At 43.9% G+C, this 72,089-nt stretch overlaps 1 protein-coding gene and 1 pseudogene across 1 annotated transcript; one reads left to right on the forward strand and one right to left on the reverse strand.

The window, feature by feature from the left end:
• The first annotated feature begins 15,776 nt into the window (after window positions 1-15,776).
• On the forward strand, window positions 15,777-16,727 carry LOC137544587 (olfactory receptor 52A1-like). The gene has a single exon (XM_068265684.1). It carries the CDS (start codon window positions 15,777-15,779, stop codon window positions 16,725-16,727), a length of 951 nt encoding a protein of 316 aa, XP_068121785.1.
• Window positions 16,728-29,362: 12,635 nt separating this feature from the next.
• On the reverse strand, window positions 29,363-30,303 carry LOC137544588 (olfactory receptor 52R1-like; annotated as a pseudogene).
• Between the last annotated feature and the right edge of the window lie 41,786 nt (window positions 30,304-72,089).

Raw genomic sequence — 72,089 nt, forward strand, 5'->3', positions numbered from 1 at the left:
CCAGATGTCGGGTAGAAACCCATACCATGTCTCCGGGTACAAAGTCCCACTCTACAGATCGCTTTCTATCAGCCTGCTTCTTCTGGGTCTGGAAGGCCTTTTCCAGGCTCCTTTTGACCATGGTCCAAATCTCCTTAAAAGATCCCTGGCAATGGAGAGAATTTGGGAGATCTCCCCGTCACCACCTGAAAGGGAGAAAAGCCTGAAGAGGAACTTTTTAGGTTGATATGCGCAAATTCTGCGAATGGCAAGAAGTTTGCCCATTCTAACTGCGCATCAACCACATAGCATCTAAGGAACTGCTCCAAAGACTGATTAACCCTCCCCGTTTGCCCATTGGTCTGTGGGTGGTAGCCGGAGGAAAATGACAGGTTCATTCCAAGATGATGACAAAAGGCTCTCCAGAATTTGGACACAAACTGGACTCCCCTATCTGACACCACATTTTCTGGTATGCCATGTAGGCGGAAAATGTGTTGAATGAAGAGATCCGCCAGTTCCTGGGCAGAGGGGAGTCCGTCCAGTGGAATAAAGTGAGCCATTTTGCTGAACCTGTCGACTACCACCCATATGACTGTTTTCCCCTCGGACCTGGGGAGTTCGCCCACAAAGTCCATGGACAAATGGGTCCATGGTTCCTCAGGTACTGGCAAAGGCTGAAGGGTGCCCACAGGAGCCTGTCTGGATGGCTTATTCCTGGCACAAACTGTACAGTTTCTGACAAACTCCCTACAATCTAGGACCAGTTATGGCCACCACACACACCTAGACAGTAAATCCTGCGTTCTGGCCACCCCAGGGTGCCCTGCATTTTTATGTGCATGAAACAATTGTAAAATTTGCAGCCGCAAATGAAGTGGCACAAATAGAACTCCGTCAGGTTTCCCCTCAGGAACATCCTTTTGATAGGGTCCCAAAGAAAGCGACCAATCTTCCCAGGTCTCGGTGACTGCCACGACAACTTTTTCGGGCAGTATGTTCTCGGGAGTTGGTGGCTGTACTGTCTTGGGCTCAAAACATCTAGACAGGGCATCTGCCTTGACATTTTTACTCCCTGGCTTATACGTAATAATAAATCTGAATCTCGAAAAGAATAATGACCAGCGGGCCTGTCGAGGACTAAGCCTCTTGGACCCTTCAATATATTCCAAGTTTTTGTGGTCAGTATAGACTGTAATCATATGTTCTGCCCCCTCAAGCCAATGACGCCATTTCTCAAACGCGAGTTTAATGGCTAACAGCTCTCGGTTACCGATATCGTAATTTCTCTCCGCGGGAGAGAATTTACGTGAGAAGGAAGCACTTGGATGCAATCTGCCCTGGAAACCCGAGTGTTCAGACAGTACAGCCCCGACCCCAATCTCTGATGCGTCCACCTCAACTATAAAGGGACAAGTGACATCGACATGTCGCAAAATAGGGGCGGAGCAAAACAAGTTCTTTAGAGATGAAAAAGCAGAATGTGCTTTGGGTAGTGCTGCTGATCGCTTGTTTACATGCCATGGAATTTTATTAAGATTTGAATAAAAGAGCTTTTAATGAAGACGGTGCTGACTCATTGGAATGCTACTGGAGGAGACACCTGAGATGCACAGGTGACTGGAGTCTATAGCACGACTTGACTATTCCCTGGTCCACCATTGGTGCTTGCCATACACTACTTCACTTTGGGTAGTGCTGGGCGTAATGGAAAAAAACTACGCTTACGGATCATTACGCGTAATTTTACGCTATTACGCATTACGGAATTACGGTTACGGCATAGACATTTATCTACGTTTCATGTCTGTAATTACGCATGGTCCTTACGCAATTACGCGTAAGAATACCGTAATGCAGGTTGTTACGGTATGGTCTTACGCGTAATTTCCTACTAGCAATTAATGCGTAAGGCCATGCTCCCAAGCGGAAAAGTTGACGCATGGATCAATGTTAGGTAGCCACTGACTTTAAGGGTTAATAGCAAAGCCCCCTTAATTGCTAAGAGCCTCAAATTTGGAGAATATATTAAGGAGATCAGAAGGAATAAGAGGAAAAAAAAATTTTTTTCAAAAAGACCTTATAGTTTTTCAGAAAATCGATTTTAAAGTTTCAAAGGAAAAATTTACACATTTAAAAACCCGCCGACTTTAACGGTTAATAGCAAAGCCTGCTTAAAATTTAGGAACACCAAATTCCCAGGGTATATTAAGGGGATCAGTGGGAATAAGAGGAAAAAAATGTTTTTCAAAAAGACCTTATAGTTTTTGAGAAAATCGATTTTTAAGTTTCAAGGGGAAAAATGTCTTTTAAATGCGGAAAATGTCATGTTTTTTTGCACAGGTAACAATAGTGTATTATTTTCATAGATTCCCCCAAGTGGGAAGAGTTTTACTTACTTCGTTCTGAGTGTGGGAAATATAAAAAAAAACGACGTAGGGTCCCCCCTCCCAGACCTCTTTAACCCCTTGTCCCCCATGCAGGCTGGTATAGCCAGAATGCGGAGCAGACAGATCAGAAGGAACCCCATTGATCTGCTAAGGACCAATGGGGCTCCTTGGAGCCCAAATTCAAAGATGCTTAGAGAGCTCTGAGCTATATAGCTCAGAGCTCTGTCGGGTCCGTGCAGGACGCTAAGTCCCACCGGCTCCCGCTGCCCTCCCCGCCTCTCCCACATGTCACCCACATGTCACCCACATGTGGGTGACATGTGGGTGACAGATGTGGGCGGGGTGGACAGCGGGAGCCGGCGGGGACTTAGCGTCCTGCAAGGACGCGTAAGTGTATGCGGTGGCTGAGCGGCGAGTGACGTCGGGTGCGGCGTAGTTACAATGTAACAAAGTTGTTACATTGTAATAGCTTTGTTACATTGTAACTGATAGAACATTTCTGAGGCTATTGCGAGGGATCATTTATTTAAAGGGACAGGTAAGTATTAATGGTTAATTAAGAATATTAAAAGACTTTTTTCGTGGTTATGTTTTTTGTTCAATTAAAATACTTTTTCTAAGTGTTTGTGTGTTTATTTACTTTTAACTCTTAAAGGAAATGGGTAAGGGGTACAAGTACCCCTATACTCATTTCTCCTGGGAGGGGGGGTGGGCATCTGGGGGACCCCTTTTTAAAGGGGACTCCCAGATGCCACCATGACCCCCCCCCCCCCAGGAATTCGCGGCCTCCACCTCCACCGCCCATCGGAGGTGGAGAAGAGCCCCTTGTCCTTGGATTGGACAAGGGCTCGGAGGGGGAGGGGAAAGCTTGGCTGCCCCTCCCCTTCCGAGACCCCCCAATCCATGGACCATGCGGGCTGGTATAGTCAGGGTGCGGAGCCCCACGCGGCCGGTGCTCCGCATTCTGGCTATACCAGCCTGCATGGGGGACAAGGGGTTAAAGAAGTCTGGGAGGGGGGACCCCACGTCGTTTTTTTTTTATATTTCCCACACTCAGAATGAAGTAAGTAAAACTCTTCCCACTTGGGGGAATCTATGAAAATAATACACTATTGTTACCTGTGCAAAAAAACCTGACATTTTCCGCATTTAAAAGACATTTTTCCCCTTGAAACTTAAAAATCGATTTTTTCAAAAACTATAAGGTCTTTTTGAAAAAAAAAATTTTCCTCTTATTCCCACTGATCCCCTTAATATACCCTGGGAATTTGGTGTTCCTCAATTTTAAGCAGGCTTTGCTATTAACCGTTAAAGTCGGCGGGTTTTTAAATGTATACATTTTTCCTTTGAAACTTTAAAATCGATTTTCTGAAAAACTATAAGGTCTTTTTGAAAAAAAAAATTTCCTCTTATTCCTTCTGATCTCCTTAATATATTTTTCAAATTTGAGGCTCTTAGCAATTAAGGGGGCTTTGCTATTAACCCTTAAAGTCGGCGGCTTTTTTATATTATACGGGAGCGTAATATTACGCGATTACGGCAGACTGTGTAATTTCAATAGGAGTTTACGGTCTTACGCGTAATTTGTGACGCGTAATAACGTAACTTACGGTCTACGCGTAATTAATTACGTGTAATACCGTAACCTTACACGTAACACTTACGGTGCATTTGTAGTGAATTACGATGCGTAATTACGCTAATGCGTAATTTCGGCCCAGCACTGGCTTTGGGTGACCAATTATAAGTGTCAGCCCCTTTTTTTGGTGAGGTTAGTGAGAGGTGACTCTACAGAAGAAAATCCCTTGATAAATTTTCTGTAATAATTGGCAAAGCCAAAAAATCTTTGGAGTGCCTTCAGCCCCATGGGCTGTGGCCACTCCAAAATGGCAGCTACTTTTTTGGGGTCCATGGAGAGTCCTGAGGTTGAAATGATATACCCCAAGAAAGGAACTTCCGACACCTCAAAAAGACATTTCTCAATTTTTGCATATAAAGAATTCTGTCTCAGTTTTTTCTGGACAAACTTCACATGCTCCCTGTGTTTAGCTAGACTGGGTGAGAAAATCAGTATGTCGTCCAGATATACCAAGACGAATCGCCCCAGGACCTCTCAGAAAATCTCATTGACCAACTCCTGGAAGACAGCAGGAGCGTTACACAACCCGAAGGGCATAACAAGATACTCGTAGTGCCCGTCAGGTGTGTTAAATACTGTCTTCCATTCGTCACCCTCCCTTATGCGTACCAGGTTGTATGCCCCTCTTAGATCGAGTTTAGAAAAGACACATGCATCAGTAACCTGGGAGAACAAGTCGTCAATTAACGGGAGTGGGTAACGATTCTTTATGGTAATTTTATTTAGTTCTCGATAATCTATGCAGGGGCGAAGCCCACCATCCTTTTTTTGAACAAAAAAGAACCCTGCTCCGGCTGGAGACTTAGAAGGACGGATAAAACCTTTTGCAAGGTTTTCTTTAATGTAGTCCTGCATAGCGAGTTTTTCCGGAGCGGACAGGTTATACAAATGACCTCTAGGGGGCATACAACCAGGCCTTAACTCAATGGGGCAGTCAAAACTTCTGTGTGGAGGAAGTTTGACCGCCGACTTAGGACAAAAAATATCAGCAAATTCAGCATATTGTGCAGGTAACCCTTCTATCTGAATCCTCGTGGTGCAAACAGCAACTTTCTCCATACAATGATGATGGCAAAAGGAGGACCAGCTAAGCAACTGGCCGGAGCTCCAATCTATCTGAGGAGAATGCTTTTGCAGCCACGGCATCCCAAGGATTACAGTAGAAGTGGCCATTTTAAGCACAAAAAATTGTATTTGTTCTCTATGCAATACCCTCACATGACATAACAAACTCTGAGTCTGAGACAGGGGATGGTTCCCTTGAAGTGGAGAGTCATCCACTGCAGTGAGGACAATCTGTCTGTCTAAGGGGAGCAGGGGAATCCCCAATTTCTTAACAAAATCATAATCTATAAAATTGGCGGCTGAACCTGAGTCTATAAATGCCTGGGTAGACCGGACTTGATCTTCCCAGGAAATAGAACAAGGGGGTAGTAACAGATTATCAGGTAGAGGTAACACTGGCTCGCCTAGGGTACTACCTCTAGCTACTCCTAGGCGGCAGAGTTTTCCGCCTTTTTAGGACAGTTCTGTACTATATGGCCTTTTTCTGCGCAATATAGACAGAGCCCCTCCGACCGTCTCCGATTTTTCTCGACTTCTGACAATTTAGAATGTCCGATCTCCATCGGTTCATCCTGAGGAAGAGAAGGGGTAGGAGAGGTGACGGGAAAAGACCTCACAGGGTGTCTACCACGAGCTTGCCTTTGATAACGAATACGGCAATCTATTCTTACTGCAAGAGAGATCGCATCATCAACAGTCTTGGGTTCAGGATGACTTAGCATTACATCCACAACGGGATCAGATAACCCAGATAAAAAACAGTCTGATAAGGCAAACTGTCCCCACCTAGCCGATACTGCCCACCGTCTAAACTCTGCAGCATAGGTCTCTGCGGTGTTATGTCCCTGCCTGAGACTTTTAAGTTTCCTCTCAGCAGTGACTGCAATATCTGGATCATCGTATATGATAGCATTGATTTGAAAAAATTCTGAACTGAAGTTAATGCCTCATGGCCACTAGGAAGACTGTAGGCCCATGTCTGTGAATCCCCTGATAAAAGTGTTTTAATGAAGGTTACCCTCTGACTCTCAGTCCCTGATGAAACAGGTCTCATCTCAAAGTAAGAAAGGCAGCGGTTTCTGAAATTCTGAAAATCAGATGTGTGCCCTGAAAATTTTCCCGGCATAGGCATTCTAGGCTCAATAACTAGAGGGGACTGCACTGGTCCAATTGCAGTCTGGAGGGTGCGGACCACCCCAGACAGCTGGGTGATCTGAGTCTGTTGGGTATTGACCAATACAGTTAAATTATCCACCGCTGTGGTCAAGGCCTCAACCTGGTTACACAGTGCGTCCATAGACATTTTGGTCTGCTGTTCTGTAACGATTTGTGTCAGCAAAGAACAGAATTCTGATTATTAGGTGATCTGCAGTATCACCTATAATGCAGATATATACCTGATTATATGGTGATCTGCAGAATTACCTATAATACTGGTATATCAGAAGCTGATGTGATTACAAATAGCAATGTGTGATTGGTGCAACAGTAGTACTGATAGGTTTGGCAATACCTCACCAGAGGAGCTGGTGGGTACTAACAGTACAGTGCCCCTCACCAGAGTCAAGGGCCCTCTGGTGAGAGTAGAGTGGTCAGACAGATCGGGTTCAGCAACAGACAGACAGATGCAGTACAAAATCGGAAGGCAGAGACAGGAAGGTATAAGCAGGCAGAGTCGGCAGCAAGATCAGATGGGCAGAGGTACAGAATCACTGAGCAGAAGAGTAGTCAGAACGAGCCAGAGTCATGCACAGATAATAACACAGTAATGTATAATCTTTAAGGCTTTCAAACAATTCCTATCCTGTGTGAAATCCCCGGTTTCCTCCCGGATCAAAGCACACCGGAACTATCTAAGGGTCTGAGCGCTAACACCAAGTATTCGCAACAGCAGACAAGTTGGGAGTGATTAAGCTAGGCTTATGAAGCAGAGGAGACCCCTCTGGCACGCCCCCTCTTATCAGCCAATGAGGAGCGGCGAGCGTCTCCTCTGACGTCAGCCGACCGGCCGGTCAGCTGACGCGCCTCCTCCCCGCATAAAGGTCCTGTCTGTGCGCACGCGACAATGCGACCTTATGTGCGGCTGACAGACCCGTCCTCGGTGTGCTAGACGCCTGAGGCACGGATACATTGCTAAACAGGGAGCTGGAGGCAGCTGCGGTGGTAGCGCTGTTCACCGCGGCTTCCTCTCCAACGTTTGTTACAACTCCAACATGGTATTTTGAAGTTTCAGACATTCTACCAAATTTTTCACCTTTTTCTTAATTCTCTCCAACTAATCTGTTCAGCTGCCAGTTTATTTGCCAGCTTCAACTAATATTTTTTTTCATCATTCCAGTTTTGCCCTTGTTACCTGATTACTCTGACCTATGCTAGAACTCTCTGTCCTCAAGAAGAGACACACTACCATATTATTATTATTATTATTATTATTATTATTATTATTATTATCATATGTATTATTATTTACTTATTTTTAAGTAAATTGGTGATTTGGGTAGTTAGGATGCAGTTAACAATTTCTAACTTTCAGGAATAGTCTGAGGTCTCTCCACCTCATCAATCTGGAGAATGGTGGCAGCAAAAAACAATTCCCATCACAAAATTGATAATTTTTACTGATTGTACATACAATCAAGATTGTATCATGTACGGGCACACCAACCCATCTTAAATGTTTACTGTGGTTAAAGTGGATTCACCTCCAAAAACATCTAGCGCAGGGGTCTCAAACTCGCGGCCCGCGGGCCATTTGCGGCCCTCGGTACAATATTTTGTGGCCCGCACCGGCAAAAGCAAAAGAGACACGGAAGCGAACTATTTTACCTTACAGTTCGCTTCAGTGCTCCCAAGTAATCCGCCGCATCCCCGCCGCTAAACGAGGGCTGCAGAGCCCCCAAATCCCCGGGCAAACATCCACGACTGCGCTGAGGGGCAGAGCTTCCAGCTGTAGCTCTGCCCCTCCTGACATCAATCACCGCATGGATCGCCGCCTCTCCCCGCCCCTCTCTGTGAAGGAAGAGTGAGAGGGGCGGGCAGAGGCGGCGATCCGCCGCGATTGACGTCAGGCGGGGCAGAGCTGAAGCTGAAAGCTCTGCCCCTTCCAGGAAATGCCGGCGGATTGCCCCCCCCCCTCCCCCGGGCGATTTGGGGGCTCTGCAGCCCTCGTTTTGCGGCGGGGACACGGCGGATTACTTGTAATGGGAGCACTGAAGTGAACTATAAGGTAGGACACTCCATGTTCAGAAGAAATAATTAAAACTGTTAATGACATTTGAGGACTTTTTTTGTGAAATCCCTTATGCGGCCCAGCTTCATCCTGACTTTGCCTCCTGCGGCCCCCAGGTAAATTGAGTTTGAGACCCCTGATCTAGTGGATGAGACCTGTATGGCAACTGTGGCATGGTAAGACGGGACTGGCAGGTGTTTGTCACACTCTCAAAATAAAATTGCAAAGAATTGGGTATCTGTTCAACTACAGTATAATATCATCAAAAGATTGAGGTAATCTGGATACATTTCTGTATGCAAATTGCAAGGCTGAAAGCCAATATTGAATAGTCATAAGCTTCAGAACCCCAGGTATGTCTATGTTGAAAACAGACTCAATTTTGTAGTAGAAATAACTCATCAGAAACACTTACAAAACTAATTTGCTGTAGCATAATTCATCACAGCATCCAGAAATTTACATTCAAACTTTGTCATAAGAAGTACAGACTAAACAGCAAGCTCATGGTGAACCAGAACTCATTGGAGTGTGTGAGGGGCTACAATGGTCCTAAAAGCCCCCTTACTAAGTTGCTATGGAAAACAAAAGTTTGCTTTCTTAAAACAGAAAGAATTTGCAATAATTCAGGTTGGAGTGAGCTTGAGATGTCTCCCAGTGCATCACTGCTGAATATATGCAAATTAACCATTGTACCCTTAGAAGCTAAACACACCTCCAGAACTGCTGGAATGCAATGATGTGTCAGCTTGTTAATTTGTACAGAGCCATAATAATCCAACATGCATACAGACTGTTTCGGATTGTTTGATCCTCATCAGTGCATATATTCAGCAGTGATGCACTGGGAGACATCTCAAGCTCACTCCAACCTGAATTATCGCAAATTCTTTCTGTTTTAAGAAAGCAAACTTTAGTTTTTCTTAACATCTTAGTAAGGGGGCTTTTAGGACCATTGTAGTCCCTTACACACTCCAATGAGTTCTGGGTCACCATGAGCTCGCTGGTTAGTCTGTACCTCTCGGTGTTACAAGCCCTACTGCACAGAGCCAAATTAATCCATGCCATGCACTGATGAGGATCAAACAATCCAAAACAGTCTGTATGCATGTTGGATTATTATGGCTCTGTACAAATTATCAAGCTGACACATCATTGCATTCCAGTGGTTCTGGAGGTGTGTTTAGCTTCTAAGGGTAATAATGGTTAATTTGCATATATTCAGCAGTGATGCACTGGGAGACATCTCAAACTCACTCCAACCTGAATTATCGCAAATTCTTTCTCTTTTAAGAAAGCAAACTTTTGTTTTTCATAAGAAGTAGAAATTTTATAGAAACATGATCCATAAATACTGCCGCTTTCTCTAGGCCCACATTCATTTATGATGGACTGAGAGTTTAAAGGAATATCTGCTGCTTCAAACACCTCTTTTGCAAGAAAGGGGCTTAGTTATTTCTGCAAGACAATCCCAAACCGTTACTGCATGTATTACAACAGCACGGGTCTATGCTAAACGAGTTGGGGCCACATGCAATTAACTTTTTCTCCTAGGTGATATTTTTAAACTTATCAATAAAATGCCTTTTAAGACTTGAGTAAGCAATAAAATACTAAAAATCATTTTGATAGTATTTTTTAATTTACTTTTTGGTACTATTTTTTTTTGAAAGGTGCTGGTAAATTATTTTAAATAGAAGATTAAAAATTATCTCTCAGGAGAAAACTCAGGTGAAAAGGTGAATTGCATATGAGCCTTAAAGCGGAATATAACCCAGCCTTTCAACTTTGCTCTAAAACATTATTTACAGCATATTATATGCAACCAGCATTTTTTTTTTACTAGACCAGCAGTGGAAGGGTTACACACAGAGCTTTAAAGTTCCATGGAGAGAAATGCTGCCGCATCCGAAGTTTAGATAGATACATTTAAGTAAACACAATGTAACAAGTGTGGAATGTGACTCACTCTCTCTCTTTGTGTCCAGGAGCTCCTGCACAGTCAGAGTGTGTGTCACATTCCTCACTTGTTACATTGTGTTTACTTAAATGTATCTATCTAAACTTCGGATGCATCTGCATTTCTCTCCACGGAACTCTAACCCTTCCACTGCTGGTCTACTAAAAAAAAATGCTGGTTGCATATAATATGCTGTAAATAATGTTTTAGAGCAAAGTTTAAATGCAGGGTTATATTCCGCTTTAAGGGTACTAAACCTGCCTGTCTTCTGGTCTGGTCACCCAATGAAAACTTTTAGCACATTATGAAACGGAAAAGACAGGAAAGGAGGCCCCAAACTGTTGATCAGTTGCAATCTATCAGACAACAACAGGACCAATTTTTCTTTTTCAAAACTATGACAATGAATCTTCTTAGTTTCTAAACAATTACAGGATGTTGTTAACAGAAGAGGTGATGCAACAAAGTGGTAAACATGTTCCTGTGACAGCAGCTTGCTGCTATCAAATTCAAACTAAGCATATATTTTTCAAAAATGCAATATTTGTCTGTTTCAACATTTGTTAGGCTGTTTTTGTATTATTTCTATTTGAATGAACGGTTTACGGATTTGAAATCATCTCGTTCTTTATTTACATTTCAGGCTTATTTGGATTTTTTTGGGATGTTGAGTTAGGTTTGTAACTTTGAAAAGTCTAGGTTTTTTGTTAAAGAGACACTGAAGCAAAAAACAAATTATGAAATAATGAATTGGTTGTGTAGTACGGATAATTACTAGAACATTAGTAGCAAAGGAAATAGTCTCGTATTTTTATTTTCAGGTATATAGTGTTTTTTTTTATAACATTGCATCATTCTCTAATATTTGCAGTTTGCACACTACTCAGCATTCTAAAGGGTTTTACAGAGCAGGCTTCTGAACTTTTGAACTGTCCTCTGCATAGAAAAAGAAAATACAGCGACAGACACTTGAGATAACAAGCTTCAGACGACTGGGCTCTCTGCGACTTTGAAAGTGGTGGAGCTCATTGGCTCTTTTGCATAGATAACAACTGGAGTTTCTTAACTCTTCCTGTACTGGAAACAATATTAGACTTATGTCTCTGCTCTTAATGTTTTATTCCTAAGCTGTACTACACATACAAATCATTATATCATAATTTATTTTTTTTTCACTTCAGTGTCTCTTTAAGTTAAAAATAGCCACATTTCTCCTGCATTTTCAAAATCCTCTTTATGGCACCATCTACTGGAATTTCTTCGGAACTTGGGCTTTTGGTGCCCTGATAAATTTTACTGTGTTTTGTTTACAGATCAGGCGCCAACCTTCAACGATGTGCTGGTAGCCGAGCAGTTTAATGTTAGTTCTTTCAGCTCTTACCTTTCCCGCTGTTCATAACATTTTTTTACTTAATTTTTACAGGACTAGTCCCATGAGCTCTATTGAGTCCCCCCCCCCCTCTATTTTTGGATAATGAATGTGTGAGGGCTCCCCAACTTGTGATATCATCCTCCAGCATCTACACCAAAGTCAGCTTTACAGAACTGCACTGGTGCAAATCATCAGAACGAGCTCCAGGAAAATGTCTGTTTTTATATATACTAGCTGATGACCCGGCGTTGCCCGGGTATGTATTTGGCTGCTATTGGCCCTGCCAACTTTTTCTAACCCTAACACACAAACACTCAATGACCAAGTTTGTGAGCTTTGGGCATCAGTAATTTTATTTTCCAATTGAAATGAAACAATTCTTATTGGCTGTTTGTGGCTCCACCCCCTCTTCTGAAATTGAACCCCATTCGCCCAATTACCAACTGTACCAGGTTTGAGTCTTGTGTCATTAACAGTGCAAGAATGGCAGCAATTTAAATATTTCCTTTAAAAATCAATAGGTGATTGATTTTAATAGGCTCCACCCACTTTCCTGAATATTAATCTCAGTCCCCAAGTGGCCAACTGTGTCAAGTCTGAGAATCCTGGCATTAACAGTGTAAGAATGGCTGCAATTTATATGTTCCCAGTGAAATTTGTATTTGTCTCCGCCCACTTTTTGTGACCTTGACACGCAGTCACTCAATGAAGTTTGTAAGCTTTCAGGTTCCTGGCATCAAAATGGTGTGAATGGAAGCAGTTTATCCAGCAAAGGGATGTGATTGGCCCTTTGTGGCTCTGCCCCCTTTATTGAATTTGAATCCCAGTCACTTAATGACCATTTGTAGAAGGTTTGAGGCCTCTGCCATTAACAGTGTAAGAATGGCAGCAATTTAAATATTCCCATTGAAAATCAATAGGTGAGTTTTGATTTGCTGCTGTAGGCTCTACACAGATTTCTGAATATTAATCCCAGTCACCCAGTGGCCAACTATTTCAAGTTTAAGAACCCTGACATTAACAGTGTAAGAATGGCTGCAGTTTATATTTTCCCATGTAAAAAGTTGGCTGTTTTTGGCTCTGCCCGCTGTCTCTAACATTGACATACAGTCACTCAATGACCAAGTTTATGAGCTTTGGGGTCCTTGTCATCAATAATTTGCATTTTCCCATAGAAATTAAACAAATCTGGCTGTTTGTGGCCCTGCCCCCTATTCAGAATTTGAACCATAGTCACCCTATAACCAATTGTACCAGATTTGAGAACTCTACAATTAACAGTGTAAGAATGGAAGCCATTTAAATATTCCCATTGAAAATCAATAGGTGAATTTTGATTGGCTGTTGTAAGCTCCACCCACTTTCCTGAATTCTAATTCTAGTCTTCCAGTGACCAACTGTGTCAAGTTTGAGAACCCTACCACTTACAGAATGGCTGCAGTATATATTTTCCCATGTAAAAAATTAACTCCGCCCACTTTTTTAAACCTTGACACACACACACAGTTATTGTATACCCAAGTTTGTGAGCTTTGTGGTCCTTAGCATCAACAATTTAAATTTTCCCACTGAAATTAAACAAATCTGATTGGCTGTTTGTGGCTCCACCCTCTTTTCAGAATGTGAACCCCAGTCACCAAATGACCGACTGTGCCAGGTTTGAAGCCTCTACCATGAAGAATGTAAGAATGGCAGCAATGTAAACATTCCCCTTGAAAATCAACAGGTGAAATTGGATTAGCTGTTGTAGGCTCCACCCACATTTCTGAATATTAATCCCAGTCACCCAGTGACCAACTGTGTCACGTTTGAGAACCCTGTCATTAACAGTGTAAGAATGGCTGCAGTTTATATTTATCCCACTCAATGACCAATTTTATGAGCTTTGGGATCCTTGGCATCAATAATTTATATTTTACCATTGAATTTAAACAAATCTGACTGTTTGTGGCCCTGCCCCCTTTTCAGAATTTGAACCTCAGTCACCCAATGACTGACTGTACCAGATTTGAGGCCTCTGCAATTAACAGTGTAAGAATGGCAAATATTCCCCTTGAAAATCAATAGGTGTATTTTGATTGATTGATTTGATTGTTAGCTCCACCCGCTTTCCTGAATATTAATCCTACTCTCTCAGCGACAAACTGTATGAAGTTTGAGAAGCCTGCCATTAACAGTGTAAGAATGGCTGCAGTTTATATTTTCCGATGTAAAAAAAATTAGTTATTGGCTCCACCCACTTTTCTGACCTTGACATACAGTCACTCAATGACCAAGTTTATGAGCTTTGGGGTCCTTGGTATCAATCATTTGTATATTCACATAGACATAAAACAAATCTGATTGGCTGTTTCCAGAATTTGAACCCAGTCCCCCAATGACCAACTGTACCATGTTTGAGGCTTCTGCCCTTAACAGTGTAAGAATTGCAGCAATGTAAATTTTCCCCTTAAAAATCAATAGGTGAATTTTGATTGGCTGTTGTAGGCTCCACCCACTGTCTTGAATATTAATCCCAGTCACCCAGTGACCAACTGTGCAAAGTTTGAGAACCCTGCCATTAACAGCATAAGAATGGCTGCAGTTTATATTTTACCAGTGAAATTAGGTTTTGGCTCCGCCCACTTTTTGTAACCTTGACACACAGTCATTTAATGACCAAGTTTGTGAGCCTTCGGGTTCCTGGCATCAAAAATGTGTGAATGGAAGCAGATTATCCAGCAAAGAAATCTGATTGGCTGTTTGTGTCTCCGCCCCTTTAGTGAATTTGAGCTCCAGTTACCCAATGACCGACTGCAGCAAGTTTGAAGCCTCTGCCATTAACAGTGTAAGAATAGCAGCAGTTTAAATATTCCCCTTAAAAAATCAACAGGTGAATTTTGATTGGCTGTTGTAGGCTCCACCTACCTTCCTGAATATTAATCCCAGTCACCCAGTAACCAACTGTGCAAAGTTTGAGAACTCTGCCATTAATAGTCTAAGAATGGCTGCAGTTTACATTTTCCCATCGAAAATGAATGGCTGAAATTTGATTGGCCGTTTTATGCTCCACCCACTTTTCCTGAATTTATAACCTTGGTCACCAAGTGACCAACTGTGCCAAGTGTGGGGACTCAGGCTTGATTACTGTGAGAACGGCAGCCTTTTACATTTTTTTCTATTGACTTTAATGGGTGAAATCTGATTTGCTGTTTGTAGCTCCGCCCAGGTGTGCAGGGGGGACACAAGACCCCCGGAACATATCATCCCAGGTAGTAAGGGATGTGTATACCAAGTTTCGTTCAAATCGGTCAAGCCGTTTTCGAGTGATCGTGGCACATACATACACACATATATATACACAAACGCATACATCCGATTTTATATATATAGATTGTAAACTAAAAGAGAGTGAGATTTACTAAACCTGGATTTAAAGAGAACCCGAGGTGGGTTTGAAGAATGTTATCTGCATACAGAGGCTGGATCTGCCTATACAGCCCAGTCTCTGTTGCTATCCCAAACCCCCCTAAGGTCCCCCTGCACTCTGCAATCCCTCATAAATCACAGCCACGCTGCTGACAAACAGCTTGTCAGAGCTGGCTGTGTTTATCTCTATAGTGTCAGTCTGCTGCTCTCCCCGCCTCCTGCAGAACTCCGGTCCCCGCCTGCATCCCTTCCCTCCCTGCTGATTGGAGGTAAGGGACAGGGGCAGGGACCGGAGCTATGCAGGAGGCGGGGGAGCAGCTGAGACTGACACTACAGATGTAAACACAGCCTCACAGCACGGCTGTGATTTATGGGGGATTGCAGAGTGCAGGGGGACCTTAGGGGGGTTTGGGCTAGTAACAGAGGCTGGGCTGTATAGGCAGATCCAGCCTCTGTATGCAGATAACATTCTTTAAACACACCTCGGGTTCTCTTTAAGCTTGAACCTGTTTTCCCTTGAGACCTCTAAATATATACAAAGTCGTTCCTAATTCATAACGCTCTTCTTCTACTTGTTGTGTTGAATGTTGGGAATGCAAGTAGCACAGATCTACTATTCCTATTTATGATCAACCCATAGGTGTGTTTGTAGCTCAAAAGATGACATTGTGTGTTCACGTGTTTGTTCATAGATAGGTTCTCTTCACAGAATGCTTTAGATGCTCTCTGAAGAGATGACCAGAAAAGCAGAAGACACGTCCAACACCACATTCTATCCCAGCTTCTTCATTCTGATTGGGATACCTGGAATAGAGAAGAACTATAAGTTGATCTCTGTTGCTTTTTGCTCAAGTTATATACTGTCGTTGCTGGGAAATGTGTTCCTTCTGGCCATCATCTCAGCATCTTCTGCCCTCCACAAGCCCATGTTTATTTTCCTTTCACTACTGGCACCCAATGACGCACTACTCAGCACAAGTATTACCCCAAAACTGTTGTCAATCTTATGGTTCAATGATAACCAAATCGGCTTTGATTCCTGCCTCCTCCAAATGTTCTTCATCCACTCCTTCACAAGCATCGAGTCGGGGCTATTGCTTGGTATGGCATTTGACCGCTATATCGCCATCTGTCAGCCACTAAGATATGATTCCATCATGACTAATAGTATCATCATCAAACTGGCTGTTGTCTTGATGATTAGAGCCATGGTTTTGGTTGGCCCCTGCATCATTTTGATCAGTACATTTCCAGCATTTAAGACCAATGTTGTTGCTCATTCTTACTGTGAACACATAGCAATTGCAAAACTAGCTGCAGCTGATATCAGGGTTAACAGCGCTTTAGGGCTAGCAGTGGCCTTCACCATACTAGGTGTAGACCTGTTGTTTATCTTGGTGTCGTACCTCGCCATCTTTCATGCCGTCTTCAGTCTTCCATCCAAAGATGCTCGGCTTAAAACATTCAACACCTGTATCCCTCATATGTGTGTCTTCCTGAGTTTTCATGGTCTGGCCCTCTTCACCTTCCTCTCCCACCGTTATGGTAAAGGAATTCCACCATATATTCACATAATTCTAGCTGATATGTATCTTCTGTTGCCTCCCATGTTGAACCCTTTCATGTATGGAGTGAAGACAAGGCTGATCCGCGAGCAAGTTAGGAAGGTCTTCTGTAAGGCATAGCTTTACTGTTTTGCTTAGACTTAAAGTGAAATACATCTCAAATACCAGATGTTATAACGTCTGATGAACATTTAACGGCAAACAACAAAATGAGGGAGGCATTTTTTTGCTTGGTTATATTTCATGTTGTAGCAAGAAGTGCCTCCCTTGTCTTCTTTGGTTGGAGTTCAGTAATTGTGGCATGGAGGACCACAGAGTGGTGTGCCTCCTGGAGTTGGGTGTCCCGTAACTGAAACATAAGCTGCTTGCTTATTTTGATGAAATGAGAAACTGAAATGTTTACAAAGGTATATCCCAAAACCTTGGGTACCACAGCAATTACCAGTGACTAGGGATGAGTAGGAAACACCAGGAACCACCCAGGAGTATAAACATAGCTTCCTGTGAGTGCCAGGCAGAGACCTTGGGTACCACAGCATAGCTTCCTGTGAGTGCCAGGCAGAGACAAGTGTAGCTGTGTTGTAAATCGCTCATCGTCATTAATGATGTGTGCCACCTATGAAGCTTATTCTACTCTGTATGCAAATACAGCATGATACATCATACACTGAGCAGCACTGCTGTTTGTCCATATAATATAACTCTAACTACTTTTACCTGTTCACAATCATCATCATCAATGCACTTTGGAGTTTTTACCATTATTATTTCAATTACAGGCATTGGCCATGATTGCTGCTTGTTTGTATATCATACCCCTAAGCCTCCTGTACAGAAGCAGCAGCATTACACATAGCTGTGGTTCATTTTGCATTACTAATATAGTCTATCACTAGCATATATTAAAACAAGAAAGAAAGCGCACAACTTTGTTAAAAAAGGGGTCTGTCATTTGTTTAAAGAGAACCTGTTACAAAAAAAAGTCCCGCTGTGGGGTACTCACCTCGGGAGGGGTAAGCCGCAGGGTCCCAATGAGGCTCCCCCTCCCCTGTAGCTGCAGGCAGACCAGCGCTGGCTCCCCCGAAGTGTCCCGGAATCCTCCCCGACAAGCCTGACAAGCGCTGATATATTTACCTTCCCTGGCTCCAGCAGGGGCGCTGTTGTGGCTCTCTGCACGGAGATAGACTAAAATAGCCCGACAACGATCGGCTATTTCCGCCTATCTCCGAGCGGAGAGCCGATACTGCGCCTGCGCTGGAGACGGGAAGGTAAATATTTACATCCCCGCTGTTCGGAGAGCTTTATCGCCACTGTCGTGGGACACAGGAGGACGGGGGAAGCCTCAATAGGATCCGGAGGCTTCCCCCACCCAAGGTGATTACCCCCCAGGAGAGTTTTTTTTTTTCGTTACAGGTTTTAAGGTTTCGGTTCCAATGTAGTGTTACTGATGTAAAATTAAAAAAAAAAAATGTAAATACTTTACTTTTTTGTTCTTATATTTGTCATTACATAATTCATTCAGTTATACAGGGGGTCTGTCATTTCTTTTGTTTTATGCCAGGGTTATTATTGACTTTGTTAGATTTATCTTTGACACACGCTCAACAAAAGTCTTTTACTATAAACAACTTTACAAACAACTACAATGAAAAAAGTTGGAAAGATACGTCTTGGCTTGCAAACAACTATTATACACACAGAACGACTTGACGGACAACTTGACGAACAACTACAAATTTACATATTGTTACTCAACTGGTGAACGACTAATATGTTTTAGTTAGTAATGGAAGTCATTGAAAAGTCATAACAGATTTCTATACACATTTCCATGTTGGACTCAACTTCTCTCAGTTATTCGTCATGTCATTCCAACAGTTGGATTGACTTGAGCTGCGTCTTATCAGTCGTAGGTCGTTTCTTATCAGTGATAACGCCTTGACAAAAGTTGTTCAACTTGTTCAAGATGTTTGATAATTGTGCATTTAAAAGACTTTTGTTGAGCTGTGTATGTGCCTGTACTGTTGTAAAAATATTAATAATAATAATAATAATAATAATGACTATTTCCATATTTGTTACTACTACTGTGTCCAGTGGCGTAGCTAAGAAGCTATGGGCCCCGGTGCAAGTTTTACAACGCCCCCCCCCCCCCCCCCCAAGCACTCGATACATACCAAATGATATGGCGCACCAAAACCTGCCAAGAAAAACCACAGTGTCAGAGGTGCAAGAAGGGGATGGGGAACAGTTTGTTAATGATTACAACTATTTAAAGCATCTATAGAAGTGATTATTACCAGCACAGGACCAATAGAGAGCTAATACTGTAGTTGAGGAAGGGCCCCGATACTGTCGCAACCTCTGCAACCTCTATTGCTACGCCACTGACTGTGTCTATTATCTATAAAGCTGGCCATACTCTAGTTGATTTTTTGTCAATATCCTACTGATTCGATCATTTGCTCTATTCAGTTGATTGCACCAGATGGTTGTTGCTCTGATTGAGTGGCCGGTCATCAGCGCACCACTAGCAGGGTTTTATTTCGGGCCACCCAACACAGCAGAGGAGCTGACCCTCATCTGTCCACTGATCGCTTTCTCCCATTGTTGTTTCTCCACCACGAGAGCTTCTCTCTATCTTCACTCTCAGAGAGTTTTGTGTTACATGACAAACACTAGAGGCAAAATACTAAAGGCCTCTAGCAGTCACGTAAGGTAAAACCCACAGCGCCCCTAGTGTTCTCCCTCCAGTGTTGTAGTATCCATGTTGAAGGGCACTCCTCTGATACATTTTCAATCCATCCAACGGTCCAGTTTTTCGGACAATGACGGACTTCAAATCTTCAAGATACAAATATTAAGTGTCCAGCACCAGAAAACTTCTCAAGCAGGGCTTTATTCACATCAATCAGTTAACAAAGTTGTAGCAAAAACCCGTTAGCATTTAGATGTAATAAATAGCTCTTGTATTACAGCTCGGTGTGACCATCCTTTGTCAAGTGGTAATGCATTACCACACCATACGAAACGGTCTAACCTGACCACAATGCGACGCCACCCTTATCCATTGAGTGTACAATCTGTTGCACAGCAGCAAGAACAATATTACAAGAGCTATTTATTGCACTTGGTCGTCGTGCACTTTTCCAACACAACAATGATCCAAAACACACATCTAAAGCTACTGTTGCATTTCTGAAGAAGAACAGGGTGAAGGTGACTGAATGGCCAAGTATGTCTCCTGATCTGAACCCAATGGAACACCTGTGGGGAATTCTGAAGCCACAAGTTGAGCATCACTCCCCATCCAGCATCCAGGCTCTAAAAGAGGTTATTCTTGAAGAATGGAGAAAAGATAGATGTTGCAATATGTCGCCAACTTGTTCATTCCATGCCTAGAAGATTTGGTGCTGTCCTTAAAAACCACGGTGGTCATACAAAATACTAGATGTAGTCGTTTTTGTTGTGGTGTGTATTCATTTTTGCTTCAACAAATTTGAGTAAAACTGAAGATTTTGTGATCTAAGTTATATTATTGACCTTAATTTAATGTTATGGAGTTAAGCAAGTGTTCAATAAAAAAGTGTTCTTTTGTTTATTGAGCTACTGATTAAATTTGTACTTTTTAGAGGGGGTGTACTCATTTATGCTAAGCACAGCATATATTTATATAGCACCAATGTCTTCTGTAGAACTGTATACAGTACAGCTCACATATTGTGGAGCAAAGATCCATGAGACGTTCAACGCTCTGTAAAATCAGGACATCCAGCAATACAAATACAGACATCACCAATACTGGTGCATGTTCATATGATAAATTAAAGCAGAACTAGGAGGAGGTCCCTGCCCTTGCGAGCTTAAAATCTAGAGGGTAGTGGGGTGGAGACATTAGGGGAAGAAGCCTGGTCTTGTGAGCTTACAATCTAGATAGTGGGTTGGAGACATTGGGCCCGATTCACAAAAAGCTTTGGGCGTGCTAAGTAGACAAAGACAAGACAAGACAAATAACATTTATATTGCGCTTTTCTCCTTGCGGACTCAAAGCGCCAGAGCAGAGCAGCAGCCACTAGGGCGCGCTCTATTGGCAGTAGCAGTGTAAGGGAGACTTGCCAAAGGTCTCCTACTGAATTAGTGCTGGCTTACTGAACAGGCAGAGCCGAGATTCGAACCCTGGTCTCCTGTGTCAGAGGCAGAGCCCTTAACCATTACACCATCAGCCAACTGACACCCAAGTAGGGTGCTAAGCAGTTAGCACGCCCAAAGCTTTTATGGATCGCGCACAAAGTTTAGTGCTGCGCTGTGCGCGTGAAATGTAGCACCGGGTGCAACCAAACCATTGCACCGGGTATGCCATTTTAGGCACACCCGGTGCGACAATTTGCGTGCACCGCGCAGCGCTGAAACTTTGCGCATCCTAAAGGGCTTTAGGCGTGCTAAGGGGCTTTTAGGCATCCTAACTAAGTTAGCACCCTTTTGTGAATCAAGCCCATTAGGAGGAGGAGTCTGGCCTTGCAAGCTTACAATCTAGAGGGTAGTGGGGTGGAGACATTAGGGGGAGGAACCTGGCCTTGCGAGCTTACAATCTAGATCATGGTTTGGAGACATTAGGGGAGGAGAAACAGATGGAGCAGTGAACTTCCAATGCTGCCTATAGTAAATTATAGGCTTGTCTGAACAGGTGTGTTTTCAGAGTACGTTTGAAGGTTTCCCGGTTCGGAGTATGATGATTAGGGATGGTCAGAAATAATAATAAAAAAATAAATAAAAAAATTCCACAAAGCTGGCACCACCGAATGTAGTAAAAAAGCTCTTTATTCAAACGTCATTAAAATGACATTCAGTCAGTAATCAAAAAATGTAGCAATGGCGACAGCCCGCTGTTTTGAACTTGACGTCCTTTGTCAAGCCATACTGCTATCACTAATCATAAAACACACCTCCTTTAAATAGTGGTCAGTTACACAATCAACCAATGAGTTTGAAATTTTAACAACCAATGGAAATGCCTGACAGGGGGTGAGGACCTGATGGGGAACTGCTCTAAATCATGTGATGCATGGTAGACCAATAAGAACGCAGGTCGCGTGAACAGAATACGCATGTGGACAAAAATACGCATAAAAATATGCATAAAAACTTCCGGTATGTAAAAATGACGTCAACGCGTGCCGTACGCGTAAAAGCATCAGGAAAAAATAACAACCCCTGACGGCATCGCCAACAGTTTACAAAGACAGAAACATAGGCCAACAGGATCAAGGCCAACACTACTGAAGCATCAAAAGCTAGTACAAAATTAAATACAAAAACTCAAATCATAATCAAATCAATTCAAAACCCCTCGACCCATAACCCCCAGGCGTTTAATCCACCAAGCTTCTCTACGTGCTAATTCTTGTTTGCGGTTCAATTTTCCTCGCCAATCGAGGGGAACACTATCAATCACTTGGACTCTCATTTGTGAAATGTTATGCCGTGCTTCTGTAAAATGACTGGATACTGTCTGGGTAGAATCCTTGTTACGGATGGCAGTCTTGTGACCCGACATCCTAACTTCAAGAGGTTTAGTCGTCATCCCAACATACCCAAGACCACATGGGCATACAATTAAGTAAACTACATAACTCGAGTCACAAGAGTACCGTCCCCTAACAACAAATCTTGTACCTTTAGAAGGGTGAGTAAAAGTACCGCCCTTAGTAATATGACTGCATAGATGACAATTAAGGGAGGGATAGGTACCTTTCCTAGCATTATCAGGAGGCCTGTCCCTTGATACCCGGTGGTGAAAAACCTTATCCCTAACAGTAGGGGTAGGGTAGCGGAACTCAGGAATACGCGGAAAAGCCCCTTGTAAAAGGTGCCAATGTTTACGAATGGCCTTGCCTATAGCTTCACTACAAGTATTAAAGGTAGACACAAATGGCATACAATGTTGTTTTGGTTGTCTCTTACCCCGTCTACGTTTGTTGGATAGGATGTCAGAAGGATATCCTCTTGCTCTGAATTTAGATTTAAGGGCCTCTTGTTGTTCCTCTCGTTTGATAGGATCGGAGACAATTCTCGAAACACGGGTCATCTGGCCAGAGGGAATAGCATTCTTAATACCAATCGGATGAAAACTATTAAAATGTAAAAGTGAATTTCTATCAGTGGGTTTCACATATAGTGTTGACTCTACCTTACCCAATGAACAGGTTATCCGGGTATCAAGGAACACAGCCTCCTCCTTACTGCTATGCTCAGTAAATCTGATAGCTGGACATTTGGAATGAAGAGAACCAATAAACTCCATTAGGGTCGAATGTGGCCCCTCCCACAAACAAAAAATATTGTCTATATAACGCCACCAGCACTTGGCATGCTGGCGGAAAAGTGGGTGAGTATAAACAAAACTTTCTTCATATAAACCCATAAATAAACCAGCATAGGAAGGGGCCAAATTCGACCCCATGGCAGTCCCCCGTTGTTGTATATAGAAAGAACCCTGAAAGGAAAAATAGTTAAATCTCAAAATAACATTCAATAATTCAATAATGAAATGGCGTTGTGCACTGGGTAAATCTGACTGTTGCATCAGGTACCACTCTACCGCCTCTACACTTCCATCATGTGGGATGGAGGTGTAGAGGCTCTCTACATCAAGGGTAACAAGCAATGCTCCCCCACCAAGCTCACCAATGGAGTGAAGCCTGTCGAGGAACATGCTGGTGTCCCTGATATATGAATCCACAGAAACCACAATAGGTTGCAGGATGCGATCGACATATTGTGCTAACGGCACAAACACAGAACCCACGCCGGCCACAATGGGTCGCCCCGGTGGCCGGTGTGGATTCTTATGTATCTTAGGAAGAGTATAAAATGAGGGAGTCTTTGGCCTGTCCTGTTGGAGAAAAGCATATAAAGCATCATCAATAAGACCATTAGTTTTAGCTTTTTCTAATATACATTTAATACAAGACTGTATCTGACACAATGGATCCTCATCAACTCGCATATAAATATCCTGCTGGGATAACTGTGAAAGTATCTCGTAATACTCAGTGTCCAATACAACGACTGCCCCGCCTTTATCAGCGAGGCGGATAGTTATTTCAGTGCGCTGATCCAATTGAAGCAACGCCTGATGCTCAACTTTAGTTAGATTGAAATTAACCGTTCTAGAGTCATACTGTGATTTAATGAGATTAACTTCTTCCTTAACCCTGTCAATAAAGGTGTCAATGACAGGATGACTCGGGGGTAAGAAACTACTCTTATTTCGTAAGCCAGTCCCTGAAAGAGAAAGTGTGTTAAAGGGGAACTGAAGAGAGAGGTATATGGAGGCTGTCATGTTTATTTCCTTTTAAGTAATACCAGTTGCCTGGCAGCCCTGCTGATCCTCTGCCTCTAATACTATTAGCCATAGCCCCTGAACAAGCATTCAGCAGATCAGGTGTTTCAGTGGCTCAGACTTTAAAGTCAGATCTGACAAGACTAGCTGCATGCTTGTTTCTGGTTTTATTCAAATACTACTGCAGAGAAATAGACCAGCAGGGCTGCCAGGCAACTGGTATTGCTTAAAAGGAAATAAACACGACAGCCTCCATATACCTCTCTCTTCAGTTCCCCTTTAATATCTTCAGTAGTCCCTGAGTTTGCACCTACAAAGGGATTAGAATTGAAAAAATGTTTAAGCTTGATGTTCATAAAAAAACGAAACAGTTCCTGATCGATCAGAAAAAAATCAGGTGAATTGGTTGGGCTGAAGGATAGTCCATAGTTAAGGACCCGTTCTTCCACAGCCGTCAAATGATGACTTGAGATGTTAACGACTAACGTCGGACTTTCAGGTCTCTCCTCTGCCGTAAAGTCATTTGCCCTCTTTCTCCTTTCCTACGTTGGTACCTTCTACCGCCCCTGCGTCTCCGCCCTCCCGGGCCATCGGGGACGCATCCCGGGATGACAGTAAAAAATCACTGGAGGAGGAATTGACCTCAGAGATGACTGGACGAGAACCCTTGGGTCTGGGTTTTAAAGGTTTACCAGGTCGTCTGTTCCTGACTGGAACCACCGGTCTCTGCCAGGCATAAACATATCCTGTGGCATAATCAGCCAGATCTCTGTGATATTTGGATCTCTTAAGATCTTCACCGGTCTTCCTGTAGGTCTCCATCCTCTTATTCAGGTCACCAACGTAAGCCTGAAATTCATCAGGGGGTAGGATATTTTTCAATTGCTCACCAATGATATTAATCTTGTCGTCAATAGAGGGTAATTCTTTCTGTATCCGAGCTACTGTACACGTCATGGCATCAAATGATGCTTTATTCCATATGCGCTCCCACGTGGAACAAAAGTCCGCATCATTAGGAAACAACATTGGGTAGATCGTAGAGCGTACAGCTCGAGGAATCTTCTTATTGCGACAATACTCAACCAGAGTTTTGGCATGTAGATCCAGGTCCACTCGCCGTTTGCGTAAAGCTTCCAATTCACGATTAACTGACTTTATATCAGGTTCTTGTAAGAAAGTTGCTCCACCATCAGAGTTGGCAAAGATACTGCTGGCTTGTTCAACAGTATAAGAGAAAGTCGCAGAGACAGTCTCATTAAAAGTATTCCATGGTGCAATCACTTCCACGGTACTTTTAGATGCAAAATTCACAAAAATGCAGAAGCACCCATGCAAGACTGCCCCGCCTTTATCAGCGGGGCGGATAGTTATTTCAGTGCGTTGCCCCAATTGAATCGAGATTATGATTTGAGTTTTTGTATTTAATTTTGTACTAGCTTTTGATGCTTCTGTAGTGTTGGCCTTGATCCTGTTGGCCTAGACAGAAGTCTTTGTAAACTGTTGGCGATGCTGTCAGGGGTTGTTATTTTTTCCTGATGTTTTTATTTTTATTTTTGTTTTTGATGATCCATGGTGAGGCCGTCTTCCCCCCCCCCTTTCCCTTTCCCCCTCCCCTTCCCCCCCTCCCCCTTTCTGGTTTTGGGGCTCTCCACAGTGTGTGCCGGCTGTTTCCTTTTTGACGTGGCCTTCTCATGTCTTTTCATTTATGATCAGACTTATGCTTTTTTGAGAGGCTTAAGTAAAAAATTTTTAGCCGGCCACACTGAGGAGAGACCTATGGTATGGTATTGTTAAATTTACGCATCCGGTGACGCATGCATAAATTTTTACGCGTACGGCACGCGTTGACGTCATTTTTGCGTACCGGAAGTTTTTATGCGTATTTTTATGCGTATTTTTGTCCGCATGCGTATTCCGTTCACGCGATCTGCGTTCCTATTGGTCTACCATGGATCACATGATTTAGAGCAGTTCCCCATCAGGTCCTCACCCCCTGTCAGGCATTTCCATTGGTTGTTAAGATTTCAAACTCATTGGTTGATTGTGTAACTGACCACTATTTAAAGGAGGTGTGTTTTATGATTAGTGATAGCAGTATGGCTTGACAAAGGACGTCAAGTTCGAAACAGCGGGCTGTCACCATTGCTACATTTTTTGATTACTGACTGAATGTCATTTTAATGACGTTTGAATAAAGAGCTTTTTTACTACATTCGGTGGTGCCAGCTTTGTGGAATTTTTGTTACTGGGTCACCAGGTACTGTGACCATGAGCTAAGGCACACAGAGGTCTTCTTGCATGGGTGCTTCTGCATTTTTGTGAATTGCAAAAAAATAAATAAAATAAATAGTTTTTGGGTGGAATCTGCTGTTATGTGCAGATGTGCGCTATTATGTGCAATACGCATCTCCGATTGGCAGCTGCGGTATACTTCCTCATTTTCTGATTGGCCTAATACTTCAGAGTATTGTGATTGGCCTGAAGATTCTGTGGAATTCTGATTTATTTGGTCCAATACTGATTCTCTGATTGGCTCAATACTTCCGAGTCTGGTGATTTCTGGGTTTTGGTAATGCACCATTCCACAGAATTCCGATTTCTTTCCACAGAAAGCTGATTACTGATTGGAAATCAGGATTCTGCAGAATTTGGAAGCTCATCCCTGATGTATAGGCTGTGGGACAGTATTTTCCTGTGAACACCTGGCTGATCCTACCCACCTCCACTAGAGGGAGGTAAAAGAGGGAGGTGGTGGGTGGGGTCAAGTGATGTGCAGAGGGATAGCATGGGTGTGGTAAGGTGATGACTGTGCAGAGGGATAGAGTGGGTGTGGTCAGGTGATGACTCTGTGCAGAGGGATGGAGTGGGTGTGGTCAGGTGATGACTCTGTGCAGAGGGATGGAGTGGGTGTGGTCAGGTGATGACTCTGTGCAGAGGGATAGAGTGGGTGTGGTCAGGTGATGACTCTGTGCAGAAGGAAGGAGTAGGTGGGGTCAGGTGAGGACTCTGTGCAGAGGAATAGAGTGGGTGTGGTCAGGTGATGACTCTGTGCAGAGGGATAGAGTGGGTGTGGTAAGGTGATGACTGTGCCGAGGGATAGAGTGGGTGTGGTCAGGTGACGACTCTGTGCAGAGGGATGGAGTGGGTGTGGTCAGGTGATGACTGTGCAGAGGGATGGAGTGGGTGTGGTCAGGTGATGACTCTGTGCAGAGGGATGGAGTAGGTGTGGTCAGGTGATGACTGTGCAGAGGGATACAGTGGGTGTGGTCAGGTGACGACTCTTTGCAGAGGGATAGAGTGGGTGTGGTCAGGTGATGACTCTGTGCAGAGGGATAAAGTGGGTGTGGTCAGGTGATTACTCTGTGCAGAAGGAAGGAGTGGGTGGGGTCAGATGATGACTCTGTGCACTAGAGGGAGGTAAAAGAGGGAGGTGGTGGGAAGGGTCAAGTGATGTGCAGAGGGATAGCATGGGTGTGGTAAGGTGATGACTGTGCAGAGGGATAGAGTGGGTGTGGTCAGGTGACGACTCTATGCAGAGGGATGGAGTGGGTGTGGTCAGGTGATGACTGTGCAGAGGGATAGAGTGGGTGTGGTCAGGTGACGACTCTGTGCAGAGGGATGTAGTGGGTGTTGTCAGGTGATGACTCTGTGCAGAGGGATGGAGTGGGTGTGGTCAGGTGATGACTCTGTGCAGAAGGAAGGAGTAGGTGGGGTCAGGTGATGACTCTGTGCAGAAAGAAGGAGTAGGTGTAGTCAGGTGATGACTCTGTGCAGAGGGATAGAGTGGGTGTGGTCAGGTGATGACTCTGTGCAGAAGGAAGGAGTAGGTGGGGTCAGGTGATGTCTCTGTGCAGAGGAATAGAGTGGGTGTGGTCAGGTGATGACTCTGTGCAGAGGGATAGAGTGGGTGTGGTAAGGTGATGACTGTGCAGAGGGATAGAGTGGGTGTGGTCAGGTGATGACTCTGTGCAGAGGGATAGAGTGGGTGTGGTCAGGTGATGACTCTGTGCAGAAGGAAGGAGTGGGTGGGGTCAGATAATGACTCTGTACAGAGGGATACAGTGGGTGTGGTCAGGTGATGACTCTGTGCAGAAGGAAGGAGTGGGTGGGGTCAGATAATGACTCTGTGCAGAGGGATAGAGTGGGTGTGGTCAGGTGATGACTCTGTGCAGAAGGAAGGAGTAGATGGGGTCAGGTGAAGACTCTGTATAGAGGGATAGAGTGGGTGTGGTCAGGTGATGACTCTGTGCAGAGGGATAGAGTGGGTGTGGTCAGGTGATGACTCTGTGCAGAAGGAAGGAGTAGGTGGGGTAAGGTGATGACTGTGCAGAGGGATAGAGTGGGTGTGGTCAGGTGATGACTCTGTGCAGAAGGAAGGTGTGGGTGTGGTCAGGTGATGACTCTGTACAGAGGGATACAGTGGGTGTGGTCAGGTGATGATTCCATATGGCTGGATAATGTACTGGTTAAAGACACCCCCTTTGGCAGCAGCTGTTCAGTAAAGAGTCCCTAGGAAAGACTCCACGGTGGCATACTGAGTACCCCCTTTTGGCTGCAGTTCTTAAGACCTTTGTGTTCAACAGGAGAAATGTTCTATACAAACATTAGCATTATTTTATTACTGACAGCTCTCTGCTTTGTGCACTGATCTTTTAGTTTTGTAACTGACTTCTCCAAAGGGGTTTTCTCTGGAGCAGCCGCCTCAGATATAAAAATTGCACAAGAAATAACATCCCTCCCTCCAGGGTTTCTGGGAGCGGAGTCCACGCCGTCCTCCGGTGGAAGTAGCTGCGCGCTCTATGAAAAGCACTTACACCACCACAAGTTAATTGTAGCCTCAGTAGGAGGTGGAGCCTCAGCACTGGCGCCAAGGCCAGGGTATTTGAAAACTCACCAATTAGCGCTCAGTGTGGTCTTGTCTTCGCAGCTGTGGCGTGTAGCCATGCTGTTTATCTAGTGTCAGTCAGCCCTGTTTATCAGTCTGCAATATATATTTTCTGTCTGACTTATCTACTGATAGGGGTGCCCTCACCAATCACCGGTGCTGGGATCAAAAGGACCTTCACAACAAGGAGGAAAAAGCTATGAGCTAGTTTGGAACTAGCAGGGCTGGATTTACCATAAGGTACTGTAGGCACATGCCTACGGGCGCCTGGTGAGGAGGCTCACTCCCCTCCCCAAGTTCTTCCCTTCCTCCTTCCCTATGCAGAGCCCTGATGAGAGGTAACTCACGCAGCTCTCGGCATTCCACTGACCAGATCTCCCTTCAGCTGGGGGGCATCAATAGCTACTTAACTCTGAGGTTCTTGTAGCTACCTAACACTACTTTTCATGTTTTTTATGTTGTTGTTGTTTGTTTGTTTTTTTGGTGCCAACATGTCATTTGAGTTATTTTATTGTTAAGTATAAGTCATTTATTCCTTTGCAGTAATTTCCAGATTCTGTCTCGGATCTGGCCAGTCCTCACCCCATAAACCACTGGATTCATTATCGGTGGTAACTGGAGATAGAGAAGTGAAAAAATAGCATGAACAGAACGTGGTATATATTTGCCAAACCTGTAGGCCAGGAGGGAGAAGACACAAGGAATATAGAAGAGAGAGATGACACACACATGAGAAGAACATGTGCTGAAGGTCTTAGATCGGGCCTCCGTGGACGGCAGTTTGAGCACAGCACGGATGATGAATGAATAAGACAGAGCTATAGAAGATATATCAAACAGAGCTGCCAGGGTCACCTGGATCGTGCCATAGATGCTGTTCACAGTAGTGTCCCCACAGGAGACCTTTGCTATAGACATGTGGTCACAATATGAGTTAGCAATCACTTCATGCCCACAAAAAGGTAATCGGACTACTAAGTAAAAACAAGGACTGACTAAGATGACTCCTCGCAAAACCAGTGCTAATCCAATGTGGGTGATCACTGGTCTGGTAAGAATGGTGGAGTATCTTAGTGGTTGGCATATAGCTATATAGCGATCAAATGCCATTGCTAACAAAATTCCAGACTCCATGTAACTCAGGAAATGGACAAAGAACATCTGAATGAGACATTGACCAAAAGACACCCTACGGAAGCCGAACCAGAAGTTGGCCAGCATCTGTGGAACTATAGTGAGTGAAAACATGAAGTCAGTGATGGCCAATATAGACAAAAATATGTACATTGGAGCATGAAGTCGGCTATCAGACACCATAATAAAAAGAATAAGTGGGTTTCCAATCACAGAACCACAAAACATAATAAAAAAGGTGCTGAGATGATGGAGTGGAACCTCTGGAGGCCCGGGATTCCGAGGAGGGTAAATTTCACCAATCTCAAGTCTGTGACATTTGCAGATACCATGGTTTTTTGTTTTTTTTCTTTTTAATAATATGCATCAATTTCCTGACTTTAGGGATCTGTTCAAGTAGATCTTTTTTTAACAATTAGTGTTAGCGCCTTTCCTATTCCTAATTGTGGAAGGAGAGTTGGAAGTTGTAGAATCTTCTTGATGCAATCAGTGGTGACATCTTCATCACCTACAAGAAAACAAACAAGCATAAGCATCACTTCTTTTCACCCAGTGTAGAGTATATTGGTGTGTCTATGCAGAAGCGTACATCATACATGGTGTGTAGATTTACTAGTGCGTCTTTTTATGGAAACTGTGATGGATGTGAAGAGAGAATGTTCACAGGAGACCACCTGCTCTACATACTGCACATATATTACTGCGAGACCACCAGTGTGGGATACAGTCAGCTGGTATACATGTTCTAGTGAACCGGTATTTCACAGTCTCTTCTTTAAAGGTGAAATTCTAGGTGTAGACTACAGTGTAACCCTCACTTATAAGAAATTCCAACTACACAACACTTTCCTAGCAGAAAATGGCTTCTGAGAACAGGAAAGAGATAAAAAGGGTAAACAGTTCATAGATTTTAGCTGTGGCATACTTCAACGAATTTGTCATTGAGCAAAAACAATAAAACAGTTAAAACGTAACCACTTAAGGACCAGGCCTTTCTGCAGTGATCGGTGCTGCGTGGGCTCTCCAGCCCGCAGCACCGATCAGGATTCAGCCTTGGCGATCAGACTTCCCCCCTTTTTTCCCCACTAGGGGGATGTCCTGCTGGGGGGGTCTGATCACCGCCGGCTGTTTTTGATCTGCGGGGGGGGCTCTTCAAAGCCCCCCTCCGCAGCGTTTTTGGCACTCCCTCCTTCCCCTTACCTCCCTCTCCCTCCAGCAGCTGCGCAGGACGGATTTCCGTCCTGCGCATTGAAGGATAGGCTTCAGCCTATCATATGCCGGCGATCCCCGGCCAATCAGAGGCCGGGGATCACCGATCTACGTCACGGCGCTGCTGTGCAGCAGCGCCGTGTGATGTAAACAGCGGGGATTTCTTCCCCGCCTGTTTACAGTTCACTGGCGAGCCGCGATCGGCGGCTCTCCGGATGTTCACGGAGACAGCCTCCGTGAACTGGCATGGAAAGGCCGCTCGATCGAGCGGCCGTTTCCATGCTATACCACTAACGACCCGCCGACGCCTATGGGCGTTAGGCGGTCGTTAGATTTAAAGGACTTCTGTTGCGAAAATCTTAAAATTTATAATATATCTAAACATATACAATTAAGAAGTACGTTTCTTCAAGAGTAAAATGAGCCATAAATTACTTTTCTCCTATGTTGCTGTCACTTACAGTAGGTAGTAGAAATCTGACAGAACTGACAGGTTTTGGACTCCTCATGGGGGGTTCACAGGGATTTCTTTATTTTCAAAATGCACTTAGTGAATGGCAGTTGCTCCGTCCAACTGCCAAAAAAGTGTGCAGTGATCAGAGAGGCTGGCCAGCATCTTTGTATAAATCTTTTTCAGGGAATGTCTTTCTAAAGAATAAAGGCCATGCTGAGAATTCCCCATGGAGAGATGGACTAGCCCAAAACGTGTCGGTAATGTCAGATTTCTACTACCTACTGTAAGTGACAGCAACATAGGAGAAAAGTCATTTATGGCTCATTTTACTCTGGAAGAAACATGCTCCTTACTTGTAAGTTTTTTTTAAATTTAAGATTTTAGTGACAGTTCCTATTTAAATATAAAATAAAACAGTGGAATATCTTAAAAAGTCATTTTTAGGAGAAGGAAGAGAAATACAATTGTTTATTTAATTAGTTTATTTTCAACTCGGGTGTCCTTTACGTACAGTCCATAAAAAATGGTCCCTTTTCACCCTGTTATTGGAGGGGGGAAAAAACAGCGGCCCTCTTCTGTTGCTGACACTGTGTTTCAAAATCATCTTCCTAACAGACAAAGAGGTAATAAAATAGGATGAGAGCAGATATGGGAGATATTGTATTGCCAAAATGTTTCTTTCAAAGGCATTCTGCATGTCACAATGTGTTATTCTGCATGTCACTTGGAAATCTCCAAGGCTTGGTAGAATAATCCAAACAAATAACTCCAAACAAACCAAAAATTCAAACAAATCTAAAAGTTATTACAAAATGATTCTCAATGGCATTTTTGCTCGAAAGGTAAATTGAACATTATTTTCGCAAAAATGAATGTGAAAAGAATATCTGCATTTTTACTCATCACTAATCAATAATTCTATCTCACTCTAATCCCTCTTCCGAAAGTGGCCGGACACTGTTCTTACCTATTGTTCCCTGAAAACTGATAATATTCTCCACCATGGTCTATCAAGCATTTCATTGAATTGTCTACGAAGTTGCTGAAGAGTTGTCAGTTTAAAGAAAAGTTTCATTCAAACTTTCTGCACAGTCTCTTAATTCCATAATCTACGACTGGGACCAGACTTGTGTCCACAGACAATGACAGACTTGTTGCCCATAGACAACAAATCCTGAAAATACTGCATTCTGTATTTTAGACTTTTGTGTGCAAATCTATATATATAAAATCGGATGTGTGTGTGTGTGTGTGTGTGTATGTGCCGCGATCACTCGAAGCCTTGACCGATTTGAACGACACTTAGTACACAGATCCCTTACTACCTGGGATGATATGTTCTGGGGGTCTCGCGGCCCCCCTGCACACCTGGGAGGAGCTACAAACAGCCAATCAAATTCACCCATTCATGTCAATGGGAAAAATGTAAAAGGCTGCCATTCTCACAGTAATCAAGAGTTTCCACACTTGGCACAGTTGGTCACTTGGTGACCGAGGTTACGAACCCAGGAAAAGTGGGCGGAGCATAAAACAGCCAATCAAATTTCAGCTATTAATTTTCAATGGGAAAATGTAAACTGCAGCCATTCTAAAGGGGCCCATACACTCAGCCGATTTTCTGGCCGACCGATCGATTGCAAATCGGTTGGCCAATCGACCGATCGATGGCCGATTTCGATCGATTTCGATGGATTTCCTTTGAACTGGCAGGGTGGAAAATTTAGGTCGATCTGATGAGATTGCTTATCAGTTTGCATTGGCCTTAATGGAAATCTGATGGCAAAAAAATTCCATCAGATCGAATTTCAATAGATTTCAAACTGAAATCTATTGGAATTCTATCCTGGTAAAAATGTTCTAAAAACATATCAGATAGATCATCAGATGCATTTCTTATCTATCTGCTGCCAATCTGACGAGTGTTTTTAAACTTGGCACACTAGGTCACTGGGTGAATGAATTTAAGATTCAGAAAGTGGGTGGAGGCTACAACAGCCAATCAAAATTCACCTATTGATTTTCAAGGGGAATATTTAAACTGCTGCCATTCTTACACTGTTAATGACAGAGGCTTCAAACTTGCTACAGTCGGTCATTGGGTAACTGAGGTCCAAATTCACTAAAGGGTGGGGCCACATACAGCCAATCAGATTTCCTTGGTGAATAAACTGCTTCCATCCATGCATTTTTTTTAAGCCAGGAACCTGAAAGCTCACAAACTTGGCCATTGAGTGACTGTGTGTCCAGGTTACATAAAGTGGGTGGAGCCAAAAACAAATTTCACTGGGAAAATATAAACTGCAGCCCTTCTTACACTGTTATTGGCAGGGTTCTCAAACGTTGCACAATTGGTCACTGGGTGACTGGAATTAATATTCAGGAAAATGGGTGGAGCCTACAACAGCCAATCAAGGGGAATATTTAAATTGCTGCCATTCGTACACTGTTAATAGCAGATGCCTCAAACCTGGTACAGTTGGTCACTGGGTGACTGGGGTTCAAATTTAGAAAGTGGACGGAGACACAAACAGCCAATCAGATTTGCTTAATTTCAATGGGAATATACAAATTGTTGATACCAAGGGCCCAAAAGCTCATAAACTTGCTAATTGAGTGACTGTATGTCTAGGTTAGAAAAGTGGGCGGAGCCAAAAACTACATTTTTTTACATGGGAAAATATAAACTGCAGCCATTCTTACACTATTAATGGCTGGGTTCCCAAACTTGACACAGTTGGTCACTGGGTGACTGAGATTAATATTCAGAAATGTGGGTGGAGCCTACAACAGCCAATCAAAATTCACATATTGATTTTCAAGGGGAATATTTACATTGCTGCCATTCTTACACTTTTAATAGCAGAGGCCTCAAATCTGGTACAGTAAGTCATTGGGAAACTGGGGTTTAAATTCTGAAAAGGGGGCAGGGCAAAAACAGCCAATCAGATTTGTTTAATTTCAAAATGCAACTTATTGATGCCAAAGACCCCACAGCTCATAAACTTGGTCATTGAGTGACTGTAAGTCAAGGTTAGAAATAGTGGGCGGAGCCAAAAACAACTTATTTTTTACATGAGAAAATATAAACTGCAACCATTCTTACACTGTTTAAACAAGGACTCTAACTTCTTGTGCTGATATGATGGGTTTTAAATGCCACAATTCTATTAATCTTAATTTTTCTATCTTTTCATTCATGTTTGTGCCATATGCTGTGTAAGATGGAATTCACTGTCACTATTCATTTTATTTGCTTTCAGGTGCTGGCTTTAAATGCCACAATTCTCTTATGGCCCATACTCACGAGGGACTTTTGTCGCCTCAACACGCAGCGCGCGCGTGTTGCGGCGACAGGTCGCCCGTGAGTATGGGCCATCGCACACGCGCGCACCCCGAACTGTCGCCCGCCGCTCTTGTCGCCATGCGATTGAAAGTTTCAATCGCATGGCAACAGTCGCCGCCGCACCTCCCCCGCAACTGTCGCTAGTCCGCGTGAGTACGCGGACTAGCGACAGCAACCTCCATAGAGGTAAATGGAGCTTCCGGCGGGGGAGGAGGAACGTCGGCGACAGCTTCCGTCTCGCCGCTGGTCCCTCTTCCGCGTGTGTACGCGGAGGGACCTGGAGAGAGAAGCTGTCGCCGGCCTGTCGCTAGCACGCTCACGTGTGCTGGCGACAGGCCACTTCTGCAGCCCGTGAGTACGGGCCATAAAGCTTAGAATTAATGGTGCATGTAACCAGGCCAGTTACCATTTGAATTCGGAATTTACGATGTCTCTTCATCACCAGAGTCTGCTTTATGTCATGTTGAGGATTCTATTGATCTTATTAATTTAGATAGGATGCCTGGGAAAGCCTCCTCAGTAACAGTTAAGGCATCTAATTACATTTATGTTTGCTAAAGAATGTTTCTCCTATGTATGTCAGTATATATAAGCTGTGTTTTTCAGTTCTGGTCAGGAACCAGTCCGACGAAGGCTTTTTATAAGTCGAAAGCTCACTGTTTATCCATCTCTAAGTTAGCCAATAAATGGTATCATCCTGATTCAAAACTTCTTGCTTTTACACTGTTTTTGGTAGGGTTCTCAAACTTGACACAGTTAGTCACTGGGTCTGGTGACTGGGATTAATATTCAGAAATGTGGGTGGAGCCTACAACAGCCAATCAATATTCACCTATTGAATTTCAAAGGGGGTATATTGAAACTGCTGCCATTCTTACACTGTTAATGGCAGAAGTCTCAAATCTGCTAGTCGATCATTGGGTGACTGGGGTTGAAATTCACTAAAGGGGGCTGAGTCACAAACAGCCAATCAGATTTCTTTGCTTCATAAACCACTTCCAGTCACACAATTTTGATGCTGGGAACCTGAAAGTTCACAAACTTGGTCATTGAGGACTGTGTGTCAAAGTTACAAAAAGTGGGCATAGACAAATACAAATTTCACTGAGAAAATATAAACTTCAGCCATTCTTACACTGTTAATGGCAGGGATCTCAAACATTGCACAGCTGGTTACTGGGTGACTGGTATTAATATTCAGGAAAATGGGTGGAGCCTAAAAAAGCCAATCAAAATTCACCTGTGAATTTTCAAGGGGAATATTAAATTGTTGCCATTCTTGACCTCTTAATGGCACAAACCTCAAACCTGGTACAGTTGGTCATTGGGTCACTGGAGTTCAAATTCAGAAAAGGGGGTGGAGCCACAAACAGCCAATCAGATTTGTTTCATTCCACTGGGAAAATACAAATTATGCCAAGGACCCCAAAGCTCACAAACTTGGCCATTGAGTGACTGTTGTCCAGGTTACAAAAAGTGGGCGTAGACAAATACAAATTTCACTGGGAAAATATGAACTGCAGCCATTCTTACACTGTTAATGGCAGGGTTCCCAAACTTTGCCTACATGGTCACTGGCTGACTGAAATTAATACTCAGGGATGTGGTGGAGCCTGATGAGGGATGTGGTGGGCCCCTGTTGAGTCTGGCGTGAGGACGAAACGCACGTAGGACGGAGCTATATGTTTGACGTCGTACGGATCCAGGAAGCACACGGACCGGCCGGTCAATACACAAGCGCACGAGACTACACCCTGCGACTGAGTGAGGAGGCGGAACGGGGGAGCGCGGAATCGTTAGGACACACCCGGGAGCCAGACAGATGGGCATTGGCATACAACTGTACATGATATGCGCAGATTGCTTCTGGAGGCGTAAGTGAAACTGATTTATTGCGCACAGAGGCATTATCAACAGTATTACGCTTTATGCTTTTTCTTTTTATGTTTATGGAGTAATTTTTAATACTGAGAATAAAGGAAAGACCTTGCAAGAGCCTTTTGTAAACTACTGAGGATCGTGAATTTGATTGGATATAATATAGAGCGCAGTCTCCACCTATATATAGAGGTGGGCTACATCTGGTGAGCAGTGTGGCATGTAATACGCTGGAGTGGCACGTTATTTTATTTCAATAATTTTTATTGAAGGATTTTGTTTAGTTTAACAGCAACATATTCAACATTTACATCAATAAGTCTTAATATTACATTATACATAACTGAATACACAGTTTAGTAAATGACAGCTTATCTTAATCTTAAAGAAAAGGGATGAAAACACTCCTGATTAAAGAGTTATTAACATTTTATAACCAAAAGAGTAAAGTATAGAGAAGTATGAAAAAGAGGATAGGAATGGAGAGTAGGAAAAGAGAGGGGAAGAAGAGAAACAAGAATGTACCTTTGGTCCATGTTTATCTTCACTACAATACATCTTAACTTTAGTATAGTCGTAGATCTGTACATATCTAATCCATATAGGTATGAATAAAGCATAACCTACTTAGATATATCTAAGAGATAGTCAAATTCAGCGTAAGCATCACTGAGGGTACAGCATGCAACTATGGCCTGACTCCCAGGCATATGTACCCTATATACCAGGCAGGTTGTGTATTGAACAGGATGTGTACCAATAGGGATACAAAACAAAACAAAAACAAACAAACACATTTTTTTTTAAAAAAGTAATTAAGATATCTGTAACATTGGTAAGGCAATGCTCCTTAGTCGAGCAGAAATTAATCGTTCCATTGCTAAATTTGAGTTTGCCATAGCTTTATGGAGTGGCACGTTTAATGGGTGTTAACACAGAGGCACGGTGTTTGCAGTACTTGAATTGTTTTGCTGTTTGAACTGTATTACCCTATGTGGAGATCCTTCCTTTTACAGAAGCAAGTGAAGTTGGCTATAACGTTCTGCTTAAGATCCACCACAGAATTGAGGTGGTTACAATCTGGTGAGCATCTAGTGAGAGGGGACGAGGGGTACAGATTTGATTAACACCTGGGGAGCACAAGACATGGGTGGTATCCAGGAGTTGGAATAGTGTATCATAAAGACTGAACAATATTGCCCTATGTGGAGTTTGTTTTCTATTACAGGACTGGAGAGCGTGGCAGTACAATTGAACTTTATCACTCAATTACCAAGGTTATGAGCTTTGGGGTCCTTGGTATCAATAATTTGTATATTCCCATTGAACCTAAACAAAATTGATTGACTGTGGCTCCGCCCCTTTCTGAATTTGAGCCCCTGTCACCCAGTGACCAACTGTAGCAGGTTTAAGGCATCTGCTATTAACAGTGTAAGAATAGCAGCAATTTAAATATTCCCCTTGAAAATCAACAGGTGAATTTTGATTGGCTGTTGAAGGCTCCACCCATTTTCCTGAATATTAATCCCAGTCACCCAGTGACCACATGTGCAAAATTTGAGAACCCTGCCATTAACAGTGTAAGAATGGCGGCAGTTTATATTTTCCCAGTGAAATCTGTTTTTGGTCCATCTACTTTTTGTAACCTGGACACACAGTCACTCAATAGCCAATTTTGTGAGCTTTCAGGTTCCTGGCATCAACATTGTGTGAATGGAAGCAGTTTATCCACCAAGGAAATCTGATTAGCTGTTTGTGGCCCCGCCCCTTTAGTGAATTTGGACCCCAGTCACAGAATGACCGAATGTACCAGGTTTGAGGCCTCTTCTATTAACAGTGTAATAATGGCAGCAGTTTAAATATTCCCCTTGAAAATCAATAGGTAAATTTTGATTGGCTGTTTTAGGCTCCACCTACTTTCTCCTGAGCGGACAGAGACCAGTGTACAGATATCTCCCCTGTTCAGTGTGTGCAGGAGACAGAGAATGAGCAGTCAAAGATCAGTGTATGGATATATTCCTCTGTCCAATATGTGCAGGAGACAGAGAACGAGCGGACAGAGACCAGTGTACAGATATCTTCCTCTGTCCAATATGTGCAGGAGACAGAGAATGATCGAACAGAGACCAGTGTACAGATATCTTCCTCTGTCCAGTGTGTGCAGGAAACAGAGAATAAGAGGACAGAGACCAGTGTACAGATATCTTCTATGTCCAGTGTGTGCAGGAGACAGAGAAAGAGCAGACAGGGACCAGTTTACAGATCTTTCCTCTGTCCAGTGTGTGCAGGAGACAGAGGATACGCGGACAGAGATCAGTGTGCAGATATCTTCCTCTGTCCAATATGTGCAGGAGACAGAGAACGAGTGGACAGAGACCAGTGTACAGAGATCTCCTCTGTCCAGTGTGTGCAGGAAACAGAGAATAAGAGGACACAGACCAGTGCACAGATATCTCCTCGGTCCAGTGTGTGTATGAGACAGAAAATGAGCGAAAGCAGACCAGTGTACATATATCTCCTCTGTTCAGTGTGTGCAGGAAACCGAGAATGAGGAGAGAGACCAGTATACAGATACCTCCTCTGTCCAGTGTGTGCAGGAGACAGCGAATGAGCGGACAGAGACCAGTGTACAGATATCTCCTCTGTCCAGCGTGTGCAGGAGACAGAGAATGAGGACGGAGACCAGTGTACAGCTATCTCCTCTATCCAGTGTGTGCAGGAGACAGAGAATGAGGACAGAGACCAGTGTACAGATATCTCCTCTGTCCAGTGTGTGCAGGAGACAGAGAATGAGGAGAGAGACCAGTATACAGCTATCTCCTCTATCCAGTGTGTGCAGGAGACAGCGAATGAGCAGTCAGAGATCAGTGTACAGATATCTCCTCTGTCCAGTGTGTGCAGGAGACAGAGAATGAGGACAGAGACCAGTGTACAGATATCTCCTCTGTCCAGTGTGTGCAGGAGACAGACAATGAGGACAGAGACCAGTATACAGATACCTCCTCTGTCCAGTGTGTGCAGGAGACAGCGAATGAGCAGTCAGAGATCAGTTTGCAGATATCTCCTCTGTCCAGTGTGTGCAGGAGACAGCGAATGAGCAGTCAGAGATCAGTGTACAGATATCTTCTCTATCCAGTGTGTGCAGGAGACAGCGAATGAGCAGTCAGAGATCAGTGTACAGATATCTCCTCTGTCCAGTGTGTGCAGGAGACAGAGAATGAGGACAGAGACCAGTGTACAGCTATCTCCTCTATCCAGTGTGTGCAGGAGACAGCGAATGAGCAGTCAGAGATCAGTGTACAGATATCTCCTCTGTCCAGTGTGTGCAGGAGACAGAGAATGAGGACAGAGACCAGTGTACAGATATCTCCTCTGTCCAGTGTGTGCAGGAGACAGACAATGAGGACAGAGACCAGTATACAGATACCTCCTCTGTCCAGTGTGTGCAGGAGACAGCGAATGAGCAGTCAGAGATCAGTTTGCAGATATCTCCTCTGTCCAGTGTGTGCAGGAGACAGCGAATGAGCAGTCAGAGATCAGTGTACAGATATCTTCTCTATCCAGTGTGTGCAGGAGACAGCGAATGAGCAGTCAGAGATCAGTGTACAGATATCTCCTCTGTCCAGTGTGTGCAGGAGACAGAGAATGAGGACAGAGACCAGTGTACAGCTATCTCCTCTATCCAGTGTGTGCAGGAGACAGCGAATGACCAGTCAGAGATCAGTGTACAGATATCTCCTCTGTCCAGTGTGTGCAGGAGACAGAGAATGAGCAGTCAGAGATCAGTGTACAGATATCTTCTCTATCCAGTGTGTGCAGGAGACAGCGAATGAGCAGTCAGAGATCAGTGTACAGATATCTTCTCTATCCAGTGTGTGCAGGAGACAGCGAATGAGCAGTCAGAGATCAGTGTACAGATATCTTCTCTATCCAGTGTGTGCAGGAGACAGCGAATGAGCAGTCAGAGATCAGTGTACAGATATCTCCTCTGTCCAGTGTGTGCAGGAGACAGAGAATGAGGACAGAGACCAGTGTACAGATATCTCCTCTGTCCAGTGTGTGCAGGAGACAGACAATGAGGACAGAGACCAGTATACAGATACCTCCTCTGTCCAGTGTGTGCAGGAGACAGCGAATGAGCAGTCAGAGATCAGTGTACAGATATCTTCTCTATCCAGTGTGTGCAGGAGACAGCGAATGAGCAGTCAGAGATCAGTGTACAGATATCTTCTCTATCCAGTGTGTGCAGGAGACAGCGAATGAGCAGTCAGAGATCAGTGTACAGATATCTCCTCTGTCCAGTGTGTGCAGGAGACAGAGAATGAGGACAGAGACCAGTGTACAGATATCTCCTCTGTCCAGTGTGTGCAGGAGACAGACAATGAGGACAGAGACCAGTATACAGATACCTCCTCTGTCCAGTGTGTGCAGGAGACAGCGAATGAGCAGTCAGAGATCAGTTTGCAGATATCTCCTCTGTCCAGTGTGTGCAGGAGACAGCGAATGAGCAGTCAGAGATCAGTGTACAGATATCTCCTCTGTCCAGTGTGTGCAGGAGACAGCGAATGAGCAGTCAGAGATCAGTGTACAGATATCTTCTCTATCCAGTGTGTGCAGGAGACAGCGAATGAGCAGTCAGAGATCAGTGTACAGATATCTCCTCTGTCCAGTGTGTGCAGGAGACAGAGAATGAGGACAGAGACCAGTGTACAGCTATCTCCTCTATCCAGTGTGTGTAGGAGACAGAGAATGAGGACAGAGACCAGTGTACAGATATCTCCTCTGCCCTGTTTGTGCAGGAGACAGAGAATGAGCGGATAGAGACCAGTGTACAGCTATCTCCTCTGTCCAGTGTGTGCAGGAGACAGAGAATGAGGATAGAGACCAGTGTACAGATATCTCCTCTGTCCTGTTTGTGCAGGAGACAGAGAATGAGCGGATAGAGACCAGTGTACAGCTATCTCCTCTGTCCAGTGTGTGCAAGAGACAGAGACTGTGCGGACAGAGACCAGTATGCAGATATCTCCTCTGTCCAGTGTGTGCAGGAGACAGAGAATGAGGACAGAGACCAGTGTACAGATATCTCCTCTGTCCTGTTTGTGCAGGAGACAGAGAATGTGCGGACAGAGACCAGTGTACAGATATCTCCTCTATGCAGTGTGTGGGACGAGGGGAAGATTACCTTTATCCGGTGACACAGTTGTTATATCTTCCTCAGTGTAAATTCTGCTACCTCTATAAATACAGGTGTTGGAGAATGGTCTCCCTGCAGGTCCATGTCCAGAAAACTCTGCGGGATGCAGCGCTGAGGAGGAATTCGTTTATCAGGAGACTTTCTGCTGCTTCATAAAACCCAGTCTAATTATCAGCTAAGAATATGAAATATCACTGTAATGTTAGTACATTTTTTTAACCCTTTTTTATCCCTGATTTACAATTATTGTAAGCAGGTAATAATTATGTGGCTGGAAACAGGGGAGAAGATAAGGTTTTGGTGGCCCCAAACAGCCCATGACTTGAAGCCCCCCCCCCCCCCCCCCCTCTCTCCACCTTGAAGTGAGCAGGGTGCTAAGTGCGCCACGGCAAAAAATCGGTGTGGTACCAACACCAAAGAAAGGGTGCGTGAAGCGGGCCGCAGCAAAAAAGTGGGCATGGCCAATACGTGATGTGGGTGGTGCCAAATGCAGGTAGTCCCCAGTTAACATATGAGATAGCGTACAGGTACGTACAGGCCCTCAGTATAGGTAGTGAGCTAAAGGTGCTGCAGTATATAGGTAGCCAGGTACATGTGGTGCCCCAGTATAGGTTGTGAGCTATAGGTGCTGAAGTATATAGGTAGCCAGGTACATGTGGTGCCCTCAGTATAGGTAGTGAGCTATAAGTGCTGCAGTATATAGGTAGCCAGGTACATGTAGTGCCCCAGTATAGGTAGCAAGCTATAGGTGCTGCAGTATAGGTAGCCAGGTACATGTAGTGCCCCAGTATAGGTAGTGAGCTATAGGTGCTGCAGTATAGGTAGGCCGGTACAGGTGGTGCCCCAGTATAGGTAGTGAGCTATAGGTGCTGCAGTATAGGTAGCCAGGTACATGTAGTGCCCTCGGTATAGGTAGTGAGCTATACATTCTGTAGTATACGTAGCCAGGTACAGGTGGTGCCCCAGTATAGGTAGTGAGCTATAGATTCTGCAGTACAGGTAGCCAGGTACAGGTGGTTCCCCAGTATAGGTAGTGAGCTATAGATTCTGCAGTATAGGTAGCCAGGTACATGTAGTGCCCTCGGTATAGGTAGTGAGCTATACATTCTGTAGTATACGTAGCCAGGTACAGGTGGTGCCCCAGTATAGGTAGTGAGCTATAGATTCTGCAGTACAGGTAGCCAGGTACAAGATGTGCCCCAGTATAGGTAGTGAGCTATAGATTCTGAAGTATATAGGTAGCCAGGTACATGTGGTGCCCCAGTATAGGTAGTGAACTATAGATTCTTCAATATATAGGTAGCCAGGTACAGGTGGTGCCCCAGTATAGGTAGTGAGCTATAGATTCTGCAGTACAGGTAGCCAGGTACAGGTGGTGCCCCAGTATAGGTAGTGAGCTATAGATTCTGAAGTATATAGGTAGCCAGGTACAGGTGGTGCCCCAGTATAGGTAGTGAGCTATAGATTCTGCAATATATAGGTAGCCAGGTACAGGTGGTGCCCCAGTATAGGTAGTGAGCTATAGGTGCTGCAGTATATAGGTAGCCAGGTACATGTAGTGTCCTTAGTATAGGAAGTGAACCATAGGTGCTGCAGACAGTATAAGTAGCCAGATACAGGTGGTACCTGCGCTCTTCTTCTCTCGCCGTGCTTTTCAGCTCTCCTGCTCTCGTCATCCCTTTCCTGAGGTCATGCCACCGCATCTCAATTGGGTTGAGGTCAGGACTCTGACTGGGCCACTCCGGAAGGCGTATTTTATTCTGTTTAACTGCCTCAGCAGTAACCCCAAGTCAGGCTCGGGCTGGAAATCCACAGCTCAGAGCGGTAACCCCAAATTGGATCCATGGGAGGTGAGTAATGTACAGGGCTGGCACAGATCTATCAAGCGGTATGATTCTTAGGGTCTAAAAGCATTTGAAGATATTGCAAAGCTTTTGAAAGCTAAAATCCAGAAATAATCATACCACCAAGGAGGTTAAGCCATTCTGTTGTTGTTAGTTTACTTCTATGCTTTGGGTCATTGTCTTGTTGCAGCACCCATCTTCTGCTGAGCTTCAGCTGGTGGACAGATAGCTCTCCTGCAAAATGTCTTGATAAACTTTGAAATTCATTCTTCCTTTGATAACAATCCGTCCAGGCCCTGACGCAGCAAAGCAGCCCCAAACCATGATGCCCCCACCACCATACTTCACAGTTGGGATGGGGTTTTGATATTGGTGTGCTGTGCCTCTTTTTCTCCACACATTGGCCTTAATTCACTAAGCTCTATAGAACGCTTTATAGAACATTTGATAATTTACAACAACAACAACAAATAACATTTGTAGATCGCTTTTCTACCATAGGACTCAAAGCGCATAAGCATGGCTCAGACCATCGTGGTACAGAGGAAGAATTTTATAAGTCCGGAAATGCCAGGCTAAACAGGTGGCTTTTCAGTCTGGATTTGAATAGCTCCAGGGATGGTGCTGTCTTTACTGGGTGTGGCAGGGAGTTCCAAAGAGTAGGGGCAGCATGACAGAAGGCTCTATCTCCAGATTTTTTGAGGTGCACTCTGGGAGTGACCAAGTTTATAGAACTTGCTGATCTGAGGTTGTGAGAGGTGTGGTGCAGCTTCAGCAAGTCCTTCATGTATCCAGGGCCCAGATTGTGCAGGGATTTGAATGTCAGCAGTCCAATCTTGAAGCGTATTCTCCATTCTACTGGTAGCCAGTGCAGTGAGCGAAGGGTTGGTGTAATGTGACAGTGGCGAGGCTGGTTTGTTAGCAATCTGGCAGCAGCATTCTACACTAATTGCAGGCGATGCAGGTCCTTTTTGGGGAGGCCAGCATAAAGGGCATTGCAGTAGTCCAGCCGTGATGTGATGAAGGCGTGGACTAGGGTTGGAAGATCCTCTGGGGGAATCAGATGTTTAATCTTTGCAATGTTCTTCAGATGAAAGTAGGAAGATTTAACTACAGATCAAATTTGGTTTCTGAAACTCAAATCCCCATCGATTAGTACGCCAAGGCTGCGCACAAGGTTGGAGCTGTTTATGCCTGAATTCCCAATCCTGATTGGTGTTGCTTTAGGATAGAGCTGTTTTGATGGCGAGCACTGGCTTTGGACAAAGAGGACCTCGGTTTTGTCAGCATTCAGTTTCAACCAGTTATCATTCATCCATGCCTGTAGCTCAGCTAAGCAAGAGTTTATTTTTGGGGTAGGGTCTGTTCCACCAGGTTTGAAGGACAGGTATAGCTGTGTGTCATCGGCGTAGCAGTGGTACGTCAGGCCATGTCGTTAGATAAGTGTACCGAGTGGCAACATGTAGATTGCAAACAGCAGAGGGGATAGGATTGATCCTTGTGGCACTCCGAATTGTAGAGGTGCAGTAAAATCTAATTTTGAATTCACTAAGTTTTTGTATATTTATCAAATGTATTATCGATAAAATGTTCAATAAATCTTTAACACCTTAGTGAATTCAAAATTAGATTTTACCCATGAAGTAAATTATCATAGTTCGATAAAGTGTTTGATAAAGCTTAGTCAATTGAGGTCAATGTGTTGTGTGTTTCTTCCAAACAACTTAACTTTGGTGCTTTAACTGCTGTGTGAAATCCAGGTGCCCTTTTGCAAACTTTAAACGTGCAGCAACGTTTTTCTTAACGTTTTTCTTTGGACAGCAGTGGCTTGCTCTGTGGTATCCTCCCATGAACTCCATTCTTGTTTTTATGTATCATAGATTTGCTCACATGGATGTTAGCATATGCCAGAGACTTTTTTTTAAGTCTTTAGCTGAAACTATAGGATTCTTCTTCACCTCATTGAGCATTCTGCGCTGTGCTCTTGCAGTCATCTTTACAGGACGGCCACTCCTAGGGAGAGTAGCAGCAGTGCTGAACTTTCTCCATTTACAGACAGTTTGTCTTACCGTGGACTGATGAACTACAATTCTTTTGGAGATACTTTTATAACCCTTTCCAGCTTTATGCATGTCAACAATCATTAATCGTAGGTCTTCTGAGAGCTCTTTTGTGTGCGAGGCATCATTCACATCAGGCAATGCTTCTTGGGAAAAGCAAACTCAAACTGGTTTGTGAGTTTTATTGTAAGGCTTGGTGGTGTATTCTCCACAGTCAGCATGCAACGCATGAGCTGACGTGGAGGAGGTACACACACTAGCACAAGGAAACAGGTTATCCCTAGTATAGTGGAAGGAGGACTGACTCCAAAAGGAGATTGTGGCGCACTGAGCCGGTGCAGATCCGACAGCCACAAACAATGCTTTCGCTATAACGTCTCAGCGCAAAGTAGCGCTGAGCGCATAAACCAGAACTGAGGAGATCAGGGCAGGTAGACAGAATAAACGCTTGCTAGCTAGCCGCTACTTAGTGACAGCAAGCGTCCACAACAAGACAGACTGGAATGAGGCAGCCAAAGCGTAGCGGCGATGGCGTGCCTCACCAAGACAGGACAGGATAGTCAGGAATTAGCAGGATCAAGATAGATGAACGTAACACAGATAAATATACAAATAGTATGATTTCCTAGCGTATTTACAATTACAGCTATCAATGAAACTATTTGTAACGTCTGACTAACATATGTATATATCGGCAATGAACCGATATATGACATAAGCAGGAACACTGACTTAGGACTGGAACGATACAGGGAACAGGACTCAGAAGGATTCGCTATCTCTTCGCAGAGATGAACGCAATCCACAAACGGTAACAGGACAGGATTCAGAAGGATTCGTTATGTCCTCGCAGAGATGAACGCAATGCACAAACAGGACCAGGAACAGGATAACTAGCTCAGCACGGGTGATCAACGTGCTAGAACTGACTAGCTGAACACAGGATATAAACAGTTCGTGTACGTATATATCAGCGTCACTGATGTATCAACGTAACACGAATACAAGGAAAATAATAAACGTGCTGGTATGCATATATATGGGCAATGAACCAATATATGATGCAAAACCAGCAAAGTATCTTTAGAACAAGAAACACGATCGGGGGCTGAAGCAACAGCAAGACGGGCTTAAACTGAAGCTATGAAAACCCGAGGAGTCCTGCAGGAAGCAGATCTTTATACTGAGGTCATCCAATGGGAGCAGACATGCAGATTCCCACACAGGTGAATGATAATCAGTCACAAGCTGACAGCAGGGAAAGGCAGACAAAGCTATGCAGCTTGCATGGAAAGAGATCAGAACTGCCTGAGCTGCAGCACTACTACTTCCAGCAATACCTGCTGCAGCAGCAATCATGACATTTATATGGCATGACAGCTGTAACCAACACCTCCAATCTCATCTCATTGATTGGACTCCAGCTGGCTGACACCTCACTCCAATTAGCTCTTTAAGATGTCATTAGTCTCGGGGGTTCACATACTTTTTCCACCCGAACTTTGAATGTTTACATGGTGTGTTCAATAAAAACATGGAAACGTATAATGATTTGTGTGGTATTATGCTTCATACACACTTGAGATAAAAGTCTTTGGAAAATGAAAGATCACAGACCAATCTTACCACTCTTCATGTAGAATGAGGGCCATACCTACACAGTCTATTCTATGGAGCTGCACTCCCCATCAGACAGAAATCTTACCCCCTTCCATGTAGTATGAGAGCCACACCTACACAGTCTATTCTATGGAGCTGCACTCCCCATCAGACAGAAATCTTACCCCCTTCCATGTAGTATGAGAGCCACACCTACACAGTCTATTCTATGGAGCTGACCTCCCCATCAGACAGAGATCTTACCACCCTCCATGTAGTATGAGAGCCACACCTACACAGTCTATTCTATGGAGCTGCACTCCCCATCAGATAGAAATCTTACCCCCTTCCATGTAGTATGAGAGCCACACCTACACAGTCTATTCTATGGAGCTGCACTCCCCATCAGACAGAAATCTTACCCCCTTCCATGTAGTATGAGAGCCACACCTACACAGTCTATTCTATGGAGCTGCACTCCCCATCAGACAGAAATCTTACCCCCTTCCATGTAGTATGAGAGCCACACCTACACAGTCTATTCTATGGAGCTGACCTCCCCATCAGACAGAGATCTTACCACCCTCCATGTAGTATGAGAGCCACACCTACACAGTCTATTCTATGGAGCTGCACTCCCCATCAGATAGAAATCTTACCCCCTTCCATGTAGTATGAGAGCCACACCTACACAGTCTATTCTATGGAGCTGCACTCCCCATCAGACAGAAATCTTACCCCCTTCCATGTAGTATGAGAGCCACACCTACACAGTCTATTCTATGGAGCTGCACTCCCCATCAGACAGAAATCTTACCCCCTTCCATGTAGTATGAGAGCCACACCTACACAGTCTATTCTATGGAGCTGCACTCCCCATCAGACAGAAATCTTACCCCCTTCCATGTAGTATGAGAGCCACACCTACACAGTCTATTCTATAGAGCTGCACTCCCCATCAGACAGAAATCTTACCCCCTTCCATGTAGTATGAGAGCCACACCTACACAGTCTATTCTATGGAGCTGCACTCCCCATCAGACAGAAATCTTACCCCCTTCCATGTAGTATGAGAGCCACACCTACACAGTCTATTCTATGGAGCTGCACTCCCCATCAGACAGAAATCTTACCCCCTTCCATGTAGTATGAGAGCCACACCTACACAGTCTATTCTATGGAGCTGCACTCCCCATCAGACAGAAATCTTACCACCCTCCATGTAGTATGAGAGCCACACCTACACAGTCTATTCTATGGAGCTGCACTCCCCATCAGACAGAAATCTTACCCCCTTCCATGTAGTATGAGAGCCACACCTACACAGTCTATTCTATGGAGCTGCACTCCCCATCAGACAGAAATCTTACCCCCTTCCATGTAGTATGAGAGCCACACCTACACAGTCTATTCTATGGAGCTGCGCTCCCCATCAGACAGAAATCTTACCCCCTTCCATGTAGTATGAGAGCCACACCTACACAGTCTATTCTATGGAGCTGCACTCCCCATCAGATAGAAATCTTACCCCCTTCCATGTAGTATGAGAGCCACACCTACACAGTCTATTCTATGGAGCTGCACTCCCCATCAGACAGAAATCTTACCCCCTTCCATGTAGTATGAGAGCCACACCTACACAGTCTATTCTATGGAGCTGCACTCCCCATCAGACAGAAATCTTTGCAAGATGCTGCACACAAAGATGCTGTACACATGCAACAGATCAGTATCTGCAAATTGCATTCATAGTCTATGAGATCTGCAGATCATCATACACACCTTGTTTAACTGACATTCATCTGCAGATCAGACAATCATCTGCAGATCTGAAAATTTCATCCTGGTGGATCGGATCTGCAGATGAATGTCTGTTAAACAAGGTGTGTATGATGATTAAGAGTAAGAGTTCACATACTTTTTCTTGCTAATATATCTTTGACACCTCCCTCAGAGGAAGTCTCTATAATAGTCAGACCCATATGTAATTCACTTTTGAGTTTTCACCTAGGTGATATTTCCATGCCTTATCGATAAAATGCCTTTTAAAGGGTACCGGAGATGGCTGGGGGCAAAGAAAATATACATACCTGAGGCTTCCTCCAGCCCCCTACAGTCTGATCCCTCCTTTGCCATCCTTCTGCGCTGTCTAGATAGTCCACAATCAGCCCCGGAAAATCCTCCAGTCAGGGCCAGTTGGCGCAGGCACAGTCCAGCCGTGCGCGGTCCGTGTGTGCTCCTGTGGCCGTGAGTGTCCGGCAGGAGAGTGCGATGGGGACTCACGCACGGCTAACGCTGCACATGCGCAGTATGCCCCGGACCGGAAGACTTTCTGGGACCAATTGCAGACCATCCAGACAGCGCATAAGGAGGGAGCGATCAGCCTGTAGGGGGCTGGAGGAAGCCCCAGGTATTTATATTTTCCCCTCCTGCCATCTCAGGTTTATGTTAAGCCACCAGCAAGTAAGAAAACACTCAGAATAATTTTGATATTACTTTTTTATCAATTTTTTGGTACTTTTTCAGTTAAATGTATCTGCCGGGACTGACACATCTGTGATTGGTGAACAGGGACGTGTGTTCTCTGGGCCGATCAAATTGCCTGGAAGGGAATGAGCATGGCTTCAACGAGAAATCAATGATCATTTCTGTAACAACACTGTCTGTGTGCTTTGAACTCTGTTCAGAGCACATAGAATAGTATGTGTGAAGGCATCATGTGGTAAAAAAATATGTTAAAAATACACATTTTACACTAGATTTTGCACTATATGATTTAAATAAAATAATTTTGCACTATATGAATTCAATGAAATAAATTAAACTTTCCTCTACCCCCCATAGTTACCAAAATAAAATAGTTGTAAAAAAAAAAAAAAAAAGCAACAGCATTTTAAAAAAATACATAAATAGCTACATAGTTTACCATGTATGTCATGAGGGTATGTTATTTTTTTATTTTATTTTTTATTTAGTATTTAAATAGCGCCGACATCTTACGCAGCGCTGTACAGTATATATATATTGTCTTGTCACTAACTGTCGCTCAAAGGAGCTCACAATCTAATCCCTACTATTATAATATGTCTATGTTTGTATTATGTAGTGTAAGTACTGTAGTCTAGGGACAATTTAGGGGTGAGCCAATTAACTTATCTGTATGTTTTTGGGATGTAGGTGCAAACCGGAGTACCCGGAGGAAACCCACAAAGACACGGGGAGAACATACAAACTCCTTGCAGATGGTGCCCTGGCTGGGATTTTTGCAAATAAGGGCTTGTAATTATTGACCAGGTACAAAAAAACATATGCTGTCGCCATACATTGTACCAGGTACACAATTTAAATGATGTAATAACCGGGACAAATGGCAAATTAAATGTATGGGTTTTATTTAGGCCCCATTCACACTTGTGTTTTGGCATGCAAACGGACCGGATCCGGATCAGGACCGGATCCAGATCGGAACCGTACGGTTCCGATCCGGATCCGGTCCGTTTGCATCAGGTATGCATCAGGCTGCCATCCGGATCCATGTGGTAAAAATAGGGAAATTACTATTAAAATTGTTGGGGTCAGCAGAAGGTGCACCTGTAGAATCAGGTCCTCCGCTGTAGGCATCACCTCCACCTCCGATATTCTGCCAAACAGCTCCAGCACGTCTGTCACTGCTGCTCCACTCCAGACATGCTTGGCCCATGTGTCCCCATCCGAAATGGCCGCTTGCATACACATAGGAAGTGGGGTAGAACGTAAGGTGTTTGTATCCAGTGTGTTCTGTGCCTTCCGTTCCCCATTGGTTTCTATATCCGGGCGGTGCAGTCAGGCTCCGGTCCGGGTGCGTGGGCCGGATGATCCGGACCCGAAAAATAGCGCATGTTGGAAAAGGGTCCGGAGTCCGGATCCGGTCCGGCTCCGTTCTGTAGGGACCGTACGCATGTGAACGTCCGCATAGACTTTGCATTGCTATGTGGAACGTACGTTCCGTTTGTACAGTATACGGTCCGGATCCGGCCCGGCGATTCCGGACAGGGAACGCTAATGTGAACCAGGCCTTAGAGTAGCATTGTTTATTTTAAAGCTATAGGGGATGAAATTAGAAAAATAGCGTTTTTTTTTTAAAAAAATTCCCTTATTGTTCCTTTAAAATATATATACGGCAGGCTACTTGAAATCTACGCCCTGGCATGGATAACAGGTCCCAAACAAGGCATGGATTTCAATTAGTGTGGTTCAGAATTTACATAATTTTTTAGTGTGACACTGTCGCTTTAATGAACTTTTTAAAAGTTTACCTTAGGAGGGGGAGGCCTCTGGATCTAGAAACTTCCCCCATCCTCCTCAGCAGAGGGACTCCAGCGCTGGGACCCCCTAAGATCTCCATGTCAGGCATTGTAGATGTGCGGGCATGTGCAGTAGTGTCTCTCCGCTTGGGTGAGATAGCTGAGCCTGATTGGGCCCGATTACTTCGCCGGCGTGAGCTGTCTGGTCTGTGCCTGTGCAGTAGAGCAGACTCACTGGGCATGGCTATATCTGCTACTGCACCGTCAGGCGAAAGTACATTGGCGGCTCCTCCTCCGGGCTGCCAGGATGAGGGAGGGATGGGGGAAGCCTCATTGGGATCCAGATACCTCACGAGGTAAGTACCCGCCGGGGCAACATTTCTGCTACAGGTTTACTTTAAAACTTTGAATGAAAACTCCTCCATAGAGCCTACCTAACTCCGGAGCGGGTCTCTGGCATCTTCCCCCAAGCTTCCCCCTTGTGCTATAGAGGCTGTGGCTCCAAGGAAACTCTAGTTCACATGTGGTGGACCTGCCCCCTGGTTACCAGATTCTGGTCGCGGGTTGCTGGACTGATAGCGACTGTTCTTCAGATACCATTCTCTCCTACCCCATCCGTCTTTTTGATGGGAGACAAACCTAATAACATAAAACACCCAGCCCATAGGCTAATCCAACACATCCTAAATTCCGCAAAGTCATACCTAGCCTCACGCTGGAAGGATCCTCACTTATCTCTAGATCATGTGATCGACAAAGTTCATAGAATTATGATTTTGGAGAGAATGATAGCCATTTCGGATGACCGGATGCTGCAGTTTAGCAACACGTGGTCACCCTGGGTTGACTATGCTGATAATAATGGTCTTCGTTATGCCACTTTCTTTACCTAAATTTCTGGCATTAAACGTGTCATACTCATGTATAGTAAAGATTCTGTATCATTTTTGCAACATCTCTAGCCTATCTTCCTGTTGCTTTGGTACCCTGTTTACCCAATTTTGCTGTTATTGTTATTGTATGTTCATGATTTCCTGCTATTATCTTTGCCACCTGCGTGGGGAATCCAGATATACTCTTGCCTGATTCTTTTGCCAACATTCAATAAAAATTTTCGAAACTAAAACTTTGAATGAATGATTCCTGCTCTTCACCGGGTGTTGCTCATGGTGAGGCCATAAACCGGCAAGTTCTGCACAGTATGCTTGGCTTTTCAGTCACATACTCACTGCTCAGGAGTGAGGCATCAACTCTTTGCTCAGGTGAAGCTGAATATCTGTACCTCTTGTTTTAAGAAGGAACAATTGTATTTAGCATGGTAAATGCATGAAAACATACCTTCTAAATACTTTACATAAATTCAACAAACATGAATGAAGGAGACCACACATGAAGGCGTTTAAAGGCCCTTCTTTATTGGGGGTTTTAACCAAATAACTTTATTAACTTAAAACTGTAACGTCGGTTAAACCGAACTGAAAACCTTTATTAGTTTCTTTATTTTTTGTATCACCAGAAATTATTGCCTGGTCAGTAGACCCTGGCAATACCACCGTTGCACCTAGCAACACACCAACTGCCCGCCCCTATAAATGGGAAGCACTACTGTCGAGATTTCCATATGGCGGAATATCGTTTTTCCGATAAACTGAACTGTACATGATCAAATAGGAATAAAATCTAATATTTCCTTCCCTAAGGTACAGGAGACAAAGACTTTTTAATGTATGGTGATTCTAGTTAACATAGGTGCATTGAATATTTAGAAATATATATATGGCTTATTTTAATATATCAAGTAATGCTGAATTGCACAATCTGGGTCTCTAAAGTGAGGTTAGCTATTAGTAGCAGGCAGTCAGCTGATGTGCTATTTACAATGGGTAATCCCATTCACCTTACTTGAACAATGAAAGAGATAAATCTTAACTGGTTTTGTTTAAGGGTGGACTAATATCTGTATACAATGGCTCAAACCTGGCTACAATTGAATGCATAGAAACCTTGCATGGGTTTTTGTTTCACAATGTTTGTGGTTCCAAAGTCCGGACACAAAAACAAGGTTTAGGAAAAATATACTGACTCTGCTGTCAGCAATCGTTCATATTAAAAAGGTATAAAGCTATCTTATAATTCCCCATCTAGGTACAGAACACAGACAGCACATGTATGTATTATTGCATAACAATTAAGAATGAATATATAAAATGTTATGGCACTATATACGTGTTAATATAAAGATTCTCTGAATGAATATCCAGAATGATATGGAAATGTTACCCTTGTTGCATTATAGACCATCATATTAATGGATAGAGATATAAAACTCTGCTGACATTTATAAGGTGTTATAAAGAGGAATCCATGGTGATTTTTAAATAGGGCACTATGATTTTCGATCAAATCCAATCTATCTTAAATATGGTAGAAACTGTCATTGTGTAATAAAACATAACCAGTGATTCCATCCAGATCAGCTATCCATAAGATATGAATTTTTATAACATTGATTTATTCACTGGGGGCTATAATAAAACATAGTCAAAATGTTTCCAAGTTTTCCAAAATATCCCAGTAAGAATGCGATCAGTTAGCCAACAGCACCTCCAGAGGGTGAAATCCAGGATTACACTTGGGTTAAAAATTAGTTACAGAAAAACTCCCACTGATCACTCCCACTGCCTTGTGATAGGCTGGAAGATTTAATCTCCTGGGCAGGACCATAGGTAGTGAGGGGAATAAGATGAGAGGGGGCATTCAATGAAGGGGGGATCAGACCATCATGAGACCATCAGCAGATCTGAGCAGACCAGAACATTAGGGATCCATGCCATCTGAATGATCGCAAGCAGCCACGCCTAAAGGAATACGCCCCAGAGGCCATCTTGGTGACTATACTTGAACCCAGTTATAAATTTTTCTTTTTAGTCATATGGCTTATCACAGCACGAATATCTGAACTTTTGATTTATTGACAATTGTCTTTCTTAGTTTATAGTCATTTATAGCCAAAGGGAGTGGGCTCTTCCAGTGCACAGGAATTGCCCTTTCCATATATTTGATAAAACCCATTCAGTGGGAATCTTTTCTTTAGATAAACACAATCAATCGTTCAAGAATCGCTGACTGTGAATGCCATAACTTGTTTTGGATAAAAGCGCTAGATATTTCAAGCTACCTCCAAGTATTGATATTTTGATATTTTGCCGCAGTATGTGCAGGCCACGCCTAGCAAGGTTTAGGATGACTCAATAGATATTTTATTCCAAAATTAGATATATGTTACCCGCTTGCTCTGTGTAGTAACACAGGCCAGCGGAGGTTAAAGTGTAGACAGAAGTAAAATTCCTGTCATTTATAGCTGATTGCATAACCATTGTGGGGCAACACCCAGTCGTTATATCCACTGAGTCATCCTAAATTTGTCATATTGAATGGTATAGCTGATATCAACCATTTTATTTTGGATAGCGCATTTTTGATTTTGACTGCGCCATTTTGATTTTTGACTGCGCCATTTTGATTTTTGATAGCGCCATTTTGATTTCAATAGCAGCCATTTTGATTTTAATAGCAGCCATTTTGATTTTGATAGCCGCCATTTTGTTTTTGATAGCCGCCATCTTGTTTTTAATAGCAGCCATTTTTGATTTTGATAGCAGCCATTTTTCCTGTGATAAATTGATTGACATGGCCGGTGGCCATATTTGATGAGTCATAACTCTGCATTGTATTTGAATTGACTGCTATTGGTTTAAGTTTTTGCTTATTGATAAATGCGTATAACAACAATTTGATTGTATCACTGAAATTGTATGATCCAGCTCATTGTCGGAATAGTCTTACGAGTTTTGTGTTAAATCAAAAAGTGCAATTTTATATTGTTTTGATATTGTAATATTTATTCGATATTAAATTAATATTTTTACAAATTGGTCTACGTTTATTTACATGTTTAAACCAGTACTGTAAAACCTCGAAAAAACGAGCTCACCCAGTTAGGCGTGTGTTTGTATTTTTAGCTCCTCCCATTTTTTTCCAGGAGCATTACATTTTTTGATTTTATATTTATTTTTAACGATTAATACAAACATTGACAAAACGCCCGACACTACCCCCCCCCCCCTCCAATAAGTAGGTACCGCGACAAACCAAGGCTTGATGAATAGAGAGGGAGGGTGGGAGAAGCTTGCCTGTTCCCAGCCAACTGACCCATAACCCATATTACCTCACTATTTATACTGCCCATAGCTGATCAGCCATTGGGTCACCTGGGGACATTAGCACCCAGACCAGAGCCAATCGCCACCCTTGCCCTCAGTCCAACTCCTTATTGGGTGTATGTCCAGCAGCGTTGTCAAAAACCTGAGCGGTTTTTGCCTTTTTTATGATTGCTAACTCAGTAAAGGACCAGCCCTTAAAGAAAACCTGAACTGAAATTAAAAGTCAAAATAAGCATACACAAGTCATACTTACCTTCCATGTAGTCTACTCCTCAGTGTCTTTCTCCTCTCCCGCGTCCTGTTTGTTCACTGTGATCAAGGGAATTTTCCGTCCTCCATTTTGAAAATGGCCATTACCCATAACAGCTTTCTGGTCAGCACACAGTTAAACTGTAACATCGCCCACTTGAGCCATAGGGAAGCATGGGCATTACCTGGTACATCAGTTTTCCTCTCAGCTATAACTGACAGCAACTGATATTTTACTGACAGCAACTGATATATTTCAGATCTGACAAAATATTGTCAGAACTGGAAGGGATTAATGTCAGAAGAAAATGGTGAGCTTCTGAGAGGAACTGATGGCAAGGTAACTATGTAATGTTCATTTCAAGTTACCTCATGTGTTTATTTTAAATATTTTTACTCAGTACAGGTTCTCTTTAAAGCGTTGCTATCATATAAATCCGGCATAGTGGGGTCTGAACCCTCTATAACAGTAATTATAGATTGACGGTATACCTTGAAATGAATCAGAGCACTCAGTATATGATTTTATATAAAAAATTGTATTTGCTTATCATACAGCATATATACAAAATATGAACAGTTCCAAGTAGTGTTTCCTTCTAACAGTATTCCATCTCATCAAGGCTTTATAGCCAAGCGATCATCAATCTTCCAAGTACATTCAAAAAAGAATATAACAGTTGTGTTATGTAGAATATGATCAAAAGTAGTCTCATCTGTATCAATAGCTGTGTATATAATAGTTGTGTAAAACTTGTAGTAATCTTATTAAAGAAATAGCTTCTAAAAAAACTTCTTGGTAACATCTTAACAAAACTTAATGCTGAAAAATTAATAAAGTAAATCACCAGAATATTAAGCATATTACCCCTTCTCTGTCCTCTCTTCAGCATCTAGAACCACGTGTGGGAAGATAGCTTCTGCTTCATGTGTCTTCTCAGGAGATTGTTGGGCTTCTGCAAACTATGAGGTTTCAGCTCCTACTTTTATAGGGATTGGATGCAATATGGCCGCCTAATCTGGAATTTCCCTGAATCCCAGGCTCTGATTGGCTAAAGCTTTTGTGCGTCAAACGCTATCTATGTTTTGATTACCTAAGTCATAATATTATTGTTTATAAATTCTTAATTACCCTATCTTGTGGGAATTTATGTAGGTTTGCAATGTTTACACATTCTAATCAGGTCATCAATTAACGCAGTTAATTAAAAATGGACGTCACCAGCCATCTTGTCTGCTGGCTGCCCCAGACATTGAAACTAAACAATGTCATTCATGACGCATTTCTGATAAAGTGTTCTCTGCTAATTAGGTTGGAATGTCCCGGGACTTTCTCAGGTCAGATTGACACTATAACACTGTACACGGATCTGTAAGAGCCTTCAGCAATTTAAGGCTTATTGAAGCATACAGGGCTTTTAATATACTTATTTAAATATAAAGCTTATTATATAATTCTTCTTAAAACAATTAATCATATAAGATATAATTGCATATTAGATCTTAATAATATAAACCATGTTCTATATATTTGTCTTTCTTATAAAATAAATATAATGTCCACCGGCAGAGGTCAGCATTTCATAACAAATAACAATCTATTAACAATGTTGATTTTATAAAACTATGAAACCGCCAGGTGGCATCATTTGTCCTAAGTACGGGACAACACAAAAACCTTGGAACTTATTATTGACTTTCCAAAGTACAATCATAGTCAAAACATGGCATTATATTCTTGCTGGCTGTAATGGCCTTCAAACCAAGGAACACGTAAACAAAATTGTCTAGCTTACAAGTTAAAATAACCCTATTAAAGTTTCACTCTCTATCACTGGCAAAATCCAGTTTACATGTAATTCAAAGTAATACATTCTTTTATTTAGGGTTTACGATAACTATTTTTTTCTTTAGAAGGACTGTATTGATTATTAATATTTAGATTAATAATATCTGTGTGTAATAATTATTGCAGTAATGATAGTTTAACTTGCTTCTCTGTCTTCACACAGAAGCCTCTTTAAATGTCAAGGCCACGCACTAGCATAAACAATAATGCTCTGGCTTTTTGTAACCAGTACGTCTATTATCTGCCAGCTTGCAAGTTAAAATAATCTCATAAGCTTTACAGCCTGGAATATGCTTAGATGTCACATAGCAATATTTTAAAGAAGTAACCCAACTTTACAGTTTACAATGAAATTTTGCATAGAACATTAAAATTTAAAACCTATACAGATATGACAGTTTTTCCTGCATAAATAAAACCGTTAGAATTCTGACAGCATCCTCAGCAACAGATCCTTCTAGAATGCTGAGATGTGTCTCCTCACAGACCAGCACCTGTAACAAAAGAGAAACACAGCCAGAAACACCAGATACCTGTATACATTACACTTAACTATATACAGGCAGTTTCCAGCATTTGCCGTGAGCCCGTCACCCTATTGTGTTCCTCCCTGTCCATTGCTTATAATATTGCCTATGGCTCTGTGTGTGCGACTTCCCATTATCGAGAGACGTATAAACCTGTCACCCAGATTCAGATACACAGCATTCCATCAATGCAGGATAAAATCCCAGATAAAGTCACATGATCACCAATATACAACAACAATCAGATGAGAGGCCTTCACCAGTCTCCAGAGACTTCCGAGCATAATTGCTCCAGCTGAGGGACCTATTAGGAGAGCTCTCTACCGACCAGTGTCCCCTGCCGGCCACCACAGCTACAGGAAGGGTCATCCATGCCGGGAGTATAAATACCGAGCTTATGACCGGCACAGAGATCCCTGACTGTAACCCGGACACCCTGACCTGCTCCATACACAAGTGAGTTGTGATGTTGTGTGTGTAATATATATATATATATATATATATATACTGTAAATATTTATAGCTTAACTCTTGCTTCACAGATACAAGTATTAAGTTGTCAAAAATGGTGATTGAAATGTGGATGTGTTTTACCATATCTCTCTCGCTCTCGATGAAATGATTTTAGCTCAGTAGTCATGTGTTGCCTTCAATTAGTAGTCATGTGATCAGGGTTGCCCATTCCAATGTTCAGATCAAATATATATAATCAAAACAGCTTTACTTCACATGATCAAGATACATACAGGTATGCATCTTGGGGAAATAGGGAAGGGGAAATAGGGAACATATTTTAGATCACAGCATGCCACAGACTGAGAGGAGGAATCCACAGTGACAATCACTGCACACTATGTCACAGAATGCCACAGACTGACAGGAGGAATCCACAGTGACAATTGCTGCACACTATGTCACAGCATGCAGCAGACTGAGAGGAGGAATCCACAGTGACAATCACTGCACACTACATCACAGCATGCCACAGACTGAGAGGAGGAATCCACAGTGACAATCACTGCACACTACATCACAGCATGCCACAGACTGAGAGGAGGAATCCACAGTGACAATCACTGCACACTACATCACAGCATGCCACAGACTGAGAGGAGGAATCCACAGTGACAATTGCTGCACACTAGGTCACAGCATACCACAGAGTGAGAGGAGGTATACACAGTGATGATTGCTGCACACTACATCACAGCATGCCACAGACTGTGAGGAGGAACCCACAGTGACAATCGCTGCACACTATGTCACAGCATGCCACAGACTGAGAGGAGGAATCCACAGTGACAATTGCTGCACACTAGGTCACAGCATGCCACAGAGTGAGAGGAGGTATACACAGTGACGATTGCTGCACACTACATCACAGCATGCCACAGACTGAGAGGAGGAATCCACAGTGACAATCGCTGCACACTACATCACAGCATGCCACAGACTGAGAGGAGAAAACCACAGTGACAATCACTACACACTACATCACAGCATACCACAGCTCAGAATCCACAGTGACAATCGCTGCACACTATGTCACAGCATGCCACAAACAGAGAAGAGGAAACCACAGTGGCATTTTTTGTGTTTCATCAACCTTTCAATCAGTTCCTTAATTCCTACACGACTGCCGCATCGTGTTTCACAACCAGGGGCGTAAATACACGTACCTGTGGTTTACCTCGCTGATCCCAATCGCCGCAACGATACTGTTCGTTTCCGCCGATAAGTTAATCACCCCTGGGAACAGCTTGTTCTTTTCCCGACTGCTTTGCCAGCGATTAATGAAAAGCTGGCATCACACTGATACCGGCATTTCATTCATGTAAACAGATACACTAACTACTTCCGAGTACTGTTTACTGTTTGTGGCCAAAAAGTAAAATGCACCCAAACATACATATACTTTATATATGGTTATACATATTTTTTTATTAAATTTTAACACATTACACCCCTATCCTCTAGTTAACAAAATAAAACACTAAATCACTAAACGGAAAAAATGCACCTTTATTTCCATACATTGTATTTGGGACACAATTTAAACAGTGTAATAATTGGCACAAATGGGCAAATATAATGTGTTAGTTTTATCCATAGCAGCAAGTTTTATTTTAAAACTATAACAGCCGAAAACTGAAAAATAATGTTTTGTTTTGTTTTTTTTCTCGTTATTCCCTTGAAAATGTATATAAACTAAAATAATTCTTAGCAAAAAGTACCACCCAAAGAAAGTCTAATTTGTGGCGAAAAAAAACCAATACATTAATAACGTCAAAAGTAACTATAAAGTTATGGGCGAATGAATGGGAGGCGTGTGATGTGAAAATTGCTCTGTTTTTTAAAGGACTTACGAGGCCAACTGTGTAAAAAAAAGTTAATTACTTGCCTCTTCGTTTCAGGCACGGAGGACGCCGTCCGCGCCCTCCGTGCCACTCCGCCGGGTCCCCCCGCTCATTATCCCCTCGGGTCGGGCTCTCCTGGCCCTCCAAAGATGGCCGCTTCCTCTGGCCGCGGCTGCGCAGTCCGCCTGGCCGCGAATGCGGCTGCGCAGCTCTAGGGCCAACCCCTCCGATCCTGCGCAGACCACCTGGCCGCGAATGCGGCTGCGCAGCTCTAGGGCCAACCCCTCCGATCCACGCTACATAGCGTGGATCGGAGGGGTTGGCCCTAGAGCTGCGCAGCAGCATTCGTGGCCAGGCGGACTGCGCAGCCGCGGCCAGAGGAAGCGGCCATCTTTGGAGGGGCAGGAGAGCCCGACCCGGGCCGTGGGGTCGGGAGCCAGCCCGGGGGGATTATGAGCGGGGGGACCCGGCGGAGCAGCACGGAAGGCACGGACGGCGTCCTCCGTGCCTGAAACGAAGAGGCAAGTAATTAACTTTTTTTACACAGTTGGCCTGGTAAGTCCTTTAAGGGAAAAAACTATGGTTAGGAAGTGTTTAAAGAGAAACAGTAACCAAGAATTGAACTTCACCACAAACAGTAGCTGATTCCCCGTTTCCCATGAGAAATCTATTCCTTTTCCCAAACGGATCATCAGGGGGCGCTGTATGGCTGATATTGTGGTGAAACCCCTCCCACTGTGTGATGTCAGGACCATGGTTCTGACATCACACTGGGGGAGCCTTGTTGCATTGTGGAAAATAACAGCTGTCTTCAACTGTCAAAAAAGCAAGCAGCAGCTACTTCCAGTGATATCCCCTGCCAGCAGTAAAAATGTCAGCATGTGATAAATGTCAGAATGTAAATCATGGAGAGGAAAGATTTTACATTGGGCAAACACTGACTAAATCATTTAGACATAATTATTTTAAAAATTAAGCACTTTTTTATAACATTATTTTCACTGGAGTTCCTCTTTAAATCAAATTCAGGGTAAATTGAATGCGCTTTTGGCAGATCGATCAATGGAAAGTGATTATTGTCAGGTTGGGAATAAAAATTATAAATGAATAAGTAAACATTAGATACCTTTCTCTCCTGCACTCTCACATATCACAGTTGATCCAGGGGAAGGCAAAGAAACTCTTTCAATGCCTGGGACAATTAACCCTTAAAGGGAAAAATTCCTTCCAGACTCCAGATGGCAGTCAGATAAAATCCCTGGATCAACTCTAACGGGAATCTCACTTATATTGTATACTAGCTGGTCGCCCGGCGTTGCCCGGGTATGTAATTGGCTAGTGTTAGCTCTGTCCATTTTTCTAATTCTAACACACAATTACTCAATGATGACCTAGTTTGTGAGCTTTGCGGTCTTTGGCATCAATAATTGGCATTGAAATGAAATAAATCTAATTGGCTGTGGCTCCACTACTTTGAAAATTTAATAGGTGAATTTTGATTAGCTTTTGTAGGCTCCACCCACTTTTCTGAATATTAATCCCAGTCACCCAGTGACCAACTGTGCAAAGTTTAAGAACCCTGCCATTGACAGACAGTGTAAGAATGGCTGCAGTTTACATTCTGGCAGTGAAATTTGTATTTTTCTCCACCCACTGATGTCCTAATGTTTCCCGGGTATGTATTTGGCTGCTGTTGGCTGTGGCCACTTTTTCTAACCCTAACACACAATTGTCATTAGTCAATGACCAAGTTTGTGAGATTTGTGGTCTTTAGCATGAATAATTTTCATTGAAATGAAACACATCTGATTGGCTGTTTGTGGCCCCACCCCTTTTCTAAATATTTAACCCCAGCCACCCAATGATCAACTGTACCAGGTTTGAGGCTTGTGCCATTAAAGGGAAGGTTCAGGGAACTCTTGAAAAAAATAAAAATCCCTATCCACTTACCTGGGGCTTCCTCCAGCCCGTGGCAGGCAGGAGGTGACCTCGCCGCCGCTCCAGAGGCTTCCGGTCGTCTTCGGTGGCCGACCCGACCTGGCCAGGCCGGCTGCCAGGTCGGGCTCTTCTGCGCTCCATGGCTGGGCTCTTCCGCGTCCCACGCCGGCGCGCTGACATCATCGGACGTCCTCCGGGCTGTACTGCGCAGGCGCAGTAGTTCTGCGCCTGCGCAGTACAGCCCGGAGGACGTCCGATGACGTCAGCGCGCCCGCGTGGGACGCAGAAGAGCCCGGCCATGGAGCGCAGAAGAGCCCGACCTGGCAGCCGGCCTGGCCAGGTCGGGTCGGCCACCGAAGACGACCGGAAGCCTCTGGAGCGGCGGCGAGGGCACCTCCTGCCTGCCACGGGCTGGAGGAAGCCCCAGGTAAGTGGATAGGGATTTTTATTTTTTTCAAGAGTTCCCTGAACCTTCCCTTTAACAGTGCAAACATGGCAGCAATTAAATATTTGCCTTGAAAATCAATAGGTGAATTGTGATTGGTTTTTGTAGGCTCCACCCACTTTTCTGAATATTAATCCCAGTCACCCAGTGACCAACTGTGCAAAGTTTTAGAACCCTACAATTAACCAGCTGAGCGGTTTGGACGAGCTCAGCTCGTCCAACACCGCCAGCGGCTGCCGCTCAGGCCCTGCTGGGCCGATTTTAATGAAATAAAAAGCAGCACACGCAGCCGGCACTTTGCCAGCCGCGTGTGCTGCCTGATCGCCGCCGCTCTGCGGCGATTCACCGCGAGCAGCGGCGAAAGAGGGTCCCCCCAGCCGCCTGAGCCCAGCGTAGCCGGAACAAAAAGTTCCGGGCAGCGCTAAGGGCTGGATCGGAGGCGGCTGACGTCAGGACGTCGGCTGACGTCGATGACGTCACTCCGCTCGTCGCTATGGCGACGATATAAGCAAAACAAGGAAGGCCGCTCATTGCGGCCTTCCTTGTTTATTCTGGGCGCCGGAGGCGATCGGAAGATCGCCTCCGGAGCGCCCTCTAGTGGGCTTTCATGCAGCCAACTTTCAGTTGGCTGCATGAAATAGTTTTTTTTTTATTTAAAAAAAACCCTCCCGCAGCCACCCTGGCGATTTAATCAGAACGCCAGGGTGGTTAATAGTGTAAGAATGGCTGCAGTTTACATTTTCCCAGTGAAATGTGTGTTTGTCTCCGTCCACTGAAGACTCGGCATTGCCCAGGTATGTATTTGGCTGGTGCTGGCTCCGCCCACTTTTTCTAACCCTAACACAAAATTACTTAATGACCAAGTTTATGAGCTTTGCGGTCTTTGGCATCAATAATTTGCATTGAAATAAAATAAATCTGATTGGCTGTGGCTCCACCCCTTTTCTGAATTTAAACCCCAATCACCCAATGGCCAACTGTACCAGATTAATAGGTGGATTTTGATTGGCTTTTGTAGGCTCCACCCACTTTTCTGAATATTAATCTCAGTCACCCAGTGACCATCTGTGCAAAGTTTGAGAACCCTGCCATTAATAGTGTAAGAATTGCTGCAGTTTACATTTTCTCAGTGAAATTTGTATTTGTCTCCGCCTACTGATGACCCAGCACAATTACTCAATGACCAAGTTTGTGAGCTTTGCAGTCTTTGGCATCAATAACCTGCATTAAAATGAAACAAAACAGATTGGCTCTTTGGGGCTCCACCCCCTTATATAAATTTAAACCCCAGTCACGCAATGATCAACTGTACCAGGTTTGAGGCTTGTGCCATTAACAGTGCAAGAATGGCAGCAATGAAATATTCCCCTGAAAAATCAATAGGTAATTTTTGATTGTTTTTTGTAGGCTCCACCCACTTTTCTGATTATTAACCCCAGTCACCCAGTAACCAACTGTGCAAAGTTTGAGAACCCTACCATTAACAGTGTAAGAATGGCTTCTGTTTACATTTTCCCAGTAAAATTTGTATTTGTCTCCGCCCACTTATGACCCTGCATTGCCCGCTTATGTATTTGGCTGGTGTTGGCTGTGCCCACTTTCCTAACCCTAACACACAATCAATTACTCAATTACCAAGTGTGTGAGCTTTGCGGTGTTTGGCAACAATAATTTGCATTGGAATGAAACAAATCTGATTGGCTATTTGTGGCTCCACCCCCTTTATGAAATTGAACCCCAGTCACCCAATGATCAACTATACCAGGTTTGAAGCTTGTGCCATTAACAGTGCAAGAATGGCAGAAATGTAAATATTTCCCTTGAAAATCAATAGGTGAATTTTGATTGGCTTTTATAGGCTCCAACCACTTTTCTGAATAATAATCCCAGTCACCCAACAACCAACTGTGCAAAGTTTGAGAACCCCGCCATTAACAGTGTAAGAAAAACAAAAGTTTGCTTTCTTAAAACAGAAAGAATTTGTGATAATTCAGGTTGGAGTGAGCTTGAGATGTCTCCCAGTGCATCACTGCTAAATATATGCAAATTAACTATTGTTACCCTTAGACGCTAAACACACCTCCAGAACCGCTGGAACGCAATGATGTGTCAGCTTGTCAATTTGTACAGAGCCATAATAATCCAACTTGCATACAGACTGTTTTGGATTGTTTGATCCTCATCAATGCATGGCATGGATTAATTTGGCTCTATAGAGTAGGGCTTGTAACACCGAGAGGTACAGACTAACCAGCAAGCTCATGGTGACCCAGAACTCATTGGAGTGTGTAAGGGACTACAATGGTCCTAAAAGCCCCCTTACTAAGATGTTAAGAAAAACAAAAGTTTGCTTTCTTAAAACAGAAAGAATTTGCGATAATTCAGGTTGGAGTGAGCTTGAGATGTCTCCCACAATGCATCACTGCTGAATATATGCAAATTAACCATTCTACCCTTAGAAGCTAAACACACCTCCAGTGTAACAGTGTATGGCTGCTGATTACATTTTCCAGTGAAATTTGTATTTGTCTCCGCCCCCTTTTTGGTTATGGGAATAAAAAGTATCCTATACTTTATTCCAGGTAATGTACTATGTGTGCCAAATTTCATTCAAGGATAAAACAAAGAAACCAAGAGCCCGGTATAGTGTAGTACGTATTGGAACCAGGAGGATAATTAACAAGTAAGTATTATACTCACAAACATGGGTTACCTCTTAGGCAACCACTGTATAAGCAGGTGGGGAGATTAGACCTGTCCCCACTCAGGATTAAGATGTCGCTCTCTGTAGAAGGAAAAGAGGGTATATCACCCTTCCACCAGGGTGGAATCTTGATAGTAAGCTGTGCAGAGGCGCCAAAAGGATAAAAGTATGCTTAAAAGTTTAAAATGCTCGGGTGGCGGTGGTGGACCGGTCACTCCAACAAAGGACACGAAATTTTTCGTGTCCTTTGTTGGAGTGACCGGTCCACCACCGCCACCCGAACATTTTAAACTTTTTAGCATACTTTTATCCTTTTGGCGCCTCTGCACAGCTTACTATCAAATTTCATTCAAATCCGTTCAGCCGTTTTTGCGTGATCGAGTAACAAACATCCGAACTTTCCCATTTATTATATTAGTAGGATGGGAAAGTTCCGCTGTTTGGATGTTTGTTACTCAATCACACATCAACGGCTCAATGGATTTGAATGAAATTTGGCACACACATAGTACATTACCTGGAATAAAGTATAGGATACTTTTTATTCTCATAACCAAAAAGAGAGACAAATACAAATTTCTCTGGGAAAATGTAAATTGCAGCCATTCTTACACTGTTAATGGTAGGGTTCTGAAACTTTGCCCGGTTGGCTACTAGGTGACTGGGATTATTATTCAGAAAAGTGGGTGGAGACTACAAAAGCCTATCACAATTCACCTATTGATTTTCAAGGGGAATATTTAATTGCTGCCATTCTGCCAAGCCTCAAACCTGGTACAGTTGGTCATTGGGTGAGTGGGGTTCAAATTCAGTAGGTGGAGCCACAAACAGCCAATCAGATTTGTTTCATTTCAATGCAAATTATTCATGCCAAAGACCCCAAAGCTCACAAACGTGGTCATTGAGTAATTGAGTAATTGTGTGTTAGGGTTAGAAAAAGTGGGCGCAGCCAACACCAGCCAAATACATTCCCAGGCAAGCTAGTTTCCTAATAATTGTAGACATGGATGTCCTTCAATGCAAAAAAGTTAAATGCAGATGTAGAATTTGCCATAACTTCCACTTTTTTATTCCAACATAACTTTCCACGTTTTAACTACTCTTACTATAAAGAAACTCTTCCTTAATAGATAGCAAAACCTTTTTTCCTCCATACGCAGATCATGTCCCCTTGTCCTCTGTACATATCATGCTCCTTCCTTGTACAAGCTTAGGAACAAAAAGCTGCCAAGCTTTTATATTGCCCTCTGAAGTATTTATACACGTTAATCGGGTCACCATTACGGCATCTTTTCTTTAAGCTAAATAAACCCAGTTTGTCCAGCCTTTCTTGGTAAGTGAGACCTTCCATCTCTCTGAGTAATTCAGTTGCCCGTCTTTGTACCTGTTCTAGAACAACTTAAATGTCTTACCTATAGTGCGGTACCCAAACCTGTATTTCATACTCCAGATGTGGCCTCACAAGTGATTATACAGAGGGAGTAGTATACTAGCATTTCATGATTTTATTTCCCATTTAATCCATCTCAGATTTGCATTTGCTTTGGTGCTGCTTGTCATTGTATACGGTTACTTAACTTGTTATTCCCAAGTCTTACTCCAAGTCTGTTGTTCCCAGCTGTATGCTATATATACAGTATTATATGATGCTCTACAATTGGCATGTCCAAGAGACACGCCTTTACATTTATCTACATTACATTTCATCTGCCATGTGCCTGCCCATATGGCCATGCTGTTTAAATCCTGTTGCAAAATCTCACTATTATGCTCAGTGTTGATGATTCTCTGCATGATTGTTTATCATCTGCAAAGCTAGCGGCATTACTCTGAAATCTACCGTATTTTTCGGAATATAAGACACACTTTTTCTTCCCTAAAACTCGGGGGGAAAAGTGGGTGCGTCTTATATTCAAAAGGTACGGTTTTGGGTCCCGGAATATACTCACCTGATCCTGCCACCGCGCTCCTGTCCTCCATCTGTGGTAATCCGAGGCTGCCCGATCATCCAGATCCATGTCTTCTGTATCCTGAGGCTTCCCACTCATTAAGGATGCAACTCTTTGGCGTCCCATCCGCCGCGCTCCTCATCGCTGCAGTCTCGGTATATAGACTGCAGCCTTCCACTGCCCGATACTCTTCCTAGTTACAGCGTCATAGGCACTTCCTGGTTACAGTGCCTCTTCTGTGTGACCCGCAGCACACGTGCGCCTGACTTCACGTGCGCTGTAACCAGGAAGTGCCTATGACGCGGTATCTAGGAAGAGTATCGGGCAGAGGAATGCGTACACCGGAAGGCTGCAGTCTATATACCGAGACTGCAGCAATGAGGAGTGCGGCGGATGGGATGCCAAAGAGCTGCATCCTTAATGAGTGGGAAGCCTCATGATACAGAAGACATGGATCTGGATGATCGGGCAGCCTCGGATTACCGCAGATGGAGGACAGGAGCGCAGTGGCAGGATCAGGTGAGATACAGCAGAGGTTAGTTAGTGAAGTGTAGTGTAGTTGGTGGGGGGGGGCAGAAGGGGTTAGTTAGTGAAGTGTAGTGTAGTTGGTGGGGCCAGCAGAGGTTAGTTAGCGTAGTTGGTGGGATGGCAGAAGGGGTTAGTTAGTGAAGTGTAGTGTAGTTGGTGGGAGCAGCAGAGGTTAGTTAGTGAAGTGTAGTGAGGTGTAGTGTAGTTGGTGGGGGGCAGAAGGGGTTAGTTAGTGAAGTGTAGTGTAGTTGGTGGGGACAGCAGAGGTTAGTCAGTAAGGTGTAGTGAGGTGTAGTGTAGTTGGTGGGGGGGCAGAAGGGGTTAGTTAGTGAAGTGTAGTGTAGTTGGTGGGGGCAGCAGAGGTTAGTCAGTAAGGCGTAGTGAGGTGTAGTGTAGTTGGTGGGGGGGGGGGCAGAAGGGGTTAGTTAGTGAAGTGTAGTGTAGTTGGTGGGGACAGCAGAGGTTAGTCAGTAAGGTGTAGTGAGGTGTAGTGTAGTTGGTGGGAGGGCAGAAGGGGTTAGTTAGTGAAGTGTAGTGTAGTTGATGGGGGGGGGGGGGCAGAAGGGGTTAGTTGGCGTAGTTGGTGGGAGGGCAGAAGGGGTTAGTTAGTGAAGTGTAGTGTAGTTGGTAGGGACAGCAGAGGTTAGTCAGTAAGGTGTAGTGAGGTGTAGTGTAGTTGGTGGGAGGGCAGAAGGGGTTAGTTAGTGAAGTGTAGTGTAGTTGGTGGGGGCAGCAGAGTTTAGTTAGTGAAGCGTAGTGAGGTGTAGTGTAGTTGGTGGGGGGGCAGAAGGGGTTAGTTAGTGAAGTGTAGTGTAGTTGGTGGGGGCAGCAGAGGTTAGTCAGTAAGGTGTAGTGAGGTGTAGTATAGTTGGTGGGAGGGCATAAGGGGTTAGTTAGTGAAGTGTAGTGTAGTTGGTGGGGGCAGCAGAGGTTAGTTAGTGAAGTGTAGTGAGGTGTAGTGTAGTTGGTGGGAGGGCAGAAGGGGTTAGTTAGTGAAGTGTAGTGTAGTTGGTGGGGGCAGCAGAGGTTAGTTAGTGAAGTGTAGTGAAGTGTAGTGTAGTTGGTGGGGGGGCAGAAGGGGTTAGTTAGTGAAGTGTAGTGTAGTTGGTGGGGACAGCAGAGGTTAGTCAGTAAGGTGTAGTGAGGTGTAGTGTAGTTGGTGGGAGGGCAGAAGGGGTTAGTTAGTGAAGTGTAGTGTAGTTGGTGGGGGCAGCAGAGGTTAGTTAGTGAAGTGTAGTGAGGTGTAGTGTAGTTGGTGGGGGGGCAGAAGGGGTTAGTTAGTGAAGTGTAGTGTAGTTGGTGGGGGCAGCAGAGGTTAGTCAGTAAGGTGTAGTGAGGTGTAGTGTAGTTGGTGGGAGGGCAGAAGGGGTTAGTTAGTGAAGTGTAGTGTAGTTGGTGGGGGCAGCAGAGGTTAGTTAGTGAAGTGTAGTGAGGTGTAGTGTAGTTGGTGGGGGGGGCAGAAGGGGTTAGTTAGTGAAGTGTAGTGTAGTTGGTGGGGGCAGCAGAGGTTAGTTAGTGAAGTGTAGTGAGGTGTAGTGTAGTTGGTGGGAGGGCAGAAGGGGTTAGTTAGTGAAGTGTAGTGTAGTTGGTGGGGGCAGCAGAGGTTAGTCAGTAAGGTGTAGTGAGGTGCAGTGTAGTTGGTGGGAGGGCAGAAGGGGTTAGTTAGTGAAGTGTAGTGTAGTTGGTGGGGGCAGCAGAGGTTAGTTAGTGAAGTGTAGTGAGGTGTAGTGTAGTTGGTGGGAGGGCAGAAGGGGTTAGTTAGTGAAGTGTAGTGTAGTTGGTGGGGGCAGCAGAGGTTAGTCAGTAAGGTGTAGTGAGGTGTAGTGTAGTTGGTGGGAGGGCAGAAGGGGTTAGTTAGTGAAGTGTAGTGTAGTTGGTGGGGGCAGCAGAGGTTAGTTAGTGAAGTGTAGTGAGGTGTAGTGTAGTTGGTGGGGGGGCAGAAGGGGTTAGTTAGTGAAGTGTAGTGTAGTTGGTGGGGACAGCAGAGGTTAGTCAGTAAGGTGTAGTGAGCAGGGCCGGCCCGCTCATGAGGCGGGGTGAAACTTTTGCCTCAGGCGGCAAATTTCCAGGGGCGGCACCCGCCCGTCCGTGGGTGCGGGGAGCCGGCCCGCCGAGCTGGAGGGGTAGCTGGCAGGACGGGGGTATTGGGCCAGCGGCGGGGAGGGGGGTCGGACCCCCCCTCCCTCGCCTGGGTCCCCCGTCCTCCGCTCCCCTCCAGCCTAAATAGAAGCAGCCGTATGTGTAAGAGGCACGGGCGGGGAGACACTCACCTCCTCCTCGCTCCAGCGTGCGTTCCACTGACATCACTTCCTGCAGGACGCTGCAGGAAGTGACGTCAGTGGAGCGCACGCTGGGAAGAGGTGAGTGTCCTCCCCGCCCGTGCCTTTTACACATACGGCTGCTTCTATTTAGGCTGGAGGGGAGCGGAGGAAGGGGGACCCAGGCGAGGGAGGGGGGGGTCCGACCCCCCTCCCCGCCGCTGGCCCAATACCCCCGTTCTGCCAGGGGGGGGCGGCGGTGACAATTTTTTAAAAATTTGCCTCAGGCGGCAAAAAGTCTAGGGCCGGCCCTGGTAGTGAGGTGTAGTGTAGTTGGTGGGAGGGCAGAAGGGGTTAGTTAGTGAAGTGTAGTGTAGTTGGTGGGGGCAGCAGAGGTTAGTTAGTGAAGTGTAGTGAGGTGTAGTAGTGTAGTTGGTGGGGGGGCAGAAGGGGTTAGTTAGTGAAGTGTAGTGGAGCTGGCCAGTGTAGCCTAGATAGAGACATTTTAGAGGGGAGTAGGTTGGTAAGACGCCCCTGCACCAAAGACGCATCTAGGTTTAGTTAATTTTTTTTTTCCTGATTTTTGCCCTCTAAAACTAGGTGTGTCTTATATGTCGGAGCGTCTTATATTCCGAAAAATACGGTATCTGCTAGATCATTAAAAAATACATTGCATGCTGGAGACAATATGGCCAAGTGGGTACCTTGTTGTTCCACCTGATGTAGGAATGTCCACAATTACTTTTTGGTCGGAAGTGCGAAATAAGATCTCACTATCACTTCAATCATCTTTCTCACTTCATCCGGCTCTAGTAATCCTCAATATAAGAAGAGGATATAGATATTAAATATAGACGAGTAATATTTTCATATACTAGCTGCAGCCAGACATCTTCTTTTAACAAATTGGAGAAATGCGGAACTTCTGACTACATCCCAGGTGCTTTGTTTATCCCAACATCATTTATCTACAGAATCTCATTTATGGGGGTAATAAGAGCTTTGATTACATTATGGAAATTTCATAATAAGAGTAAGGTTATAGGAAGAGTAACAAATACAACCCCCTTTTATTATTATTATTATATACTTCCTAAGCCTAAGCTGGGCTAATTTGGGAAATTAAGGGTGATCTTGATATCACTCCAGGGCTGTACCAGGTTTTGTTTTGGGTTTGTATGTTACATAGTTACATCATTATGTTGGTTGAAAAAAGACATACGTCCA

Source organism: Hyperolius riggenbachi, chromosome 2 (assembly GCF_040937935.1).
Source record: "Hyperolius riggenbachi isolate aHypRig1 chromosome 2, aHypRig1.pri, whole genome shotgun sequence".
Taxonomy (NCBI): Eukaryota; Metazoa; Chordata; class Amphibia; order Anura; family Hyperoliidae; genus Hyperolius; species Hyperolius riggenbachi.

Coding starts and splice junctions, on each gene's coding strand:
- LOC137544587 (XM_068265684.1), top strand. CDS start 15,777: ATGACCAGAAAAGCAGAAGACACGTCCAACACCACATTCTATCCCAGC.